Below are 72089 nucleotides of genomic sequence, written 5' to 3' on the forward strand. Positions count from 1 at the left end.
TTTTAAAATATTCATAAAAAGGATCCAAATAACCTTGTCGTTATTACTAGATTTGGGTTTGTCAATATTGTTTAATATTTTCCATAAGCCTTTAGGATCAGTCTTAGATTTTTGTCTCAGAGTATTAGCAGTTTTTATCTGATAATCTTGGAAATATTTGTTCATCTGTCTTTTGTACTCTCTACTTGCCTTCTTTAATGAATTTTTATTTGACTAACTTTTTAAATACCCATATTTCCTTTAAGCTCTGTGAAAAATCTTTCTTTTAGATGCACATTTTGTATTATACCAAGGTTGGTTATTAAATTTCTCATATTTAGAATTTTTACATGTCTTTCCAAATACGTTAGCAGATGATATTTTAAACATATCACACAAATTATTTACATCTGTATCAATATCAGACTGTAATATATTTTGTTTTAAGAGTAACTCATCTAACGAAGTTTCTATATTTCTAATATTAGTTTCTTCATTTACTCTTACGTGTTCTATAAATTCAGGCTGTTATTACTATTCCATTTTATATTTTGGTTTTGTGTAACAATGCAAGTTGCTTCAATAACAACTACATCAACTAATAGTGAGAAACTAATATGACAGTGAACATTTGAAAACAGGGGCTTAAAGTCCTCGACTTTGAACATATTTATATTATATTAGAAAACATATTAGAGGATAAAAGCAAGTATTCCACAACACTTGTATCATTGCAAGTAACATTTCTTATATATTTGTCACAATCTACTCTAGAATTTGCAATGTATAAATAATTTTCTTACAGAATTCTAAAAGTCTATGTCCGAAGGTGTTGGGTTTACATTTACACTGTGTATACCTGTACAAAGATATTCCGGTTTTAACAATATTATTATATGGTCATGAAAATATTTCAAAATTTCTTCATCACTATAAATGTTCATAATTTGTAAGAAGTTATCATCCGGACTACAAAAGTCTGGAAGATCTGCGGTTTTGGCATTGAAACCCCCAACCAGTGCATATCTGTTATCATTAATATCTTAATGAAATTAATTCATTTTCAACTTCGGAGAAGGCATCTATACTGATGAATATTTTGAATTATCAGGGGGTATATATACCCATCCTAACAAAAACTCATCTTTAAAAAGATCTCTGGAAAATTTAACCCATTGTACATTTTCAGAATCTGTTTTAGGGAATTTAAGGTAGTTTTCATTTTTAAACACTACAGCTATACCACCAGATCTACTCCGAAATTGACTTATTCCTACATTTTGAAATATAAGTATAGCCGTTTGGTAGATTTGATATATCTAATTTGTCTTGTTTTGTTTGTAAAAAAAAATATATATATCATGTGACGTTATTAAAACTTCAAAATCTGGTATTAGTAATTTTGACTTGATTCCACAGACATTTAGACAACACTATTTAATATCCTGAATTTTTAAAACCCTACAGTTCACTCCTCTTGTTGGCCTGTCCTACTTCCTTTGCTCTGTGTTGCTTGAAGTGCACCCAGTTTGGGAGGAGGATTGTTTGTCGGCATCGTTTATAACAGAACCCTGTTCATATGAGTCTCGTCTTGCTCCTTTTCCTGGTCTTGGAGGTATGGGTGGGCTTTGCTGATTGAGTTTGTCAATACTGTCATTGTTTAATAAAGAAACTCTTTCCCATCGATGTATAATTTGTCTCTAGCTAGGTTCACGCGTTTACCGTCTTGATTCTTCATAACGGGATATAATTTATTTCGTCTTGCTTCGACTTCGCTAGGGATTTCTCCTTGATGCCGAATGTTTTCCCTCTAAGATGCTCTATTTATAACTGTTTCAAGATCTTTCCGATAAATAACGCGGGCTACGATCGTTCTTACGCCATTTAGTCCTGGTTTTTCGAATCTGTGACAATTTCCGAATACAAAATTTTGATCAATTTTAAGTTCATAATACAAAAACTTTTCAATTTTGTTCATCTCTTTGAAAGTATAGGCCGGAAACAGTGGCGGATCCAGAAATTTTCATAAGTGGGGGCCCACTGACTGACCTAAGAGGGGGCCCGCTCCAGTCACGCTTCAGTGATTCCCTATATAAGCAACCAAATTTTTTCCCAAAAAGGGGGGGGGGCCCTGGCCCCCTGCCCCCCCCTAAATCCGCCTCTGGGAAAATATCAAGTTATTTTTCTTGGACCTGCACTGAAGATCAACTTTATGCTCTTCTAGACGTTTCATTTTTTCCGAATTGTCAGATGTTTTCGGCTGATTTTTATCTGACTCGATTTCCGGCAGTTTGACTTTCATTTCACCTATTTCTTGTCTGTTTTCTTTACATATACACCGATCGATAACACCATCTACTACCGAACTCAAACCTTCCACACTGTTCTCTATTTTAGAATTCCGTTAATTTATTTCATTAACCATGTTAACGATTGTTTCTATTTCACAAAGTGTTTTTGAAAAACTATCTATGCTTTCGTATTTTTTCTCCATTGTGACCATTCGTTCTTCCGTAAACGGACAACTGTTTTCAAGATATCTGCTAAAACGGTACAATCCGTCGATGAATGTGTCGTGTTAGTGGTATTCTGGCTCATGTTAACTATATTGCTTTTAAAAAAATAGAACTCTACTTCAAATATATCGATCATATTATTTAACTTGGGTGTAGAAAACAATCAGTCTAGATCTTTAATGAAATGTGCAAATTTTGAGAGGAATATAAAACATTTGTAATGATGATCATCTATAAATGAATTATTCATAACATGTGTGTTTTATTTAATTTTTAATGACTGCATTTACAAATACAGAATCTTTTATTGATAAAAAATAATCAATACCATGGGAGATAACTCAGATAATGTTACTTTTATGAAGGAATATGTTAGGAATTTACCTTTGTTGTTTCAAGTCACAAAAGAAGCCCTTGACCCCCATTTTTATTTTCAAAAAGCACATTTTTCTAGCTTTCTTCTCGTACTTTATTTTACAATATTATGGTTTAGTTTTCTTTGTATCACACAAAATTAAGAATTTCATGCATAATCCATATACGAAATCTCGGATACTCATAGTTCCCCTCCCCAATCTTCCCATAGACAGAGGCGGATTTAGGGGGGGGGGGGGCTGGGAGCCCGCCCCCCCCCCCTTTTGGGAAAAAAATGGTTGCTTATTTAGGGAATCACTGAAGCGTGACTGGAGCGGGCCCCCTCTTAGGTCAGTCAGTGGGCCCCCACTTATGAAAATTTCTGGATCCGCCACTGATAGATATATTATCATTTTCAAAATAATGCAGTTTAAAAAAAGGTTTCGGTCAATTAAGCTCTTTTTGTATATCGCGTAAATTTAAAGCTGGTAACTGCTTACAGTTCTCGGAATCTGTCTGTTATAGTTCTTGAAATAACTGGTCAAAGCACGAAATTTTAAGATTGTAAAAAACTGTCTTTTAAGAACCAATTTATATTTTTTTAACGTGGCCTTATTCTCCACTTTTTGCCCATTTTTAACCGGATTTTTGTGACAAAAATGTCGGTTATTGATTTGGGGATGTACGGCGGGCGGTCGGTCGGGCGGGCGGTCGGGCGGGCGGTTGGGCGGGCGGGAATCAAATGTTGTCCGTGCATTAACTCATGAACCGTTCAACCAAAGCTTTTAAAATTTTAATATGTTGTTACTGACAACTAAATGAAGGTCAAGTTCAATAATGGCGATTTTGACTTTTACCGTTCAGGAGTTATGGTTCTTGAAAGATTGAAAAATGGAGTTTCCAGTCGTGTCCCTGCATTTACGCATGAACTGTTCTACCTAAGCTTTCCAAATTTTAATATGTTGTTACTGATGACAAAATGGAGATCAAGTCCAATAATGGCGATTTTGACTTTTACTGTTCAGGAGTTATGGTTCTTGAAAGATTGAAAAATGGAGTTTCCAGTCGTGTCCGTGCATTTACGCGTGAACTGTTCTACCTAAGCTTCCCAAATTTTAATATGTTGTTACTGATGACAAAATGGAGGTCAAGTTTAATAATGACGATTTTGACTTTTACCGTTCAGGAGTTATGGTTCTTGAAAGATTGTGAAATGGCGTTTCCATTCACGTTGTTGCATTTACTCATGAACCATTCAATCTAAGCTTTTCAAATTTTAAGATGTTGATACTGATGACAAAATGGAGGTCAAATTTGATATTGACGATTTTCACTTTCACCATTCATCAGTAATGGTTCTTGTGATATTGCCAGGACACAAATAAATATTAATAAATCCGGTTTGCTGTCGTTGTGACAGCCTCTTGTTCTCTAATCATTTGTAAACCCCATCCAGCCAGCCTATCAGATCTGATAATCAGTAACAAACAAGAACCACCGAATTCCAAGCTCCTATATATATATATAAGTTTTATTCTGAAGAACCTATGTTGATACAATGGTATACAGAAATACATAGACATACATAATAATACTATAAAACATGGTGAGGTTACAGCAAATAGAGAAGAAAAGAATGCATAGGTTTCGGAAGGATTCCATTTTATCAGAGAGAATCCATTTTTGTATTAATGATTCCAATGAGCTTACACAGCTTTTTAAGTTTTGATTGTTTTGAAAAATTCATAACTGCTTTAAACTTGAGAGTATTATGTTGGTACAGAATTTTTCATCTATACATTCTTTCCTTTCTTAGGAAAAATATGTACATTCTAAAATATAGTGAAATTCATCTCCAATTTCATTACTATTACATAAGTTACAAGTTCGATTTTCTCTGGGTATGTTTTTCCATCTACCAGATTCTATTGGGAGCTTGTGATTTACGGTTCTAAATCTACAAAGAGTGAAAACGTCTTTATCGTCTAGCTTGTTGATAAAGCTCTGCATAACATGAATGTGTAGTGACAGCTCAAGTCGCAGGCTCACACATAACATTGCGGGTTTAAACATGATTGCACGTCACCTACCATTCCAATAACCTAGGATTTTAATAACACACAATATAATTAAGAAAGAACAAACTATAGAAAAAAAATTAGTTATAACTTTTTATATAATAATTAACCGTCATGTTCACTTGGACCAGTTTTGACCCGTAAACACACAAAAAAACCCACAAAAAACAACAAAAATATATAATCTAAACCATTTTGAGTAAAATATGCACTTTTAACGTCCAATACGTGCATATGTCCATGGCATGGGAGAAATCACTCAGTCCTTGAAATATTGGCTCATAATATTATTTATATATATAGCTCTATGATATATCCTCTATGGCAAGCCAAAGTGGATAATTTTAGAACGTTTTTCTAAAATTAAAAAAGGATTTTCTTATATTAGAAAATGATTTTTTAATATTAGAAACTGATTTTTTAATATTAAAAAGTTATTGTTTAATATAAAAAAATAACTCTTTTTGTCCACTATGAACTCGGACTATAATTTAATTGGCCTCACAGAATCGGCCTACTAGTAGAATGTTACTGTAAGTATGATTACGGCGGATGTAACTTTCTTTTTTTCTTAAATTAATTAGAGATAGTCTAGAATAATTGAAAAAAAATGATAACTTTTCAATCTTTCAGATGGACCGAAGATCCTTGTGGAGAATTGATGCTATAATGTTCAAAGTCTCACTCTGTTAAAAAAAAAAGCACGATAAAAAAAAAAAGCACTGCAAAAAACAACCAAATACAATACGAGTCATTTCCAATGCGTAATACCTAATCACACTATTTATTCAAAATTATGTCAATAACTGATGCATACCTGTGGTATTTTGACAGGTAATATTAATGCGCATTTCAGGTAGACAAAAAATAGTTCTCAGCACTATAGCAAAAGATTTCACGTTGTTAAATGCTTTTTTATAATAGGAAAATAAAATATGATCTTTATACATTTAATATGTCATTTATTCAAAATTGAACAATTCTAGTGACTACCTTATATATTTGTATTTCAAAACATAGGTAAATTGGCTTGGTTTGTAATGACCGCCATTATTGTAGAGAAACAGGAAGCGAACAAGAAATAGTATATTTATCGCAACAACGAAAATTATCAGCATGTCGTACAAATTATTTACATTATTATTAGTTCTTTCGCTTGGTGAGTATATTGCATTAATTACATACACGAAAAACTTCACCCATGTACATGATGTTTGATGTTGTTCAACTTGTTGACACGAAACTGCTGTGTTTATTTCAAATTTAACAGGTCTATTACCTGTTTTAATACATATCTACTTATTTATTATTTTTAATTATGTCGAAAATTGTTAGTAGGTATATATAGAGCAATGAAAGTTTGACTGAATTCATATAAAATTATTTATTCAACATGTTCAAGTGTTGACCAACAAGGGGAGATAATTCAACTTCTTAAGATATCTTTATTCATTGGTCCCACTTTTACTAAGATACTTCAATGATGATTTTTTTAGTGGAAGTTTGAAGTCTGTAACCGGAGAGCATGTATCTACTCTACAAATTTATATCATTACCACTGGGATTCGAACCCCGGTCGCCTTGCGTGACAGTCAGTGTCTCTAGCTCAGTTGATTAAGACTGGCTTTATATGTTTTACCCAGGGCTCACACTACTTCAGAATTATAGGGAGAAGTGACTTCTCTTTTTGAAACTGATAGGGAGAAGTGGTGAGATTTGAAAGAGAAGTGCTCATTCGCGCGCTGCGATACAATGTTTGGATTTTACTATAGTATAAAGGGCCATATGTAAATAATGTTCTTTTTATATTGTTCAATTCATATCTGAGTAAAAAAAATTACAATTTAAGTAACATTTGAAATTAAAAGTTGTTTAAGTTTTACTAAGGTTCTTGTGAGAAACTACCAACTAAATATCTAGCACTAAAAAAAAAAAATTATTTTAAAAAATGTAAAGAAATTATAATATATCAATTACAATTTAATTAAAAATTATCTTGTGTATGACATTCAGTGTTTCTCATAAAAAAAAATATAAAGGTTATTAAGCTGGGCCAGAATATATTGATATTAGTATAATAGTCTCAGAGTTAAGCAACTTTAATCAATAGTTTGAAACAATCCATAAAAAATATAGGGAATTATATACACCAATCAATTAGATGTTACCAAAAGTCTCTTAACCCTTTCAACGCTACACAAAAAAATAGAAAAATGGCTGCTGCTGCTGCATTTTTTTTTAGTACATTCATTAGAACAGTATTTTCCTTTTCAGACTGCTGTATCTTTTTTATTATATGAGATACAGAGAAAGTTATTGCATGAAAATGCTCAGGAGAGCATTAACTGTAATGTTAGGCAATTATTTTACTGAAATTTTTATCAGGTTACCTGCGTTTTCAGGTAATTAACAGGTAAAAGGTGTAATTTATTACATTTGTGTTGAATTTTGAATAAAAACTACTTTTAGTCTTCATTTATTTTGTTGTTTTATCTGCCATATTGTAAAGAAGACACCAGTTGCCCGATTCCGTAGCGAATTGTACCATACATAACGTTTTATGTAATCGTGGCACAAATAAATAGCTCCGTCCTAAAAAATTTCAGTCAACCTCCGTTTTCCCCCCTTTTTCTACGTCTCGTAATGATCGATCAAATCATATTTCCCACATGAATTTTATGTAATAAACACATTGAGATAACAAGAAACCTTTTAACTAATCCTCGTTGTAAGTTTCGCCAAGGAAATGCTGAAATTTTTCCATATTTACAGCTTCGTTTCCGATTTCCGCCATTTGCATTTGTCAAAATATTTGTTTTTATTTTCCTTCTATTTTCCTTCTACTGCATGATTTTACTATAAAAATTGTCGGGATTTCAAGCGCAAATGAGACCTTGCATATCCTAGATTCAAACGAGGAAAAATTAGAGAGAACCCGAATGAAAACCGAATGGTTTAAGAGTCCTTATGAAAAATCCTTTTTCATCGCGGCATATGCCGCGAATAGCAGTGGCGAACGGCGTACGTCATCGCGGCATATGCCGTGTATAGCGTTGAAAGGGTTAATGCGTGTGGAATGCGTAATTTTTCCCTTTGGGATCAATATTCTTCTGTCAGCTGTTCCATCCGTGCGTCCGTAGTTATTATTGTAAAAGTACGGATTTCGGTCATAGCTGGTCCGGTTCAGATCCGAAGTTCAGAAATCGGTCAATGGCGGACGAATGCAAGAAATTTACAAAAATAAACGATGTTTGACAAGTTATTTGGAAAGGAACATGACGTTTTTAATGCAATAAATGGATTAAAAATTTACTGGAGACAACTTTTATCACATTTAAATGAAGTAACAAACTTATGTTGCCGCCGAATTGGAGGTTGATGTACGTTTTCGAGTAACAAGCACTGGAACTTGCAGAAATGCACGAAGTGATAAAAAGTTGTATTTTTATCAAATAACCTGCTACACACTACAAAGACGATGCTTCAACCTCTTTTCTGAAGATAATGAATCGTTTATGTCTGAATTTCTTTAATTATCAATAAAAAATTGATGTTTCATCAACTTGGTAAAAATTGAAAATGTCCGATGACGGAAGCGACTGAAAGCGACTATCGTCAAGAACAGGGCAACTTGTTTTCGCTTTTGGGGGTCAGGGAAAGCGAAGTGACGGTCGAGAAGGCGACTTCTTCGCCCAAGTTGCCTGGTAGCATGAGCCCTGTTTACCTGTACTAAGGAGGGGAAGCAACCCCGTTACACTATTCCCCCACCACAAGAGTCATCATATCTTTATATATGACTCTTAACAACACAAACCCTGACTATAGAGGCCCCTCATGGGGGGGTCCTAGTAATCACATAATCACCATTTTTTTGCCAATATAATCACATAATCATTAAATATTTGCTTATCTTTAGTAATCAAATAATCATAAACTAAAAATACAGTCCTAGGTAATCAAATAATCATGAAATATTTGGCTTAATAATCAAATAATCATCAAAAAAACGGCCAAGTAATCACATAATCAGAAACCCCATTAGGGCCCTCACTAAACTCAAGATAATCATCATGGATTTTTTAGTCGGGCGCCAAATGTAACCGGAGAGCATGTATCTACTCTACTAATTTATATCGTCACTACCAGGATTCGAACCGCGATTGCCTGCGTGAGTCAGTGCGTTAACCCAGTGAGCCAAAGAATCGATTCTCTAGCTCAGTTGATTAAGACTGGCTTTATATGTCAGGGTTTGACACTAACATTAGAGGTGATGTAGTCCACAGGACTACCAAGGAAAAATTTTGGGTAGTCCTGGTAGTCCACCTCTATCACCGGTGAGGGCCGCAACGCGGCCTGAACTAGCTAGGGGGTTTGGGGGCATGCCCCCCCCAAGAAAATTTTCCGAAATAAGATGCAATTTCCTGCCATCTAAGCACCTCAAAAGCACACAAATGTTCATTTGAGTTTTGAAAATATTTTGGTTTTTTTCAGATAAATTAAAGTTGACATTCAGTGAATAAATTTTATTACTCCTGAACTTTGACCGTCAGAAAATTTTGTATGTATGATGGCTTGTTTCGAAGCTGAGACATTTTTACATATGTGGTTAAATTTTCGGGGTACGAAGTGTGATTCATTTTTCCGTAATTTAGCAAACCCCGAGTATCCTTTTGCGATGTGGCTCCTCATGGTAAAAAATCCCATTTTTAACACAATAAGTTCTTTGAAATTTTAATACTTTGAACACATTTAATAGCTCCATGGTTTTTACACATTTATTCTGTGTTCTCTTACTTTCTAAATTAACACTAATGGTTCAGCTCAGTCATTTGTTTATCATAGAAATGTGTCAAATATCACTACACAGAGATTTTTTGTTTACACATGACTTTTGTGTTCCTCATTTGAAGGCGCATAAGGGGTATTGTCCCAGATAGAGATAAACTATAAACAGCAATAATGTTCAGCAAAGTAAGATTTACAAATAAGTCACGTGACCGAAATGGTCAGTTGACCCCTTTAGGAGGTATTGCCCTTTATAGTCAATTTTTAACCATTTTTCGTAAATCTTAGTTATCTTTTACAAAAATCTTCTCCTTTGAAACTACTTGGTCAAATTAATCCAAACTTAGCCACAATCATCTTTAGGGTATCTAGTTTAAAAAAATGTGTCCGGTGACCTGACCATCAAATCAAGATGGCCGCCACGGCTAAAAATAGAACATAGGGGTAAAATGCAGTTTTTGGCTTATAACTCAAAACCCAAAGCATTTAGAGCAAATCTGACACGGGTTAAACTTATTTATCAAGTCAAGATCTATCTGCGCAGAAATTTTCAGATGAATCGGACAACTCGTTGTTGGATTGCTGCCCCTGAATTGGTAATTTTAAGGAAATTTTGCTGTTTTTGAATATTATCTTGAATATTATTATAGATAGAGATAAACTGTAAACAGCAATAATGTTCAGCATAGTAAGAGTTACAAATAAGTCAACATAACCGAAATGGTCAGTTGACCTCCTAAGGAGTTATTGTCCTTTATAGTCAATTTTTAACAATTTTCATAAAATTTGTAAATTTTTATTGACATTTTCCACTGAAACTACTGGGCCATGTTCATTATAGATAGAGATAATTGTAAGCAGCAAGACTGTTTAGTAAAGTAAGATGTACAAACACATTACCATCACCAAAACACAATTTTGTCATGAATCCATCTGCTTCCTTTGTTTAATATTCACATAGACCAAGGTGAGCGACACAGGCTCTTTAGAGCCTCTAGTTCGTAAATCTTAGTAATCTTTTACAAAAATCTTCTCCTCTGCAACTACTGGGCCAAATGAATCCAAACTTGGCCACAATCATCATTGGGGTGTCTAGTTTAAAAAATGTGTGGTGTGACCCTGCCAACCAACCAAGATGGCTGCCATGGCTAAAAATAGAACATAGGGGTAAAATGTGGATTTTGGTTTATAAGTCTAAAACCAAAGCATTTACAGCAAATCTGACAGGGATTAAATAATCTATTAGGTTAAGATCTATTTGCCCTGAAATTTTCAGACAAATCGAACAACCCATTGTTGGGTTGCTGCCCCTGAATCAGTAATTTTAAGGAAATTTTGCAGTTTTTGGTAATCTTGAATATTATAATAGATAGAGATAAACTGTAAACAGCAATAACGTTCAGCAAAGTAAGATCTACAAATAAGTCAACATGATCAAAATTGTCAGTTTACCCCTTAAGGAGTTATTGCCCTTTATAGTAATTTTTTAACATTTTTCATAAATTTTTGTAAATTTTTAGAATATATTTTTCACTGTAAAAACGGCCAAGTTCATTATAGATAGAGATAATTGTTACAAGAAGAATGTCCAATAAAGTAAGATCTACAAACACATTTTTATCACCAAAACACAATTTTGTCATGAATATCTTTGTCGGAGTTTGTCCATTGATTAATATGCACATAGACAAAGGTGAGCGACACAGGCTCTTGAGAGCCTCTAGTTTCACTTTAGCTTGTAGAAAATGAAAGTAGTTTGTAATAAATGTTAAAAAGTGGATTATTTAGACTCAGAAAGGTCGTTGATCATTGTAAGGCATGTCGAAGTATAGAAAAACCATTTATCTATTAGTGTGTATTGGTACAGATAGCTAAAATATGTATAATTCAGCAAAAATCAAGCACAAATAAATATTTTTATAGTTCTTATGTTGTACTATTACACCACTGTCCCAGATTTGAGGGAGGGTTGTGATCCCGTTAACATGTTTAACCCTGCCACATTCTATATGTACATGAATGTTATTAAGGTTTATTTTAACCATGTTGGTTACATATCTGTCCGACTGCGCGTGTGCACAAATGGGAAATTTAATTGTGTATCCAAAATTTTCAAATTATGATAAATAGAATTGTCATTAATTCATACAATCCATCTCAAGTTAAAGTATCTACATGGGGAGTACAACTTCATGAACAAATCAATGATGCTTGAAAAATACAGATATAGTTGTTCAGTCTGTGTTCAGATCTTTAAAGCAATCATATTCTGGTTTCAGACAATATGTTTTATTTTAAATGAAAGTTAAAATATTTTAGTATAGTATTATGATAATAAAGAGTCAAGCACACACCTGAATCTGCTTGTGTTTCACACATCAAACGATGCACCGTCAGTTGACAGAAATAACAATTTCGCTGTTGTCTGCTCTATAGTTGGGTTGTTGTCACTTCGACAGATTCCCCATTTCCTTTCTCAATTTTAACAATCTAATGTCAGCTGACAGATTCCAATTCGAAAGTTCATAGTTTTCATGTCAGTCATTGTCAGAATGTCCCTAATGATCACCTTAAATGCCATACGTTTTTAAAGTTTTATAAGTGATAAAAAACAGGATTTTAAAACAACCATGCATCTTTATTGTTATTGGTCATTAAGGTTTAAGTACAGAACTAGTAATTGATTGCTGTCAATTGTTTATATTTCATGAAACATTTCAGAAAAAGGCTGTGTGATGCCCGACGCAAAAAGCATTCCTACCCTAATAAAATAACAACTAAACTAATATCTTCAAGAAACAGAATTTGGTAATGCAAAATAGGGAACTGTCTGTGACTGTCATATTTTTCAGGAACAATACTTTATGCCAAACAAAACAATTGGGGTATAATTAAAGGTTCATATATTTAACATTGGCCTCCTACATGTCCTACTTGTGCCACTCATGTAAACATTGTTCTCAGTCTTTTTGAATTTCTTAATGCAAAATGGAAACTGTCGCCAGGATTAATATATTTTCCGCCAAACAAAACAATTGGGGTATAATTAAAGGTTCATATATTTAACACTGGCCTCCTACTGGTGCCACCTATGTAAAGATTTTTCTCAGTCTTTCTTACAATACCTATAGTCTCTAGGTATTTTTTTTATTCAATAGTTAACATACAAATCACTGTACCTAGTGGACATTTTCTAATATAATAACATTTCTGACATGACATTGTATTTTACTGTTGACAATATTAGTCTTAATTCAAGTTTCTATTGAAGTAAATAAGTTTACATTGTTTATAAACAAAAGAATGTGTGATTAATTTTATCCATATTTGTTATTTTATTATAGGTGATTTTGTATCCTCTCAAGATGCTTCTCTTACCATACCACAAAGAATCAAGTTTGGAGAAGAAAAGCTTCGATTAGGATGTAGTCCCTCCCAGTCTTCAGTGTCTGGGTGGAAAGTTATAAGTCATATTACACTTTCCAAAAATTCTTCAGCAGGAATGGAAGACATTGTGACTGTTGTTCTGAATGCAAAATTAAAAAATGAAACATCTTGGAAGAGATCAGGATGGCAGAACCGTGTTACTATGATTAAGGAATATGTGAATCCAGTATCTGGTTCGGGAATAGAGTTTGACATTCCTTTAAATAGGGTCATTTGTTCAGATGAAGGCACTTACCAATGTAAAATTACTGGTAGTCAAACTAATGATGATCCAATTACAAAAATCAAAGATGGGACTGTGGAATTCCAAGGTATGATCAATGTAGTATAATGTAATTGTTGACAGTAACAATGTTTAGCCATACTGCATTATGTATTAATCCTCTTGAAATAAAGATTATTTATTTATAGTAAAATCATTAAATGGTCATGTGTCCCAGTCAAGATTTGAAAAGGGAGCTACTTTTTTAAGTGCACTTTAAAATGTCAATTGAATGCATATGGAATAAAGGAAACTTTAGAACAGTTCAATTTTCGCGAAAGCCATCCCAAACTCCATACACCGAGTTTTTTCCTGGTATGACACCAGGAAACTCCGACATCACTCCCTAAATTCTCGGAGAAATTTGGGAGTATTCCCTCCGACTTCCGCGTAAATCCGTTACCTTTTGTTTATTGTATTAGCGACATCTCTCCCAGTCTGGAGTGACGCAGTGTCACACCTGGTAATTAATTGCCCTAATCCTTCTGATCTATGCCGGCACGCGACAGTCAAGGTATACGAGATTTCTAATGTAATTAAACAATTGTATTTCCTGTCTATTGATTATCAGTTTATATCTCATTGCTTGAAACAAATGAAAGATTAAAATAAAAATCAAAACGTTGTTGTTAATTCTTTTAATTACTCTGTACATCTAAATCAATTTTTAAAAACTATATTTGATTTTGACTTCCGTTTTTTATCAGTAAATAAAAATTTAATTTACTAAAAGAGATATAATTGTGTAACAATAAACGGAGACTAACGCTGAATAAATTAGGGTAGTTTAAAGAAAAGTGACACGTCTCAAAGTTTTTTATACAAGTAAAAAAGAAAATATTATTCACTATCTGTTATGCTAATAAGTCTACGCCATTTCCATTTTACGATTACAAAATAAAAGTTTTAAAAAGCAAAAGGTTGTTGTTATTAAATGATTAGAGTTCGCGATAACATACTCTCTGGGCGTACTGTAGTGTGATACACAAAAATATTAAAAAAAAAGTAGTCTAGTTCAGGGATCTCCATGACCTGTTTAATGATGGCGCCCCGCCATCGTCAAATGACCTGCACCATCGTTAAATTGTCTTGCGCCATCGTTCAAATTTATTTGACCCTACGTCATATTTTTTAGCAATTATTATCAAATGCATGTAATTGCATAACCCTTAGGCTTTTTGTATTATAATCCAATACAGTGCTAATGCCTGAGGGATATCGAATTAAGATCGCTAATCAATTGTACCTGAGCTTGTACAGGTAGATCTACAAACCTGACAGGAGAACACTTTCTGAAGAAAGACGACTGATTTATCGAATTATTCAACTAACATGACTAAGGTTCAGCAAATGCTAATGATAATTTAGATTAAATAAATAAATTTATAATCCAGTTACGAAGAAACAAGTTACAAGCCGAACACGTGCTTTTATATTAACTTACGCAATTAACATCCCCCTTTTTAAGAAGTACAAAATAAGACGTAAAACATTAACATAATTTCAACGCAAATACTTCGAGTACTGTTGTAACGATAATATAGAATTTCTTAAAAAGTTAAAAAGTAAAAACTTCAAAATATTTACTGTTCACCCAAAGAAATAACGTATCGTTATTCCAAATTCATTTCGTAGTTTACAATCAAATTGATACAAGTAACATCCGCGTTTCCGGTTTACATTCAGACTCGAAAGTAAACTGGAATCTGCTTAACAAGTATTCGCTCAAACACTCAAACTATGAACAAACCGAGAACCAGCTTAACTCGAAAGATGAATGTTGCATAGCATCTATTTGCTTTAACAAGTCATTAAAAACCTTTTCATTTGTAAACGTTTCCCCTAAAACCTACTTTTACATAACCTGTACGATTCGTTTTGCTGTTGCTGCAAATCAGCAATACCGGTAATGGGTTCATGACTTCTGAATTTGACAGTGTCCGTGAAAAATAAGCTCCATATGATTTTAAACCCCCATAACAATTACCAAAATAGCAAGAAAACTACATGGGAACCTTCATGACAGCTTTTGGTCATTCTTGACTAAGAGGGGACCATGAAGGCTTGGCATTGGAATGGTTACAAATGACAATTAATGAAAATACCGTATTTATTCTATTTAAAGCCCCCCTTCTAATTAACGCCCCCCTACCGAAAATCGTGCGTTCAGAACTTTTGACTTCTAATAAACGCCCCCATTTTGTAGTTAAAAAAATAAAATTGAAACTTAACCAATACAATATTGCAAAGACATCGACCCGGTCACTCAGAAACATGAAACGAAAAATCAATAATGCCCATGTTTTAATCCACTCCGATAATCCAACACAGTGTGTACAAGTTCCAAAAATAGATCTGTCAGTTACACAGTACGCTGTTGAAATTATGTTCCATTGATGTGCACGCTTGTTCATTGGAAAATTTTAACAAATTATTTGATGAGGTCACATTACCGATATACGCTATTTATAGATTATGGAGACAATAAGAAACACATGTATGTTACGTGTGAGTTCGTGGTCTAGTGGTTAAGACCGATGGCTACAGTGCTGAAGGTCCCAAGTTCGATTCTCACTCGGGGTGCTAAAAATATCAGTACATCAGAAGGGTAATTTTCACCCTCACACACATCTCTGGTACCCAGACTGGAGTTTAAACTAGAATTGGTAATTAGGGGGCCTTGGTTGGTCAAAGGTGTCCCCTACTTTGACCTGGAGATCAATCTTCTGATATCTCTCTGGTTTGTCTGTTTCCACCGAGTGGACCGGTGGTTCTCTCCGAGTACTTCGGCTTCCTCCACCATAACAACAGACTTCCCGGTGTCCTACACGCTTCCTTGGGCGGTGTTGGGTGGGGATTGTTCTGGTGGTGGGATAATATTGTAAAGGACACATCTCCATTAATTCTTAGGGAGTGTACATGGATCCGCTGTACCCTTGCAGTCAATCAAGGGGTGCGTCTCAATTGGCGGAATCTCGAGTACATACATATAGTCTGTTTCAACAAAATTCAGGTAAAGGTCAATGAAGTAAGGTACGAAATTCGTTTCTCTAATTAACGCCCCCTTTCCTAAATTGTCTTCGCCCCCGGGGCGTTTATTAGAATAAATACGGTATTGATACTTCTATAATGAAATAATTTAAATAAACAATGTATCAGTTTGTTCACCATTCCTTACATAGAGGGATGAAATACTTTCGATCATGCTACACTGTACGGCATAGACACGATTTGTGATGGTGAAAGTTCCTCTATCGTTCAATTTTCATCCATGGAGATCCCTGCTAGTTAGGAATGAATTGAATTGATAAATTTGCACTTACATCTGAGACTACTATAACACAGCTGAAAAGGTGGAGACTCACCAATCTCTGTTGTGTTATAGTAGTCTCAGCTTACATGTAGCAAAAAAAAACCTTCATGTTCAATGATTATGATAAACGCGTTCATGTTGATAAACAATTGGAGAGATTAACTTCTGATTTTTTTATTAAGATTAATTAATCTACATGTACAGTAATCTAATAGACAATTTGATTTATTGTTTGGGTACCGGTATATATTGAATAAAATTCAATCAAAACCCTCAGGGTTGGCAAAACCCCGGGTTTTATGAGTATTACCAAACCCAATGGCCCGTAGCTTTTGGAATCACTTTGTGACTTTCCTGCATCTGTCATCATTTTTTTAAAATCCTTTCCTTTAGAAGGTGGGTTAATTTAGTACAAAATGTGGTCCATAGTTTGTTTCACGATCCTAAATGGTCCCAATTTTTAAACTTTCCTAATCTTTTGACCATAAAAGTAGAGTTCATTTATGTCTATTAGTATATCACACAACAATGTAACAACTTTAAACATTTTTTTCTATTTAGTTAACCCAACAAGTATTGATCCAATAATGCCCATTCCTGCACAACCAGAGTTAATATATACTGCAAATGAAGTGGTCCGGTTACGATGTTCAGGAACAGTTGGGAGGCCAGCTCAAGACTTTAGGTGGTGTTACCGTAATAGCATAAACAACAACTTTCAAGGTTGGGCCAACAGTGCAGACTATGACCAATCAACAGCTACCCAAAATGGATGTCAGAACAGTCGGACGTCAACTCTGAGATACAATGTATCAGCTACTGAAGAGTATACAGAGTTTAGTTGTGAAGTTGGTGGAACATCTTTAATATGTGGAGTAGGCAATCCTTTATCAGCAAATATCACTATAAGAAGATGTAAGTTTGTGTATTTAATATGCTAATTTAGGCAACACAATTTGATTAAATGGTGAGCTTACACAATGTCCATAGCAAAATGGGTTAGGTAATAAGTAGCTTTAGTTCAAAATTAAAATGTCTCTTTATACTTTCAGAATTTTGTTTCTTTGTAAACATGTACAGAATGGCTAAATAATAAATTGATTTTTGATGTTTTATTGACACTTTAAGCACTATTGGCTATTTCATGGCTGTCAGTGTTTTTTTGATAGAGAAAGCCTGTAGAGTGCAGTGAGAACCAGGACCTCCTTCAGCATGTGCAGGAAGACTTGTAGTCCTATCATTTGCCTAAACAATTAAGATTGGAGTTGAATACACCTGCCACATGTTGGGCTAAAACTTAGAATTTCAATGTTGACATGCTAGTGAAATAATTGCAGATTAATAAGCCATATGGCCCATATAATGTTATGGCATTGTGGTAGTGTGAATACCTGGGGTAGGGAAGCTTGCATTGTGAGTTTGATCCTTAATTGAAACAAACCAAAGACATTCAGATTAACATTTAATGCTTTTCAAATAAACATGTGTTATATATGACGTCTCATCAAAAGTACACAACTTTCCTCGAATCTTAAAAAAGTAAGAATAAAAATCATTAGAGAAACAGATTCCACCACTGTAACTTGTGTATAACGATATTTCTCCACTGCCAACGGTTATATTTTAATTTTTTAAATAAGCCTCGCTCTTTAAATATTAAAATTTAACTGTCTCAAGTGGAGAAGTATTGTAATACACTTGTTGCAGTTGTGGAATCTATATTTAATGAAATAAGTAAAAAAGATAGTATTATCTTTTTAGAGAAATAACAATATGTCATGTATGTTTAAATAAAATATACAAAAAAACGTGTTCACTGTAAGTGAAAAATCTTTATTAGGGAACAATTTGACCTTTTTTCATCCCTCAAAAATTGTAGGGAAAAGTTTTTAAAACTAAAAAAAAAAGATAGAAAGGTAAAAAAAGAACTCAGATAAAGTGAAAATTTTGGTGGCAACACTTTTACCTATCTTCAGTTATGTCCCTTAATAACTTAATATGATGTCAGATGAACATGCAAGCAGGGGCATTATATGTGTCCAATAGGCAAATTCCATATTTATTTTAGTTATTGCACTTTTACCTTGCATAGATACATTTGTAAGATACATGTATGTGCCAAGTAGGGGACATTTGAACTCTGTTCTTTTGTACCTTTTTTGATAGGTTTTACTTGTATATTATGTCATTATGAACGGAGCATGTGCAAACATTTGACCATATCAATTATTAAGTTAAGAAATATTTTTTTGATAGATCTCACTCATGGTAATGATTAAAGAAAACATTGTATGTTTTCCATTTTTATTTTTTCAGATACTGTACCATCTACTAACCAACAAGGCTCTGGAGGCAAGTATTAATTCAAGTGTTCAATTACTGTTTTTGTGACAAGTATAAAAAGATTCAAACGTCCTTCCCTTATATATGAGTGAGTGATTGGTCTTTGACACTTACTATTTATTCTTTGTTATAATATCATAGTTTTTTACCTTTAAATTCCATGTTTTAAAGTTCTTAATGATCAATGATAGAAAATTGAAAAGTTGGAACTGATGTTTGTATCCCCATGACACTCGTGAAAATTGTATACTGTAAATTCAGAATTTATTATGTGCATTTATCATGTTTATTGTTGCAATTTTGTCATTTTAGACTTAAGTGCAATATTGAGGAAAATTCTGTTTAATTCATTGAAACAATTTAAAGATTCAGGTTTAAATTATTGCGATAACAATGGATAATAACCCTTAGGAATTTTCACAATAATAGAAACATTGCCATAATTTCTGAATTCACAGTATTATATGTAAACCATCAATTTATGTCTAGAATTGATTATAATGGTTTCTTAGGACTTTGTTTAACAAAGGACCATATGGACAATACCTACAATATCTTTTTTTAGAGAACAAATGAATGGAAGGAAATCAAATTTGGCATTAATGTTCCTTATGCAGTTCTGGCCAAGTGTTTTTACCTTAAAGCCGATACATCATTCAAGATGGCTATCAGCAGTGGACTTTGTTTATCAAAGCACCCTATGGACAATTCAAACAAATGTTTTCTTTTAGCAATCAGGGGACTTACTGAAATAAGTGATTTTTAAATCACTTATTTGAGTAGCAAATTTGAGGTTTTGTCACAAATTGGGATTTTGTAGTTTTTTCAAAATTTTAAACACATAGGTTTAAATAACATCTTTTAATTAGTAAAATTAAAAAAATATGAACTTTTTGCTTCTTTTAAGTAGCAAGGTTTATGCCTTTGATGCTATCATTTACCTGAAAATTCTATTTTAGTTGAAAAAATGCTATAATAATGGCTTTACATAATGAACTGATACTTTCTTAAAAGATTTTTCACAGCAGTGGGAGTATTTTTCCTGTGAAGTTCAAGGTTTCATCTTTCAGATTATGTAATAAAATTCTAATGTTGCGATAAAAATTTCACTGTTCCGGGGTGTTGAAATTAGTGGGGGTTATTAAAAGATTGATACTTAAAGAAGTGATTTTTGGGAAGGAAATTGAGGTCTGATACTTAAAACAAGTGATTTTTATGTCAATATCCTAGATTCAGTACAAGGTCATCACCTGAAATGACCTGGTCATTCTAGACAACACAGATGTTGGTTCTGATAAGTTTAGAAACATAATTAGTCCCTGGATCATTAGTATTTTATATTTAAAGCTACACTAATATTAAATCACTTCTTCTAGTGATTAATTTGTACTTCTTAAATAGGTGATTTTTAAAGAAAGACAACTCTAACTTCCAACCTTTATGGAAATAATGTTACTTGAATCAGTGATTTAGAAAATCACTTGTTTAAGTAAGTCCCCTGACTGTTTAGAGAACAACTGAATGGAAAGAAACCAAACATGGCATGAATGTTCCTTTTGAGGTGCTGACCAAGTTTTGTTACTCTGAAGCTGATACATCATCCAAGATGGCCACCAGTGGCAGACTTCGTTTAACAAAAGACCCTATGGACAATACATACAAATGTTTTCTTTTACATAATATTTAAATAGAATGAAACCAAAAATAGTGTGCATGTCCCTTTTGAGGTGCCAACCAAGTATTAAGCAGATCCATCATCAAAGATGGCCGACAGTGGGGGACTTATTTTAACATATGACCTTATGGACAATACGTACAAATGTTTTCTTTTACATAATATCTAAATAGAATGAAACCAAACATAGCATGAATGTTCCTTATGAGGTGACAACCAAGTGTTGATACTTTGAACCAGATGGCCACCAGAGGGTGACTTAGTTTAACATAGAACTGTCACCTTCATATTTATATGTGTAATTGAAATGTGTAATTAGTCATTCATCAGTTCATTTATTTCATTCATTCTACTTTCTGTTTCATCATACTCATTATGACATTTGACTGAGACTGACGACATTTCTAATAGCCATCACTGCACAATTTCAGATATATACACAAATGTACATCACTACACACATGAATGATTAGATAGAAAAAAATATAAATGTTTGCACACAGGAAAATAAATATAAGCCTTATATGTGTATGTTTTAGTATTTCCTTAATTGATTAACCCCTTTTTCATAGTGTATGCTTTATCACTGACACAATATTTACAGGTTTGTTTTTAACCTGAGTTTACCTGTCAAATAAATGAGTGCAAATGTAATCAAAAGTTGTACGCAAATGTAATGGTAATGTGCGCCAATGTAATTCACTGATTTAAATATATTTTCACTTGATTTCCAAAACCGAAGTAGAATCAGGTGAGAAACACAGGCTCATGGGAGCATCTAGTTTTTTTTACTAATTTTTTTTTCTTAATGTTTGAAGGTAAATATAATGTACTTTTTTTAATTTTCTTGAATGTACATGTACATGTACGCTTGAGCAAAATCAGTTGAACATGCAGTGGGTAATGTTCACGAAAATGCTGTCTGGTTTGGCTAGAAAATTAAGAAATTGGCTAAAACTTACCTGATTATGGCTGATAACTAACTTCAAAGCAGAGCGATGACGCCATTAAAACAATTTTAAGTCTTCCTCCATTTCAAATAACCTAGATTAGGCTCAGCTTTTGACCAGCTTTAAATTGATAAAAAAGCTTCCTTCATCATGCTTATTCAATCATTGCTCATGACATGCTTAAAAAACTGCTATTACAGCTATGTTACTTTTGTAAAACAATATATGAATTGGATGCACATTTAATACGTTTGTAGCAAACTTTCAATACTTTTAGTATAATAATGATTTGTGCATTCTTTTCAGTTTGTAATAATTTAATTCAATTCCTAAAAAAAGAAAGAAATGAAATTCTTATATACAGTCCGCCAAAAGTTAAGCACCACCGAAATATAACTGGCAATATTTTTTAAACTATTGCGAAATTAATATTAATGTTTGGTGTTATGAATTACCTTTAACATACACTACGAAAATGCATTACGACCAAAAAGATTGAACCCCGATAAAGCAGTCAAGCAACCTCTTATCAAATGTCATTTGAGCGTTTACAAATACCCTGTTTCTCCAGGTGGTCGCGTTAGTGTTCCTACATTGGTCCGTCGACTTCACAGAGGCAACCGAAGAGTATGTCGTGGTGTATAGAGACCTATACTTACAGGCAGGCACTCTACCGTCAGGTTTCAATGCCATAATGACTATCTATGCTTGAACATAAAAAGATGACCAAAACACTCATTGATCAGATGCGAGTCAGTTTCTTTTACTGCCAGTAGACGCCATAATACGAATTTCGCGGGAAACAAAACGGCCTATGACCATAACAATGTTTGCACAAGGACTGCATTGAGTGCTTGTGGTGTTCCAGTACGGGGTTGCTTCTTACACTGTGATAAGCTGGGTTTGCATATTCTGCTGGGTAACATAAACGGACAGAAATACAGAGATTTGGTGCCTTAAAACATTGCAGTCCCTCATTTTAGTAATCCCCCACTTGGGTTAACATTGCCAAGACCCTTGTACATGGACGACAACGCTAGACCACACAGGGCAAGTATTTTAACCGAGTCCAAAGAGCAACAAGCCATTTACACTATTTGTTGGCCTTCCATGTCTCCATACATAAACTCTGTCAAACATGTCTGAGATGCTATTAGCGGAAATTTCGATCGAGAGATCCACCTTCACAATATTTTGTCGATTAAAAGTGGCAGTTGTTCTTTAATTCAACAGATTTCCTCAACTAAAGTTTTGAGGGCTTGTACCGAGAATGATACGTCGTGATATGAAACTGTACCGGAAGAGAGGTTGTTACACATGCTATTGACTCAAACATTGACATTAAATTTGCCGATTATACCAAAGATTATGTGTAGAAAATTTTAATGATATTGGGTGATCAATTGTTGTAAAAAAAGAAAATCACAGTGAAACTTAAATTCATTTTCTAAATTGTGTAATTTACACTATTTCTATGAACAAAAAACCTACATGCATAAAACTTTCATAAGTGCCAAATATTCTATTTGTAGTTTGTTTATGGTATACATTAGCAAAATTGCTATATGATTGTTTTCTTCTTTTTCGAGGAATAATGGATTTTTTAAATTTGAAAAAAATCGATGCAATAAAAATGAGTGGTGCTTAACTTTTGGCGGACTGTATAGAATCAAGCAAGAAATAACTGCTAAGAAAATTAGAATTACTAAAATGATGCTAAGAATTTTACTAAATAATTTTGTTTGTTGTAACCTATGAAGTTATAAGTTTCTCAAGAACTCAACAGTACATTCATTGAATTTTTATATACATTTTACAGACACAGCCAACAGTGGAGTAATTGCAGGAGCAGTAATTGGATCATTTGTTGGAATCATACTCATCGTAGTTATTGTGTACTTTGTAGCCTTCAGAAAGAAGAACGAAGGAGAAACATGTATGTACTTCCATTATTTTAACTTGAAGTTTCTGTAGTATAAACTAAAGTAAATAGAATTTTGGTAGTAACTGTTTTATTTGGTTAATGATGTTCACACTTGATAGTGAGGACAGCTCAGTCATTGTAACCAAAATTCTTGTAAAATATTAGAGAAAATAAGGATAAATATGTAAAAAAAGTTAGAAAAAATAAGGACAAATATAAATAAACCAATCATTCTTTGTAGATATTGTGTTGGTAAAATTACTATAGGGTACATGTATTATAAACGTTCATTAGAAATTATGTTTATATATATATTATGCCCCTCCTACATGAAGGCATAAACAAAAACAATCTTTCTCTTTACCTTTAAGCATTCTACATTTTAATTGGTTTTAGGAAACCTGAAATCTTTAATGTTTGTTAAAAAAGATTCAAACAATTTATCTTGTAAAAGTGTCTCCATATTCTGTTGGTTTCAGTACATGGGACAAAAATATGTCCGAGTTCTGAAATAAGGCCAGAGTCTGGCAGAGTTCAGACACAACATACTAAAGCAACAGGTGAACTCTGACATGCCTGATTAGGGCTATTAAGCTTTTGTTTTGCATATATATATAGTGCTGAATTTTAAAATATAAAATACAATCAGATCTTTGTGTAATGTCATATTGTATCTTATTTTGTCAAGAAAGGGGGTATGTAAATGCTTAAGGAAAATTAACAAATTGTAAGTGTTGATACCTCTCCATATCTCATTGGAGACTATTTTATTTTATTTCATGCCAAATTTTAACAAAAGTACATTGTAATATATCTGCTGAGTTTAAAAGTCAGTCTTGTCAAATATGTTTGTGAAGTTATGCTCTTTTGGGATGTAAATTATATGGAAAATTATCAGAGAATCCAATACAGAAATTCTACCTCAAGAAAAGTTGCTTAACTACATGAACTTTGCATGTTGCTGGCATGATTTTGTATTGCATGGCTTGTCACTTCAGCAGACACAATTATGTCATTGGAAGTTCCCACATTTGTTTATTGAGGTTTGTCAGGACATGTTATTGAGAACAGTCTGCACCCATTAGCCACTAGTCTGATGCTCCAGACTAGTAAATATTGAATATATGTCAAAATTTTAAATAGTCATATAAGGACAAGTTTTGATATTTAGTGTCTTGACCAGTCAGTACGTATACATGCAAAGGTTTTTGGAGCAGACTGACACTTAATAGAAAATGTGTATGATCACTACCTTTTTGTCCATTTTCTAGTGTTGTTTCATATCATATTTTTTTGTTGGCCTGCAAGCTTCGTTACAATTCTGATTTTGTGTTTTGCTCATTAATGTTTGTGAAACAATTATTTCGGAGTTCAACAGATGTCTTCAGACAAATTTGTATTCAATGTTGTATTATCATGAATGTATTAAAGTTGTGTATTTTAGTCTTGTTACAATTTTTCTCCCTTAAATAACTTTATAATTTTCTCCAAATAAGATTATTGAATTTGATTTTCTTAGTTTCAAGGGTATTGTTTCTTCCCCTTTTTTTCATCATTCTCATTTGAGTTTTTCTTTTGATAGCTCTTTTGTCGTCAGAATTAAGAATATTGATTGTTTTTCAGTTGAACATCAGTTTTTAGATGTTCAGGCTTCTATCTGAAAGGCCATGGTAAAGTGCAAATATTTGCAACATAGTGAATACTTGATGGCTGTTTCTGTGTTCTTTAAAATTTGACTCGTTATCATAACAAATAACTAAAAGTCATTGGTTCTTTTCAGAAAATTTTGCAGAAATGGATATAACAAATCAATAAGATTTTTTTCTTCTGTTTTTCAGATCGAACAAAAGAAGAAAATGGGTAAGATTAAATGTAAACTTCATTGTGAATACAGGTATATGAAAACACACATATAGATTGCAAGTGTTTTAACATTAGTGCAAACTATTGTAGGGGTTATTAAGAAATGTGCAACAAAAAAGGCATTTCAGCACTTTTATTTCTATAATATGGCATATTTATACTTTAGATCGTTTCTGGAATGTAAACTTTTTGGGTATATTTATTGCAGTTCACTACACACGAAAATGTGATAGCGTGATTCTGAGAGCACATATCTAAAAAAAAGAAATAAAACAAAGTTTTCATGTTTTTTTTTTTTTTTTATTAAATTGGCAAAAAAAACTGATTTTTTATTTTAATAAACTGATAACAGTAGAATGGGTAGAAAAAATATTCTCACTGATGTATTTGTCAGATTACCTAACTAAAAAATAATAATGTTTTTTTGTTGCTATTTTTAAGCAGAACTGGTAGTGCTCCAATAGATAACACGGTGTATAGTGTTCCCCACAAAGAAAGGCATGGAGATAGAGATCGAGTAAGTATAACACATTTTTATACAAGAAAGTTTATTGCACTACTTTACGTCAGCTATAGATTTACCATTTGGAATGGCACAGGATTAAAATTTTGTTATATGGGTTAAAATTCAGTTAAGTCAAAACTGTAATTGATATTATTTATATAATTGTTGACTTATTTTTTTGCGACAGTTTTATAATAACTCTGATAAGATATTGTGAATTTATTCTAAACACTCTAATAGAGCTGACAAGTTCTGCATTAACTTTCTGCATGTTTCAATACACACACTGTAGTGCTTTGGGTTACTGTAAAAAAAAAATGGGCATGTAGGCAATTTTTACACATTTTATATATTATTTCATTATAATTTTATGTTATTTATTTTTAAAACAAGTTACAAGGTTTTTGTTTGTTGAGTATGGGACACAATTCAAGGAAGCAATGCTTGTGATCCTACATTCCATCATTGGTGTTGTCAAATATTAGAACTAGTGGGGTTCAAGTATTTTTAGACATTACAACAGTAAATCTTGTTGCCCTTTGATGAGATTGTAACTGAGACACACCCTTTTATTTGAAATACCATCAATAATCTATATAAATGGTATGAAAAGAACACTTTTCTTTTTTTATGGGTTTTAGTTTTAGAGCCCAAAACTAACGAAAGATTATATGGCATTTTAATTTGACGAGGAATGCGAGTTTTGTTTTTATTTTTGTTTTTTTATTAATATTTATATATTCAAATTGAATTGGTTTGCTTTATTTTCATATTGAATGATTGATATTATTGTATGTCTATGTATATTGACTAGTACACTATATTACAGCACACAATGCTAGATATAGCTGTATAATTTATATTGTAAGTGAATGGTTTATATACATGTATGTGATATTACTTATAATCTTGATCAGGCTTTTTTGGGCCAATTTCTATAATAACAAAAAGCATGCACAATACCTGATTGGTAAATCTATTTAAAAATTATTTACTGTAAATGGATAATACACTTTTTTTTTTCAAAATGGACTATTTTTGGCTGTTTTCTCGAGCTCTTTTCCATTATTTTAATTTTTTTGTCAAAACTGACTTTACTGCAAATATGGTCTCAAATTATCATTTGATTTATTTAAGGAATGACTGTAATATTTTTTCTGTCTATGAAGAAATAACATAAAAAATGTGGTGCACACTGAATAACGCGCGTAGCAGGTTATTTAACAGTGTGCACCACATTTTTAATGTTATTTCGAATAGACAGAAAAAATATTACAGTCATTTCTTATAATTTAATTTTAAATTCCATTTTTAACCGTAGAAAACCTTGAAAAAACGTTGATGACGTCACGGTCACATGACTAAATTATGTCTATGGTCTGATAACAAAATAACGTCAGCCAATCAGAAGACGTGTGACATCCAAAATTAAATTATTTGACTATACATTTCTCTTTGAGATTAATATCAATAGCTCAAAATTTCTGAATTGCATGAATGCTTTATTTTTGTTGCCATTTTGCATTGTTGTTTTTCTGACTTGTTATAAATGTTGGTATGTGTGCATGTTACTGCTCATAAGATTGGTGTTTAAGTTGAATCAAAAGGAAAACTTATCAAGCATATTGCATGGCAGATATGAAATAAACAGATTACCTCTGCTTTAACTTTAAGTTTGTCTCACGATATATTGCATTGTTATATCAGAACTTTATCAAGCACTGTTTTCTTACAGATTACAGTCGTAACAAGAGTAAGACATTTCTATTTTATCTTTAGTCTTTTTTTTTTCTTTAAAGGAATTAAAATATTTAAACTTCAGGACATATGTATCTTTCATAGATCTTCGGGTCTTGAAAGACCTTAAAATTTAACAAAATTTTCCCCAGTCTATAAATTGATCATTAAGTAAGGGTAGATCTGAAATTTCAGTTAGATGAGGCACAGCAATAAGATTCTTCACTGAGCTGGGCAGAGCAATGTCGATTTTTGTTGCAGAATAATTTTCCTCCCGACTTACAATTTGAAAGTTTTATGCATTTTGATGACTAAATTGATTGCTCGTAGCTAATGAAGTCCTTAAATATTTTAAGGTTCGTAAAAAAGTATGTTAAAATTGAACTTTTTATATAAAATGAGAAAAAAATAGCCATTACTTTCAGTCTATATCAAAGGGATTAAGACTTTTTTTACAAAGCAAGAAGTTTCTAATTTATTCTAGTAAATGATGTATAGGTATTAATCTTATTTATTGCCTTTTTAATTAATATCCAGTGACAAATATTTCATACCGAAAATATTGAGGAATATCATAAACCTTTAAATTTCTGTAAATGGAGTTTATAAAATATTTTAGATTTTATAGAAAACACATTTCATTTAAAGACAAAAACATCAATGTGTCTAGGGTCATGTTTTGATAAATAATTCCAATTTTATCTGAAAGAAAAATCCCCCTCTGACTCATTTATCAAAATCATTTCATAATTAATGTAGTGGTTTCTTTCTTGTAATAAACTACTTTTGCAACTGATCATTTTAACAAAAATCATATCAAAGCTTTTATTATTATTCTGAGATAACAATTTCTCAATATACTGCATTTATACTCAAGACATTTAACAGTGCAAGCTTTTATTTAAAAATTAAAAGAAAGAAGAGCTTAATTTTTGAGGATGGTTAAATTGTATACTTGATAATCATTCTGCTGAGATGTGAATTTTGACTTAATTTTAGAAAATTAAAGTGTAGCAAAATTATGTAATAAAGATTTTTTTAGACAGTTTTTTTTTTAAGCATAATAGGATATTGTTCAGATTTATGTAAACATTCTAAGAAATCAGAAGACAGTTCATAGTTCACAAGAGAAAAATCTTAAGAAAAAATATAAATAAAATAAGAAAAAGCCTGGTGTTATACTTAAATAGGTTGCAGAGGTAATTAAATGTGAAGATATCTGCCATGCTTGAAACGTGCTGATTTAGATAAGTTTTCCTTTTGACTATTTCAGTGTGACGAGAACCTAATTAGTCAACACCCACCTCCGCCTCCACATCCACACAAACAGGAACTACATTATGCAGAACTGGATATCGCTTCTAATCCACCTGGAATACCTCCGCCAAAACCACTGAAACCTAAACCAAAACCTCGTACCAAAAAAGGAGAGCCACCGACAGAATATGCTGTTGTAAAATTTGTGTGAACTGAGTTTGATATTTAATTATTGTCTGAAGAATTTGATTGGTGCAGATTATATTCTTAACAATGATCATGCATTGGTGCAGATAAATGTCTAAATGATGGTCATGTGTTGGTGCTAATATTGTTACTAAACAATTATTATTTCATTGTAATAAGCTTTTCTTTTTGAATTTTGTGGGAAAATATAGGAAAAGTTGAATAAGATATTTTGAAATTATATGAATTTATTTGTCTATAATATCATGATTAGTCACTTATCACTTCATCAATGTTGTCATTTTGTCTTTTTTTCTACCAAAAGGAACTCACAACTTTATCATATGATTTTGATGGAGAATAAGAAATTGGATACAATGAATCAGAAACAATTTGAATTTAAAAAAACTATTATACAGCATTCTCATACAGTAGTCAGTTGGTAGTATGAAATTGACCTGATATCAGATATATCTTCACCAATATAAACATTAATTTAATCTTATTGACCAATCATAAATTGTAGAGACAGTGCAAGTTACTTAAAGAGTTGTCATTATAAAAACATGTAAAAGAGGAAATTTTGTGATCTGTCTTGCACCAAATGTTTTCAGATATAAAAAATCAAGCTTTATTTTAAAAAATTATATTTGAGTTACATAACTTTGATTTTATTTTTTACATGGATTTTAGATCTCATAAGTGATTATATTTATTTTCTGTTGTGAAATATTGATATATTTTTAATTTGTCCAGAATTATTTTTAATGGATTTGAAACTGACCTATATATATATTTATTGAATACTTAGTAGTAAATACAGATAAATTGTATGTGTAATACAATCAATGGCAAGCGTGCTGTATCAGCCACCTGTGGTGATATCGATATCAGCACGGTTGCAAAAGCTTTATCACACCTTTTATCTGTATGACGCAAGGATCCGGAAATTTTTTCACCTAATTTCGGTCATTTTCATATAACTTAAAAGTTGGTGCCCCTTTTCAAAAACAGATTGTCAAAATCTCATTACTGCATGAGTATGCTCCTACTTGTAGCATTAACGAACTTGTTTAACTATTGCATCGCGTTTACTTCATGAATTATCCTACCATTTTCCTAAAATCAATCAAGAGCAATTAAGGGAAGGCAACAGTTTAAGAATAAAATGATTTTAATGACTCAAAATCGTAATTTTCTCAGTCATCGTTTACGTTTCTTTCGATTCTGAAGTCGAAATTCAAACCGGATGTAATGCGACAATACTAAAACGAACAATTCCGGACTTATTCCCGGGATTAGTTTTGTTTATCAAATTATCACAGGAAACATCGTTTTTTTAATATTTTACCTTTAATAGTGTAAGAATATTAATGAAAATAGTTGCACTTGCTTTATTTAGCAAGAAATCATTTTAAATTTACGATTTAGTGTCAAATCTGCGGAAGAGAATTTTAGGCATGCGTATCATAGTAAACAAAACACGTGTGTTAGTAGTGAAAAAAATCTTTTTTCTACGTAAATTAAATCAAGTTTTAATTTAATTTTAAATCATAATTGACAATTGTCTTAGCTGAAAAGTAATTAAATAATGAAGACAGTTGGTATTGAATTTTAATTTCTTTATAATATTAGTTCGGAGCTTGTGATTAAAAGCCAGGTGTGAATTAAAAACACAGGTAAATAGATTAGCGATCATTAGCCAATAGCTCCCCGAGGCACTATTATAGCTATTAGGAGGGCCCTCAGGATTATAACACTTTACTGGAGTGGCAGTTTAATTACATAAAATTGATAACAAAATAAAAATATGTTTAAAATGGCGATTTGAAACTCAAATTAAACGAAATGACCGAAATTATTTCTGTTGAAAAATAAAATTGACCTAAATCCCAATAAATGATTTAGGACTTTTGAGTTTCCAAATCGGTCATGTCTGGCATATATGACCGTTTCCGGACCCTTGGTATGACGTCACGTCATCGATTGCAGTCACTGTTGCAAAGGCTTTATCAAATCCCTAATCTGTATGACGTCATGTCAAACCTATAATCTGTATGACATCATTTCAAACGTCCTTATCTGTATGATGTTATGTCACATAAAAAACATCTACTTGAGGTATATAATAAAGTGTATATGATATGGCTTTTTCAATATCACACACCATATCAACCCTCAACCAATATAATCCCTCGAGCAGAGCTCTTGGGATTATATTAGTGTCTTGGGTTGATACGGATGCAATATTGAAAAAAACATATGATATTCTCTATATATATGTAGAAAGTTTAATTTCTCAAGTAAAGTTTTTACTCATTGTACAAATTAATTTATATTGAAATAGCAGTGGGTTTTTTTCTTTTTCTGTAAACATGAATATTTTGTAATGGGATTGCTCCTGCCCACTTAATCTTTTTTGGATGGTGTGGTTACATACATGAATTAAACAATAAGTGTGCCCTTCATACCAATATTTTTTATCTGTTCAAATGTTTTAAAAGTTGGATATTTTTATGCCCATTCTGTGATCATATTATATACAAAAATGATGTCCATACATTGAAATTTTATGTGACAGTTTTATGTAGAATTATGTTTTTTTAACAATTTACTGCCATTTGAAGAGATCAAAGTTCATTTACTATGTGCACAGCAATATTTTCTGGAATGAGGTTGTTATTTGCAGAAATTTTAAATGTTTAATTTTAGGCTTACCATTTTTTTTTCAATGATTGTCTCCCTTGCATCAAAGATTGCAGAAGCTGAAATATAGGAGTTACATTTCCAGTTTGAAATATTATTTCCTTTAATAAGATGACAAGATGCGTTTAAAATGTAATTTTTCACATATGTTAGATCCTTTTGTTTTATTTTTAAAATTATAAATGCTATAATATATGTATCATTTTTATGCCTGGTCTCTGTAATAGATGTGCCTGGGTTTGTTTTATTGTTGTTAATTATCGCCATTTCATCATGATCATAATCATATTTTTTAATTTTCACAATCATGTTTATCATTATCAGAATCATATATATCATTATGGTTATATTTATCATTATCATGATCAGGCTGTGATATCATGTTTGCTCATTTTTTTTTAAATTCATGCATAATCTTTGTTCTCCATCTGTATGTTTTTACTAAGTTGACAACACTAATACAGAGTAAATTGGATATTCTGTCTTGCTTTTTTCCTAATGTCTATTTTAGTAGCATGTATAGTTTACATGTCAAGTTAAAAGAAACAAATTTGAAGATTCCAATTGTTAATACAATTTTATTACAGTGTTTAAACATGAACGAAGAAAAAAAATAACAAGAATATTTAACATGTAAACAAGGGCCAGTCATTCAGTGGTTGTACTTGGTGGCTTTCTGTCATATTTGTTTTTCATTGTTTTCTCATAAATCAGTTTATTTGTTTGAATTATTCATGTTGGGGTGTTCTTTGGATGTATAGTGACCTATTGAGTGTTGTTTACATCTCTTTGGAAAGTTGTTTCAATGGCACTTATTTTACATCTTTTTTGAAGAAACTGCAACATTTATGTCTCGGAAGTAAGATATAGTGATTATAGATTTTGTTGTCAGCATAGGTGTTGGCAGTGTCCAGTGGAACTGTTTAATTTAATTTTAGACTTCAGTTAATTTTTCAACATTTCTTGAATTTTGAAATTTACTTTCCATCCGGCCATGCAAGGGCTGTATAGCCAGTTAAGGTCATTAAAAACTTCCATTGCTGTTTACTTTCCATTTTTATAGAGCAAAATTGTCCAAATTGTGCCATTTGTTATTGTTATATTACAACAATAAACGTTGTGAGCAGGTTTGACTATATGTAGAATGTACATCGAATTATGCCAATTTATTACTAACATTCATATTTTGATCAAAATGTTATATATAATGTTCTGTGATGTTGCTATTTGTATAGAAGTGAATTGCATTGTAATCATATACATCTTTTGATATGATCTTAATGTCATGTGATATATTGTGAAGACTTTTAGAGTCTATTTGTTTAAAGGTAGAGGTGGTTGTTAATATGTATTATAATCTATATGCAGAAATTTTGATAACTATTTTCCTATGGAGATTTTTATAGTTATATCATGTTTAAAATTGATGAATAATCACAAATTTTATTTATAGATTAAAGAAGGAAATAATTTGTGTGTGCTAAAATTACAAAAAAATATTTTTGTATACAAAATTTCATTTCCATATTATGGACTTATTTGATAACTAGTATTTGAAGGTTCTAATTAGAGTAAAAAAGAACTTACACATGTTACCCCCCCAACATAAGGGAAATAACTCTGGTTACATAAACGAAAATCTATCTATAGATTTCAATTATCATGGAGTTTGAATATATGAATATAACTTTTGATAAATTTCATAATTTAGAGCCCTGTTCTATTAGATAAAAGTTTATTTTTGAACAGATTTAAAGACAACTATACAAATAACTTCTTTAAAAGTAAAGGATATAGTTACATCTGCCATCTCAATGCCTCAATAATTTAGATTTATTATTTTGCTATGTTTAACTACCTCTTGTGTAGAGTTGTACAGTATTACCATTGTTGAAATCCAAGGTTTTAAAAGGAGAAGGTCTGGTACGGGCTAATTTTGGTCTAAAATTGGAAGTACATCAGATGAAAGTTTTTTTTACTATTTTAAACACTTAAGTTACTTCTTCAGTAATTTAATTAGTTTGTATAAAAGATTTGAACTGATTTGGTCATTTTTCTTGTAAATACACCTTAAGTCAAGCTTAAATATGAAAAATCTATCAAATATGCCACAAAAAGTCACTTTTCAGATGTTTTTTGTCAAAATTGGCTGTGGCCACAAATGTGTTCAGTGTCAACCTTTATATATATCATGTTTTTTTTATCAAATACAATTTGTATTTAAGTATTAAGACTGAACTTCCGTTTTAAACAAAAACGTCAAAAATAAAGCAGAAATGCTAAGATTGTGATGATTTCAGTAATTTTGTGTGAAAAATGACTTGTACCTGATGCATGTGCAGTCCATATTTATGTAACAAAAGTATTAAACTTTCCAATAAATAGCTGAAAGTTAACATTTTAAACAATTTTTAGAATCTGTAATTTGGGCCCAGAAAGAACCTTACCAGGGGTACTCCTTTGATGATAGGAAAATTGGTCTAGATGTACATTGTGTAAATTTGCATATGGAAATCAATTATATCTAGACATAAAAAAAATAATTTTGTATAGAGATTTCAAATAAAACATGACATGATTTGTTATGTTTGAAGATTTTTTAAAGCTAGTTATGCATTATGTGTTTTACTTATTATTGAAGGCTGTATGTAAACTATAGTTGCTAACATCTACATCATTTGGTATATTGTGGTTAGTTGTTTCATGGGTAATCATACCACATCTTCCTATTTTATATAAAATTGTTAATTTTAAAAAGAGATCAGATTAAGATTGTGTATATTATATTTTTATACATCCCAGTTTTAATATGAGTCATTGTATTGTCAGATACTCATGTTTGTATTCCTCATCAACCAAGTTTTAATATGAGTCATTGTATTGACAGATACTCATGTTTGTATTCCTCATCAACCAAGAAAATAAATTGTTATGTTGATGTTATTCTTTTAGTTCTTCTTTATCCTTTCAAAATTGAATTTCAGATTATTATCCTATATTCTCTCCTTTTTACTACAATTTTTTTTCTTTCAACAATTCAAAGCAATTATATGAAATTCAGCAAACAGATAAAAAGAAGTATACATGTATGTGTAAGGAGTTTGAAGATCTTAAAATTATTACATGCATTCTTTTACATGATCTTAACATAGATTATCATGTTTTGTACCTGTCATGTATTTGATTGTTTGCATGACCTAAGAGAAAAGTACGTAATGAAATAGAGTACTGAAAGAGCAATATGGTAAAATACAAATTACCTCACTCAATAAAAAACAAGCAAATTCTGATCCAAATACAAACATTTTTTAACGTCTATGTAATCAATTACTAGCCAGAAACTAGAATCTACAAGTTGTCTGAACATTAGTTTTGAATAGACATCAGAACTTCAAGGGATGTATTATGGATCTTAAAAGATTTAGTTCATATTTCTCACGAAATTTAATTTCATACAGTACACAAAAATAGGAATAACAGCATTTTTTAAAACTTGACTGCTTGATTAATTTTTGCTGTTTAATGCCACTTTCTGCACTATGGATTGTTATGTGGCAGCCGGTTATTATTACTGGAGGAAATCTGGGTGCTTAGAGTTTTTATAGTTGTTATATATATACTTGCCTCTCTTTTACAGCTGAATATTTTCAATACACTCACAATACAACTTCTTTTTAGATGACCGATGAATTGGTGATAATGTGCACATTCTCATACACATATACAAATATTCAATTACTATATTTATCAAGTTTATGTTGTGTTAACATTTGAAGATTATCAAAATGTATAAAGTTGAGAAGATAGAGATTTCCGCACGGTTAAAATATTCACCATGGTTTAACTTCCACAAAGTGCTTATGAAATTAACAAAAGTCAATGAATGAACAGGCAGAATTAACAGGTTAAACACAAATATTAATATCTGTGTCTGAAAGGGGGAAAACATATTGAAGAAATTTTAAAGTTTTTAATGAAAAAAAAATACTTTCTTTTTTAGTCACCAAGGGATAAGTCTCCAAGACAATACGAGAACCGTGGACTTGATGAACCACACACGAGAGGCTACAACGCTGACCCTAGAGGTCGTAGTAATCCTGGAATGGATAGGTCATTTGATGATGTCAGAGATGGTAACATGAAGTCCAGCCGAGGGCCAATGATGGGATCTAATGCCTCATTTGGATCTGCCGTGTAGAACAATGATGTCCTAGGATTTAACAATTTAAACTAACACAGAATGATTATAAAGGGGATAGTAGAATATACTAACAAAGATGGGACTACTGAGTCAGGCCAAGGCATTGCAGAGCTTGATATTGTTTATTTTGAAATAATCTTTTAATTTTCAAGTTGGCCAGTTAGTCACTGTTATGTTTCTGGGACTACTTTCAATTTCTTATGTGAATTTGTAAAAAATATATCGAACACAAGATCATGAAGATGGCAATTTGTTGTTGAGTCTTCAAAACTGTTCTTCAATAATTTTTGTTTTTTTCGTTCATATCTTCAATTCCTGGTAGCAAAAATGGATTAAAGGAAAATTAGAATTTGAATACCTTCAAAATTGGAAAGCAGATTTTTGCTCATAATTGTAAGATATAAAATTGTGATAATAACTTTTTTTCATTATTCAATATTCAAAGTAGGCCAGGTAAAGCCAGTATACTATCAGAAGTAGTTTAGGTCAAACCATATGATTTACCGGTATTGTTGCTTTAGATTATATTTTAATTATTTGTACAAAACTACTGTATAGCATGTACATTCCAGATATTTGTTTGAATCTTTGTTGATTGTTAGTGATTATGTTACCATGGTAACATGTTTGATTGTTAAAACATTCCAATATTTGTACAAAACCATAATTAGAAGGCAGCAAAATGAAAGGTGTCAATGAAAAGGCTCATTTCTATTCTGATTTGAAATAGTTTTCATCAAAAAGTCCCGAAATGGGACAGTAAAGTGTAGTTAAAAATTGTTTATAAAGCAAAAACAAACCATTTACTAGCTAGATAAATAACCTTGGCCAAAAATGAGCAATGTTAACAAAATTTTGAAATGACCTTCATTTGTAAAAACTCAAACCTGACATTTGTAGATAGCATAAATTTGAGTGTCCTATTTATAGACATATCATTACCATAATTCTGCGGGTTGACTTTATTATATACATTTATTTACTGTACATTATTGGAAGTGCAATTAGCATGAACTTTTATGTAGATTTTTATCATTCCAATTAAGTGCTTAAAGAATTTTTATATATTTTAACTTGATGGAGAGAAAAACAGTTTATATAATATAGTGTCTATTTTTCAATTATAGGTTAGTGCAAGGCCATCTTACCTCATTATTTTAAAATCTGAGGACAAATATATCAAGACTGATTAAGGGATTATTAAAATATTTGCTGTGTATTCCAATTGTTATTATATTGAGAGATGTTTTACAGACAATTAATAATTGATGAAGTTTGAATTCCTAGCTACGGTCTTAGTTTACAGATTTTCTTTGTTAAGATTTTGGTACATCCCATTTAGAAAGCTGTGTTAGTAATTTTTACGGGTGAATTGGTATTTAATTTGAGATACTATAGATCTGACAAAAACATTGATTTCTTTATATAATTCAACTTTTCCCATTTAGAAACAAAGGTGGAGGTACATTAAAAAGCTTTTTTCAAATCGTTTTAGATTTTATCGAAAATGAAAGAAAAAATATTTGATGTACAATTATTTATCCCAGATATTTTTGGTCCGTAATAAAGGTTTTCTGAAATTGTGATTATCATAAGTTTGATTATATGATTTTGGTGTGATGTATTTAATGGAACTGCTAAAAGGACATATGTCTGTTGAACACAATAAAAAGTTAGATTTAAGAAACATTTCTTGCGAAATAAACAAAGAGCATATGCTGCACTAAATTATATCTATATGCAGAAGTTGGTCTAGATTCTTTGTAACCTCAGCATTTCTCTGAATTACTTCATTTGTTTATCACATATGGAAGGGACATGTTACAAACTAAAACTGCCATAAATCTATTAAAATTCATACAATCGAGCATTTTATTTTATAAATTGAAATATATTTGATTTTAAGACCTGTTTGACCCAACACCATAGTTTTCTGTTACAGTTAATATGGATTTGAAAGTCACATGAAAAAATATTTAGTTATAATGTTAAAAAATCATGATAGAAATATTAAATGGATGGATAAAAAACATAAGCAAGACAATTTGTCTATTTATAGAATTAATTTGAATTATATAGATTAGGCCTTCACTGTAAACTACAATTAAATGTGTTATAAATATTATATAACAGTTGGTAATTAATTCATTTGATTCTTTGTATCTCACCACAATCAAGACACAATTATATTTTAGTAGCTAGACGTAATGGGTTGTGATTTTGTAATTAGCAAATCCATGTCATTGTATATAGAGACATTATATCAATCAAATTTTTATATATTTGTATAATTATGTCCATTTATTCTGTGATTTATCTTAACATTATGCAACTATCTGATCATCTAAGTCATATTGACTATAAATCTATATATTTCCATGATCAATATCTTCCTAAAAAGTTTTTAGGGGGAGATTTGATAGGAAGTAGTCTTATTTACAGGGAACCTTTTTCAGACTTCATATGGCTGTAAATTTGCTGTATATCTATCATATCTATATTGTATTCCATCCCTCATGAAATATATTAACCATTCCCTGTAAGTAAGACCTGAAAATGTCTCAGTCCAATAAAAAAAAGACTGAAAACCACTATTCCAAGCACTGGAAATTATGCTAGTAGCTTTTTTAACAGTATTGTATAACGATTTTCCCTCTTCAAGCTCTTTGTTAGTCATATAGCTGAAATTAGTTTGCAGAAAAATAACTTAGGTATATTATAGCTTTGTGTTTCTGCTACCATCTGATATTTATTCATAATTGCCAGTTTATCATATCAGTCCTTCAAGAAAATAAGATGTTTTATAGATTTGATGTTACTATTCTTTTACAAGAAGAAAAAAGTTAGAGAGCCCTTTTTCTGTCGTAAATGTTCAATGAATAAACATCATAAAGCTAAAATGAATTCATGAGATAGTTGCAAAATGTTAAATATAAGGTTGTGAGTTATCAAATTGTTGAAATTTATTTTTCTAAAAATTCAATTAGCAAGATTAATGTATGAGTGAAACGTTAAATTCATTTGCATATTTCATTTCTGAATTTACCTAGATATCTGAAAGGAAAAAAAACACCAGTAAATGGTCACAAAAAGACATTAACAGCAATACATTAAAAAAAAAATTGTCAGGTTTTACAAAAAAAAAAGTTTTAAGCATAAAAAGAAATTTATTTACTCGGTTAATAGTAGAATATTTACTCAGGCAGTGTTATAACAATACTCTTGCTTTAGGATTTGAGTGAAAGATTTCAGGATAATTGAATTTTTTCCTCTTAAAAGAGTCAAGCATTGTACAAATGTGGAGAACATAAACTTTGAACAGATCTCCTTTATACCTAACACCTTTTCTGTCAACTTTACTGATGCTTATTGAACTGAATCTGTCACATAAACCAAACATTCTACTCAAGTTGTAATATGCATTTCCAAAGAATAAGGTCCAGAATGAAATTGCTTTGGTAACCTATTTTTTATCAAAGAGAGAGGATGCTATTTCAGTTTGTTGAAAGTGCCAAAGATATCCACATGTATACATGACCTAATATAATCGTTATATTACATTCAAAAGTTGACAGATACAGATTTTGACTAGTAAGTCCTGAAATACACATTTTATAGTAGAAAAATCTCTCGTTATAGGTGAATATTTGAAATAGACAAAAATAAGGAGATGTATATGTGCCATATTTAGAACCTTACATAGGGAGGAGGATTTGTATACTTTTATCATGAGTATGACTGTGTGTGTATGAGAGGAATTATTGTTAACAATCTATATATATATCTTTAATCTTGTTATGATTAGTTGAGAGGTTGTGTTATATTTTAATTATAGAATGTGAAAAAAACACTTTTGAGAATTCAAATTTCTTTTATGTTTACATGTTCATTTTTTTTTGTCATCAAAATTATTGAATGAGAAATGGTTGTCTAGATTTATAATTTTATTCTTCCCTCTCTCTCCCTTTTCTTTTCCACATTTTATTAATTTTTATGAATGAAAGTGTAATTTCTTGTTATTTTGTACACTGCTTTTACAAATAAAATTGTAGCCAATCAGATGAGAGAATTTTTATTTTATTGGCAAGAGAGAGTTTTTGTCTTGCAAAAAGCAAGACATAGGTATGCTGTTTCTGGCGGCAGCAGCGTCAACAATGTATTAGTTTGTGATTAGGTCTAGTTTATGCCGAACCACTAGTGGTAATTCGAAGATATTTGGTATGCAGTTGTATAAGTATTGGCACATCTCATTACCATGGAGATTATTTGGCCCCCCCCCCCCCCCCCTCAGTTATGGTCTATTGACTGAAAATTTGCTTAGTTTTCATGTATTAGTTTGTAATTAGGTCAGTTTATGAGGAACCACTAGCGGTAAGTTAATGATAATTGGTATGCAGTTGTATAAGCATAGACATATCTCATTCCATTGAAATTATTTGGCCCCCTCCCACAAGTTTGTAGTATGATTGGTTTATGGGGAACCACTAGTGGTAGGTCAATGTTATTTGGTATGCTGTTGTATTAGCATTGGCACATCTCATTTCCATGGAGATTTTTTTACTGGGACCTTCAGTTATGGTTTATTGACTTAGAAATTTTGATTAGTTGACATATATTAGTTTTTGTTTATGTTTATTTAAAGGGAACTACTTATGATAAGTCAATGGTATTAGGTATGTAGTTGTATTAGCATTGGCACATCTCATTTCCATGGAGAATATTTTACTGGGACCTCCTGTTATGGTTTATTGACTTAGAAATTTTGCTTAGTTGACATGTATTTGTTTTTATTTGTTTGTTTAAAGGGTACTACTTATGAAAAGTCAATGGTATTTGGTATGCAGTTGTATAATAGCATTGGCACATCTCATTTCCATGGAGATTGTTTAGTCATGTACCTTCAGTCATGGTTCAATGACTGAAAATTTGCAAAACTTACATGTTATAGCGTTGCTATTTTAATTTCAACATTTTCATTATCAAAATTTAAAAAAAGCGAGACATAATTATATCTGTGATAAAAGTTCATTTTTATGAAAAAGATAAAACTGGGTTGTATGAATATAACAATTCATAACACCCCCGGAACAAACAATATATTGTATACATTTGGCTTTTGGCTTCATGAATGACTGGAAATGAATATGCAATACCAAGTAAAGCATTCAAAATCACATTGATAATGATATCATGACCAGCTATTGACAGCAGACATCTTTTATAATACCATTCCCAGCTATTGTCAGCAGACAACATTCATAATATCGTGCCCAGATAATGGTAGCAGACAACATTCATGATATCATGCCCAGCTATTGTTAGTAGACACCATTCATGATATCATGCCCAGCTATTGTTAGTAGACACCATTCATGATATCATGCCCAGCTATTGGCAGCAGACAACATTCATGATATCATACCCAGCTATTGGCAGCAAACAACATTCATGATATAATTCCCAGCTATTGGCAGCAAACAACATTCATGATATGCCCAGCTATTGTTAGTAGACATCATTCATGATATCATGCCCATCTAATGGTAGCAGACAACCATCACGATATCATGCCCAGCTTTTGGCAGCAGACAGCATTCATGATATAATGCCAAGCTATTGGCAGCAAACAACATTCATAATATCATGCCCAGCTTATGGTAGCAGACAACATTCACGATATCATGCCCAGCTAATTATGTGAGCTGACAACGTTCATGATATCATGACCAGTAAATGTTAAGAGACAATGTTCATGATATCATGCACATCTAATGTTAGCAGACAGCATTCATGATATCGTGCCCAGCTAATGTTAGCATACAATGTTCATGCTATCATGCCCAGCTATTTGCAGCAGACAAATTTCATGATATCATGCCAAACTATTGTTAGCAGACATCATTCATGTTATCAAGCCCAGCTATTGGCAGCCGAGAACATTCATGATATCATGCCTAGCTATTGGCAGCAGACAAGGTTCAGGATATCATGCCCAGCTAATGTTAGCAGACAACGTTCAGGATATCATGCCAAGTTAATGTTGGCAGACAACGTTCATGATATGCCCAGCCATTGGCAACAGACAACATTCCTGATATCATGCCCATATATCCGGCAGACAACGTTCAGGATATCATGCCCAGCTATTGTTAGCAGACAACATTCATGATATCATGCCTAGATAATGGTAGCAGACAGCATTCATGATAGCATGCCTAGCTAATGGAAGCAGACAACATTCATGATATCATGCCCAGCTATTGTTAGCAGACAGCATTCATGATATCATGCCCAACTAATGGTAGCAGACAACATTCATGATATCATGCCAGGCTATTGGCAGCAGACAACATTCATGATATCATGCCCAGCTATTATAGTAGACAACATTCATGATATCATTCCCAGCTATTTTTAGTAGACAACATTCATGATATCATTCTCAGCTATTTTTAGTAGACAACATTCATGATATCATGCCCAGCTTATGGTAGCACACAACATTCATGATATCATGCCATGCTAATGGTAGCAGAAAACATTCATGATATCATTCCCAGCTATTGCCAGCAGACAACATGCATAATATCGTGCCTAGCTAATGTTAGCTGACAGAATTCATGATATCATGCCGAGTAAATGTTAGCAGACAACAGTCATGATATCATGCCCAGCTATTGTCAGCAGACAACATTCAGGATATCATGCCAGCTAATGTTAGCAGACAGCATTCATGTTATCATGCCCAGTAAATGTTAGCAGACAATGTTCATGATATCATGCCCAGCTTATGTTTATTGTTAGCAGACAACGTTCATGATATCATGCCCAGCTTATGTTAGCAGACAATGTTCATAATATCATGCCCAACTATTGGCAGTAGACAACGTTCAGGATATATCATGCCCAGATATTGGCAGTAGACCACGTTCAGGATATCATGCCCAGTTAATGTTAGCAGACAGCATTCATGATATCATGCCAAGCTAATGGCAGAAGACAACATTCATGATATCATATACAGCTATTGTTAGCAGACATCATTCATGATATCATGCCCAGCTAATGTTAGCAGACAACATTCATTTTATCAAGCCCAGCTATTGGCAGCCGAGAACATTCATGATATCATGAGAGCTATTGGCAGCAGACAACGTCCAGGATATCATGCCAAGCTAATGTTAGCAGACAACATTCATGATATCATGCTTAATTATTGGCAGCAGACATCATTCATCATGTGATGCCCAGCTATTGGCAGCAAACAACATTCAAGATATAATTCCCAGCTATTGGCAGCAAACAACATTCATGATATCACGTCCAGCTAGTGTTAGTAGACATCATGCCCAGCTATTGGCAACAGACAAAATTCATGATATTATGCCCAGCTATTGGCAGTAAACAACGTTCATGATATCATGCCCAGCTATTGTCAGTAGACAACATTCATGATATCATGCCCAGCTATTGGCAGCAGACAACGTTCATAATATCATAACTAGCTAATGTTAGCAGACAACATTCATGATATCATGCCAAGCTAATGTTAGCAGACAAGGTACATGATATCATGCCCAGCTAATTTTAGCATATTATATTCATGATATCATGCCCAGTTAATGTTAGCAGACATCGTTCATGATATCATGCCAAGCTAATATTAGCGGACAACCGTTCATGATATATCATGCCCAGCTAATATTAGCAGACATTGTTCACGATTTCATGCCCAACTAATGTTAGCAGACTATTCATTATATCATGCCCAGCTAATAACAGTACAATATCTTCATGACGTCATGAGCAGCTAATAAAGAAATGCTTTGTTCACAGTGGCGGATCCAGGGGGGTGGGGGGGGGGTGGGTTCCGGTGGTGCGCACCCCCCCTTTATTTTTGCCGATCAATGCATTTGTATCGGGACATATGTTTTGCACCCCCCCTTTGCCCTGGGTTAGCACCCCCCCCCCCCCCCCCCCCCTTTCGAAAATTCCTGCATCCGCCCCTGGTTCATGACATCATCACTGCTTACTTCAATATAAAAGTTTGTCATTTAAAAGAAAACAAATGTGACTTGGATGAGAGAGTTGTCTCATTGGCACTCATACCACATCTTTTTGTAAATAGTGATATTAAAAAATCCTATGTTCTTTGAAGTTAGGTTAGAATCTAAGAATATTCCTGTCATTCCTAAGTTCCCAACAACTGATTTTAGTAATGGCTTCTTATTTGTTGTGTTACTTGATTAAAATCCTATAGTATTCTCTGATTGCCTAAGCTCGAAACAAGTGATTTGCACGACTACAACTAGGGCTGGTTGTGTTTTACGTGTTTAAAAACTAGGAGTATTCCTGTTTTTGTCTGAGATCCAAACAAAATGTTTTACAACACTATAACTAGGGCTGGTTGTTTGTTACATGTTTAAAATCTAGGAGTATTCCTGTTGTTGACTGACCTCCAAACAATATTTTTACAACACTATAACTAGGGCTGGTTGTTTGTTACATGTTTAAAATATAGGAGTATTCCTGTTGTTGACTGACCTCCAAACAAAATGTTTTACAACACTATAACTAGGGGTGATTGTTTGTTACATGTTTGAAATCTAGGAGTATTCCTGTTGTTGACTGAGCTCCAAACAATATATTTACATTGTTTGTTACTTGATTAGAATATAGGAGACGAGTATTCATGTTATTGCCTTAGTACCCAAAAATTGATTTGCAAGACTTCAATAAGGGCTGGTTGGTTGTTAAATGAAGTCCATAAATTTTGATTATTTACAATCTTCAACAGGTCTGCGATCTTACACATTAAAACATGTACGTTTTCTGAATAAGCAGATGTTTAACTTTCTAAGAGCCTCCACAACATAGCTGTAATAAGTCCTTTAAAAATCAGAATTCTTGGTTTGAGCTTGCACCCTGTTGTAAGAATAATTGAAAATAAGAATAAACTGATGACACAGAGATATGTCTTGCCAGTATATAATTTCTTAGATCGAAGATATGCCAATCCTTATATGACAGCTTAATATATGTTAAATTGAGAATGGAAATGGGGAATGTGCCAAAGAGACAACAACCCGACCATAGAAAAAAACAACAGCAGAAGGTCACCAACAGGTCTTCAATGTAGCGAGAAATTCCCGCACCCGGAGGCGTCCTTCAACTGGCCCCTAAACAAATATATACTAGTTCAGTGATAATGAACGCCATACTAATTTCCAAATTGTACACAAGAAACTAAAATTAAAATAATACAAGACTAACAAAGCCCAGAGGCTCCTGACTTGGGAAAGGCGCAAAAATGCGGCGGGGTTAAACATGTTTGTGAGAGTACCATTGATTTATCATAAGCGGTTCTTCTTAAACTGACCTTATCACAAACATTAAAATTATGTAGACTATGCAATTGTTTCATAGGCAATACAAAATGACTAAGTGTATAATGGCAAATAATCTCCATAGAAATAAGATGAACCAGTGCTTACAGAACAGCATGTCGAATTATACATAATCTCCATAGAAATAAGATGAGCCAATGCTTACACAACATCATGTCGAATATACAGACACACTGGCGAATCATTAACTATAAATTAAGTTAGTGAAAGGTCAAGTATATACCACATGTAAGGTATGATAGATCAAACGTAACAAATTTATCTGACCTTTACCTCATTTCATATAGTTCATTGCACAACATTAACTTTTCATGATTTAATACATCAATATTCAGATTTTATATGGTCATTGTTGAAGGCCGTACGGTGACCTATAATAGTTGTATAAATCCTCAACCCTTCGTTTTAGGCAGATAGTTGTCTCATTGGGCTGACAATCATACCACATCTTATTTGATAAAGGATGTGGCTGTCTATCTAGCTGTCTGAAAGAGTTCCATTTAACTTGACCTATTTTTAGGGTTCATAGATCTTATTAACAGTAAGATTCTTAGCTTCCTAAAAGTATAGGTCAAGAATTATATATTTTCTATAGTGAAACATTGGTAAGCAGTTAATGTTAGTCGTATAAGGTTCGTATGACGTTATAGTGTGTGATAACATTGTGTGAGGGAATTCGATGTTTGATGTACCACTGTTCACTCCAGTGCAATTTATGACAATACCACTGCATCAATCACAATTAATTTTTTTGCAGTGTTTTAAGAAATGATTTTGCTTTGTTGTCGCGTATTATTTGTGAAACATTCAATGTTTTAAAAAGGCGAATTTTCTTTATAAAGTCAATGATTATGTTGACTTTTGAAGGCCAAACTTTCTACAGCCTTAAATACGCTAATGAAAGATCCAAAAACTATACCAATACATAACGACATGATTATGAAATTATAACAAATCTATTGGTTAACAAATTTTTACTCGTTATTGCAAAATAATGAACTTACTATATCTGACATTTTCTCCCTACCCAGTTTACCCCTATACATTTTTATGATGTGGACTGGTCATTGTTATTGAATCGTAGGCAATTTGATTGGATTAAGTTGTTATTAGTTTACCTTCAAACTTGTTTATGCTTTTCATACATGACTATTGATTAATTAGAACGTGCATGAATGTGACCGGTAACTAAAATGACCTTCAAACTGGACACTGGACGAGTCAATATTATGTTTTATCAATGAAAGTTAAGGTATGAAAGGTAAGAATTGCCACTTATTCGATTTTCACAAAATTTTCGGAATATACAGTTTGAAAGGTTATTTTTTAAAAGCCTATTGTGAAGAGTAAACAGAAAGTTTACAAATAATACGTTTTGTTCCATTAAACAAGTCATTTTCGTAAGAGAAATACCGAAATATATTTTACGCACGACTACGGCAGGTAAAATTATTATTTATCATAATAAAAAAAAGCATTTTTCAGTCTCATTGGAATATGTTGATTACAATTAATCCCAAACTTAAGAAGTAAGTAACTAAAGTCAAAATATGTCCGATCTGCCTATTTCTGCACATCAAAAGTCAATACGATCGTTTTAAAGTCAATTTCGTCTACCTCACAAAATCTTGTTAGGCACTATAGTACCTACTGTAAGACGATTCAATCAGACCTAATCAGTTGCGCAAAATATTTGTGACCAAATTATTGTTTTAATAGTGTAAAAGAATTTCATGAAATGAGTGTTCTCCCCTTTGTCATCTCTCTTTACATATGATATTTGTCTAGATTTCTAGTGTCACGTATTTAGTTTTTAATTGCATAACTAATTCATAATTGCGGATTACATAGGTGTCAGAGAAAATGAGTAGTGTTTCTCTTCATTGTCAGTTTTCCTTCTTTTTTTTCAGAGACTTCAAGGTTTTTACATTGTTGGTATGTAAAGTTTGTTTTTATTATTGTTGTTTTCTTAAGGAAGAATGTTGTATACATCGTTGCATCATCCGTGCACTTCAGTGTCAGTAAGGCCGTACGAGTTTCCATCCGGTACTCATGCTGCATTAGCCATGTTTTGTAATATAATATAATTGTCGAGCTTGCGACTATTGTCGATCCTACATGTGGTTAAAGTTTTTAAAATTTGAATAAACTTATATTCTGGGTTTCTACCAAATTTAGACAGAAGCTTGTTTATAGGATCATAAGGTGGTATCCAAAAGTAAATTTTGTGAAACAAAATCCTGTTTAGCTGTATTTCAATTATAAATGATCTTAGTTTTTCTGCAAGTTATCATTAATACATTCTGTGGTTAAAGTTTTGAAGGAAAAAATGATAACTTGCTAAAACTATTCTGGATTTGTAAGAACTTGGACAGAAGCTTGTTTATAATCAAAAGCGTGTATCTAGAAGGAAATTTTGTAAAAAATTATTTCCTGTTTTTCCGTATATTACTTGTAAATGGACTTGTTTTCTTCCAGTTAACATTACATACATACATTCAATCATTAGGCTGGCACTTATCAGTAAACATATAAATTAGTAAGAGAGAAATATTAGAAAGGGAATTGTAGCAAGTCTAAGGCAAAACATACATGTATTGTAGTAACAATCAAAGTCTTTAGGGGGCTTTCCAGATAGTAGGAAGTGATTTGTCGGTCATTAGGCATGCAAATACCAGTCCATTCGCAGATTTCGACTGATGTATCCTTACAAGATCTTACAATTTCAGCACAGGTTTAAAAGTCGTCTGTTTTTTTTTCTTTTTAGTCACTTGTGAAATCACCTTCTTGAGTGTTTGTCAACAAAATGTCGAGATAATTTTGACAGACTCTCGTTTGTGACAGTTACTTTGTAGAAATCTGAATAAATAAATATTAAATGAGGTTCTGGTGATCGAAAGCGTTCTATCATTAATGCCTTCACGTGTTCAACCAAAGTGTCTCCTCTCTTAAATGTCAACATTATAACAAATTTCTGATTCAGACTATGTCTTTGTTTACTTTAGGAAATTTCTTTTAAAGACATTAAATAAAACTCTCGTGTGTTTGTTTACCTTAAACTTCAGTCCATAAAAACATGAAATCTTCAGTAAATCATATTTTAAGTGCGTATCATTGTTCTGTTATTACAATTATTAATGAAGTTCAAATATGAATTTCTAAATACTGATGTAATTTTTGTTTAACTTTAAAATCAAATGAGAGCATTTGACAAATGAGTTTCTACCACACTGATCGAAAGATAGAATTTGTAATATATTGTTTTGAAACAAACAGAGAATATATATTTTTTTTACGTGGACTGAACTGTGTCCATCCCAGTTATCCCAGTTATGTAAGTGTAACCGAAGAACCTGTATCGTGTTTCTATTGTACGATTGCATCAGTAAACTGTATTTAAAACCAACTTGTCTGTTTATGTAGTTCATTTACGTGTTTCTCGTTTCTCGTTTTTATAAAGATTAGACTGTTTGTTTTCTCGTTTGAATGGTTTTACACTAGTAATTTTTGGGACCCTTAATAGCTTGCTGTTTTGTGTGAGCCAAGACTCCGTGTTGAAGGCCGTACATTGAACTATAATGGTTTACTTTTATAAATTGTTACTTGGATGGAGAGATTGGATGGCACTTATACTACATCTTACTTATTCTATTGAACATCAGAAAGATTATCATTACACTTAGTTTAGGGTTCGATCATGTATATTGAAGACTCGCACTTTAAAAATGATTTGTGCCTTAAACATTTAGAATCAATTTGGAACTTTTATGTTATTATCTGTTGTTCTGTTCTAAAAATTAATGCCACAAAATGATGTCTTTATTAGGCTTCCAATTTCTGTTTAATATGGTGTATGCGTGTTTGGATAATTTCGACCTTTTAATCTTTAACTTCGGAACCCTCTGTGTAAAGCACTTCACTAATAAATACAACAGACGGGTAATGTTTTCACTGGATGGGCATGACCTGTATCAACCCTTATATAGTTTTTCTCTTCGGATCCTTAATGGAAAACGTCAGAATAATTAATTTGTAGGAATATGGTCTATGAATTATGGATTCCAGTATCAAATGTCTCTTTTGTTTGGCCACATAATTAGAAATGACGTATTTAATTTCGGACGATATGGACAGATGGTCACTTTAACTAACTGACCATTAATATTTATTGACAGACAATTTATCTTCTTATATAACTAAGTAATTACTACAAACGTGCGAAATACACAGAATGTAAATAACGAAAATGTCAACATGTAATAAGGCTATAATTGGTGGTAAGTTATGGATTGGCACGACATCCGGGTTACTGCTGGTTTATTGTAACACTCCGGGAATATTCCCTTACACAATGAAGCCTAACAAGTCCATTGGACTGACTATATGAAACCTTGAGTTCTCCCTGTTGGGAATGCATATGTAGTGTTATGCGATCTGTCATACGGGACTGGCGTAGACAATGTCAGTTTAGGTAGAAATTGACAAATTGGAATTGATTCTTCATATGACATGGTGTTATAATTACACTAAAATGTCAGTTTCACTTGATTATAATTAAGAAATGAACTACAATATCATATCGTAATCAAATGTAAATCCACCTCTTACAACAAGGTTTCATTCCGATGCGTACTGGACAGCATTCAGTTACTGGTTCCCTGGTCATCATTTGAAATCAGTCCACTAGTAACCACATAATGCACCGACCATTTTTCTGTTTTGGAGACATGTTTTTTGTTCCTGTATCTATTTGGAAAAAAAGTTCTATTTTAATAAATTGAAAATATCATTCCCTAAAAAGAAAGACAACTAAAAAGAGTGGTGTAAAGCTTTGCCTAATCCGTCAACAAAAAAGGGGGAGGATAAAAAGGGAATAGGTTGTAAAATATAGAACAAAAGAATGAAAAGGTCTAAACTTCAGTCATGGTTGTCTTACGAAAACGTGATGATACTACATGGTGACCTTAGTGACTATATAAGAATGGCACCTAAATTATCAACGAGATGCCGTTTGAAATTCCTGCATATAGGCTATTGGTTCAATTTCATAAAAAAATGTCCATGTTTTAATTTACATATAATGTGTTTATGTTTTATTAATATTAGTAGGGACACGCGCCCGCCATAATCGGTATACTGACCGGGAAAATCTGTTCCTTTATAAACATTCTTTATAAGATATCATTGATGAAACTATTGTTTGCTACTTTTAAATGACGTATAACAATATGTGTAACGAATGTTCTTTTGTACCTTCCATTATTATTGATCTCTCCGTTCAGCGGCAGTAAAAAAAAAGAAGTATCTAGACCCTGCTAATACTAATAGAATCAAGTTGTGCTTTAATTTCATTAATCAGTTACTTTTTTGACGTGATCACGTGGAATCAAATAAATAATTAATGCTTTGGCGATTCATCTTAATGTCACTTATCCTTTGGATTTGTTTTAAGATCGAGCGTGTTTTTTACGAGCATATTTATAAACGTCCCCATGTGGCACCATCGTAATTGAGGACCAAACAAAACGCCGACCGCTCCACTGATTTACTAAAACAAATCTAATTTATAATACCATTAAAGAGACACATATTTTTTGTAATGTCTGTCATATTAATTATTAAACCACCCTTTTTCATCTTAAAATCGATAAGCAATCTTTTCTAACTCGCGTCAAGCCCCAGGCCTAAAATGTGCATCTTCAAATATTTGTTGATTAAAAAGGCGCAATAAAGTGATTTATTAAAATCGGTGAGAAAACTTTAAGTTCCTATGTTTTCAAAAGAAAAAAGTGTTAGATTGAATAGATTGGCGCCTTAATTTGTTTCTTGTTTATTACGCCTTTTTAAATTGTCGAAAAAGAAACAATTTTTATTATTTCATAATTAGATTAATCTCACAGCTTTAACAAGTATATGAAATGGGCGAGCACCTGGCTATTGAAAGCGCCATCTGGTGAGAAGGTAGATCGATGTCGCATTCATATTCATGATAGTGTACCGCATTAGAGATCAGAGCTGCTTAAGCTAAGCTACACTAATTTAGTTGTGAAAATAATGAAAAATATATAAACTTTATTATTTATATATTAATTGAATTGCTGGAAGACCTTTTTTTAACAATGGAAAATATCTTGACAATTTTGACATTTTTATTTGGATTATTTAAACTAAGTAGTGGTAAGTATATGTAAATGTTTATATATCTTCTCTATTTACCGAAAACATTCAACACTTGATAGGTTTATTGTTTTTAAATACGGAAGACAAAAAGAATCGGTGACGCGGTTTATTGGCTATAAAATACAATTTATTAATTCCTTCCATGACTTAACACCTAATGTTAGAACTTATATTGCAAATTGTCTATGATGTTGTCATTTTCATATAGTTGTCACTATAAATTTATATTTTAACGAGAAAACATTTCATAATTTATGATTTCTGTGTAAATGAGAAGGTTTGGACCCATTTTTTAAAATCATTTTGCATAAAATACCACAGACTTAAAATATAAACATGTGCATAGCAATATATATGATATATAGAAGAGCAAAGAAAAAAAAATCTACAATATTTCATTTAACCATGACGAGATGAGGCGAGAAACTGGAAAACCAGTAAAATCAAAGTATCTAACTGACAGAAAAGACTTGAATGAAATGAGCCAAGATATGTAAAGATATTACAATGCTATCTGTATCTATTCTTCAAACTTTAACCCAGTCATGCCAAAAGGAATAATTGATTGTCGGATCGCTATAGACAGACAAGGAGGCATCAAATTTTAATGAAGTGAGAAAAAATATACCATTGATTTTTAGTGTCAGATTTTTTCTTCAACGTATGATAAAGGAAAAGAATATCTACAACATGCCATCAAATGGTCATCGTTACTTACTGGACATAAACTACTGTTAGTCATATACTAAAATTACTATAATATTCTATTAATGATCATATACATCAAAGCACCTGACCAGTAAAACTAAAGACGAAAACAAGAGAAAGATAAAAGTTGTGGTACTATTCTTTAAGACATTTTATCACACACATTCATTTGAAGTGATAATTATGGGCCGTTTACATTAGGGAGCTACCATTTGATTTTTATGGGGGGGGCTAGGATGAAATTTGAAAAAAGTAGGCAGGACAGGAGTTTTGAGTAAAAAAAAAAGGCAGGATGAGACACTAGCAAAAAAAAAAAGTCAGGACGACAATTTAGGTAAAAAAAAAGTCAGGATAAACTAAAAAAAAAAAGGCAGGACCGAACAGACTGAAAAATAAAAAGGCAGGACAGAGATTACAGCTAAAAAAAAATGCAGGACAAAAAATTTCATCCTAGCCCCCCCATAAAAATCAAATGGTAGCTCCCTTATTACCTATATAATTGCTAATTGAGATGGAAAAAAAGGGGAAGTAGTTGGGACCAGTGGCGGAGTCAAGGGGGAGGGTTCCGTACGTTACAACCCCCTTTTATGACGATCAATGCATTTGAATAGAAACATATAGTTGGAACCCCCTTTTATCCTGTTTTAAATGGCAGTATCTGCCCCGGCCTGTGCTTAAAGTTGTAAAATCTGTAAAATGACAAAAATGCAATATTCACTTATTGAACAGACTGGATTGTTAGAACGTTTCATCATGATGGCGTTATAATTTACGAGACATTAAAACATTGTATTAAAACATTTCAAAATTATCAGAAGTGTTAAATTGTTGTTATTGTTTGGATTGATGAAGTTCAAGATTAAAATACCGACAAGAACGGTTGAACGGACTTGACATCCATGACAATATGTATATTTACAAAACGCATACAATGTTAACAATTCCAGTCATTTTAATCTAATTAAATTGACGATCAATTTACCAGATAACATTTTCCCGCGATTGTAAGGAAACAAAAAGAACTATTTTGTAACCGTGCGTAGTAAATACGCACCTTTAACTACATTTACGAGGACATTTATTTTACACCATCAGTAATTATACACATATAACATATGTAATTACTCTTTCTCCTCAGGGAGACCTAATCATTTGTTTTGACTTATAATCTCGCTTATAATAGATTTAAGAGATATATAAGAGTTACGTACAGCTTCAGTTTGAATGGAGAACTGAAAGATCTCTTATAAATGTATCTTTAAAAACATGTTCTATTCATGTCATAGCCAGTAAATTAAGTTGCTGTGACACCATACAATGCCTGGATTCAAAAGAATTCGAAACCAGAAGCTGCTATTCATTAACCTGGATGTGAATACAAGGATTAGGATAATTATATTCGACATAAATCTTTTCTATGGACTTTTGTAATAAATGTTTCGTATAGACATTCATTAAAAAACACACTTATTTAATTTGCACCATGTGGTCAGTTTTTGTATCTGTCCCTTCAAGGTATTGTACTTGATGAAGATATATAACGTGGCAAATGGCATTTTACATTTATATTGTGAATAATTACTCCTGTCCCAGGTTGTGAATCAGTCGTTAAAAAGGTTATATACGATTTGTTTTCATACAAAACATACTTCTACAAAATACATATATGTAAGTGCAGTAAAGCTGTTTGTTCTCCTTGGGTTTTTATTTGTTTGCATAAATGCCGTCTTTATAAACCGATGTGAATTTTGAACCCAGCATTTTCTTCGGAAAAGTCTATACCAAGTCAAGAATATGACAGCTGTTTTCCATTTGTGCCGTTGGTTGATATTACCGACCGTTCGAATTTTTAATATTTTTTGCCCCCCCCCCCTTTCGATTTTACCTTGTAAATCAGGAGCCTGTAATTCAATGGTTGTCGTTTGTTTATGTGTTACATATTTGTTTTTTATTCATTTTATTTTACATAAATAAGGCCGTTAGTTTTCTCGTTTGAATTGTTTTACATTGTCTTATCGGGGCCTATTATAGCTGACTATGCGGTATGGGCTTTGCTCATTGTTGAAGGCCGTATGGTGACATATAGTTGTTAATGTCTGTGTCATTTTGGTCTTTTGTGGATAGTTGTCTCATTGGCAATCATACCACATCTTCTTTTTTATATTGTAGTTTTGTATTTTGGTATATATATATACTTCTTTACACCAGGCACACTTGAGCAGAGTTTTAACTTTTTAAAAGTATGCAATAAGATAAGGGAATTTTGACTGAACAACAATTTGTGATTCTATATTACCCACCATTTATAACTCAGTAAATAAACAATAAATAATAATAAAGAACAGCACAATGCTGCACGCATGGAAAAAAATACGGCTAAAAATGCATGCATCATTAACTTTTTTCCCTCCTCACAGAAGACCCTTCATCATATCTGCCATATCTCTTGTCATGGCGTTTCACACTGTGACTTGTACTTTTATCTGTTTATTCCATTAACTTTATGGTATTACCGTGATGTTTTACATGCAATACTATAATGAGCTCATTAAGGCTATGTTGTCACACGTGTAAAATGTATTTCGTTTCAGTAAGATCGTAACATTATTACCCGTATGTCAATACTAATATCTATTTAGCTCATTATTTGACTTGACTTCGTTAAGTACAAAGTGTCAACTGACACACATATATACATACATATATATATAAATAGTATCAAAAAATCTATAGCAAGGCATAAAAATAGATTAAAACAACAATACGTCCCTTTGTATAAACTATAACCGGCAAATGCAATACTATTGTTCCAGGTTCGGGGAGGTTTGAGCGCTCAAAAACACGTACCCCGCCAAATCCTTAATGTGCTTGTCCCAAGTCAGGAGAATGCAATTCAGTGATTTTCGTTGGTTGCTGTCTGTCAATTTTGTCTTTCGTTTATTGTATTGTACATAAATTAGGCCGCTGGTTTTATGTTTGAATTGTGTCACATTTTGACATGTCGGGGCCTTTTAAAGCTGACTAGACAATTTGGGGTTTGCTCATTGTCGAAGGTATATTTGTTAACTTCTACGTTATTTAGACTCTGAGGGACTAGCTGAGGGATAGTTGCCTGGAGGTAGGCAGTCATACCGCATCTTCTTATTTTTTTATTGTTATTTATTAAATAGATCATTTTTTTTTAAAGTTTTAAAATTGATTTTTATCTTTCTCGTCCATGACTGTTTATCTTGTGACATAAAACATGGAGAATGTTCTTGTTCATGCTGGAGTTATCCCGCAAACTAAATATTTTGTCCTCTAGTATTCGTCATCCAAGTTAAAATGTAGCGTCCACCTAGAATTTACATTCATTTGTTTCTATAAATCTAACGTATAAATATTGATGCAAAATTTAAAATTAGACACGAATTTATGACTTATAAAATTATGATAAATAGCGGTTGATTCATTTGATATCGAAGACGCCCATGTAATTGAGAATTCAATAACTTTTGTCCGGTCAAACAAAACAGTTTTATAACCGAACAAAAATGTACACAGTCTTAAATGATAATTGTTTGTTAGTAAGATTCAAACCAGATCCCTCTGTATCAGGAATGAGAGGAATAGAATGCACAGATGTTTAACATAAGGTCAATAGATTTGAATGTTGTCATGCACAACTTAAGATAATAGAAACAATACTATGTATATACGTAACGAATACTCTTAATTAATGTTACACGAGATATACACATTGTTATAACAATTGTTTCGTTCCTGTGATTGCGTAACAATACTATCGCCTATAATCTTGAGAAATTGGATCTATAAGAAAAGTCATGTACGTAAAGAATGAGTTAAGGGCCGAACAGATGAAAAAGGGGGGGGGGAGAAGGGAGGGTAGCAAGTCTGTTTGGAGTGATACTATTAAAAAGTCTCTGATTCATTTATTATATACGAAGCTTTCTAAGTAGGGCACACAAATAACCAAGGCATATAAAACAGTTAAGGTTGAACATGCAAACTAAAAACGTAACTTTTCATAACAGGACGAATTATACGACATATTGTAGTAGATTGTCTACGAAATTCAATCCTACTCCTCAAAATTTGTTGTAGCTAGCATTAATATGAGAAAAAAATACTTATATATTATATAACTGACAGTACTTATATATTATAATTACGGAAAGTACTTATATATTATAATTACGGAAAGTGCTTATATATCAATGTAAGAAATCTATGGAAGTGAAGTGAGTCCAACCATTTAGTAAAAGTTGACAGAAGGAAGTATTACTTAAGTATTTTTTCTGAAATTACTTCTACTTTTCTTGCCGAGGCACTTTTTAACCGTTTGACCCGTTACCATATAAGCTAATTTTGTTCAAATTGTATTTTATCACAATGTAACAATAACATGGGAAAAGGTATTTCATTTATTCTTGTAGCATTTAAATTTAATGATGACTAAGTTTTGTTGATGTTTGTTACGGTTTTATTTGAAATATAATTAGATTTAACATTTAAAGTAAACTTTGCAAAAGGTGTTCAAATATTTTTAATTTAAGAAGTAAAGCGGTCTGTATAAATGTCATTGTTGTATAGAGACACTGAGAAACACCCGCCATATGAACACTGCCTAGATTAAAATATCGCATTTTAGCGGGGATTCAAAATTTTTGGTCTTAATGGTTTTAAATCATTACCATTTAAGGTGGCACGGTAGTATTTGCATTCCAGAATTTAGGTTGCTCTTTTGTGTACCATACTTAGGTAAATGTATCTTAACAGTGTGATTGGACAAAAAATACAGTATCAACTGAACATACTTTCCCAAACTGAGGGATGAATCAGGTGTAGAAAAATATGAAATAATTTTACATACAGATGAAAATGAATTTTTGAGAATTTTTTTAAATTTTGTATTCACTGCACCATAAAAGACCTAAAAGTACTAGTGGCCTTAGGTTTTTAAAAAAAATCAAAAAAAGTAAACGGTCATGATACATATTCAAATTCATTTCTGAATAGTAAAATGAAAGTACTTTAGTTTACTGTGAATGTAGAATTTTTTGCAGTGTTAGAAAGTGGTGAAAATTCTAAAAAGGCTATCATTATCCCTTATGGGCCAGGAAATACTACCGTGCCACCTTAAGAAACTCATGTTATTTTTAAGGAAACAGTATCAGAAATTTGTATACTACCACTGTATGGGTCGTTACCGTCGTCGACGAACTGCCACGTACTAAAGAGAACCCTTCGAAAAGAAATGCCAGTGCTTAAGAATTGGCTATCATTAGGAATTGTTATGATTTAAACGACACATTTTGCCATTATTTTCAATTTATAAAGAATTCAGTTCTGCTAAAACAAAAAGAGCAACACTTTAAGGCACAGTTCACGACAGTTGAGCTTTGATTGTTACTGGTTTTCATGCTCATATATTTAAAAGTTTTTTATATATTTTTCTCTTTGCGCAAAAGGTAAATGTAAGTGATTTTTATCTTGTGAACCAAGACACATAGTTCACCGGGAACAAATGAATACATACAATACAACTAATTGAATAAAAGACCTTATTACAAAAACATAATTATAGCAATAAAATGGCCAACATATAATTTTCCTTTCATTACAACCTTTTTTCTCTTTTAAAATGAAAAATTTGAAACAAGCAATTTATATGGTTTTGAATTTCACAAACAGGTACTTGAAGAATTTCTGTTTAATCAATGTACTCGTACAAGGGAAATAGAAAGTTCTTTCAATTCTAATTGAATGTTGTAGCTAGTTTGACCTAATATGAGTCAGAATGATCTATGCAGTAAAATTTCCAGATAAGGTATAGCTGTATTTAAAATTCATGTCCTGTATTATAGATCACGCGTCTAAAGTATTATGGTATCCTTCCCACCTTAACTCATGAAAATTGGAAATTATCCAAAATTTGTTTTAGTATTTTTTTTTTTATCATACACTGTTTTAGTAATTAAAAAAATATGAAGGAAGAGACGGATTTCTACAAGAAACTGCAAAATACATATCATTGAGTAGTGTCTTTTTTTCCTTACAGAAATAGTAATAACCACGCCCTCAGTTGTTGGCATGAAAGACTCAAAGGTAGATTTAGGATGTAGGTACCAGTCCACTGCCGTATGGTACGTAATCCAATGGAAACGCCTGTATCCGAACATGGAACAAGAAACCATAACAACATTAAAGAACGATGGAAAATCGAGTACACCGATGCCGATATGGGAAGGAATAAGAGATGAGAGTTTTCGGACACGTGTCAGAACAAGTGTATATGTTGACGTTACTTCTGTAGATTTTACTATCTCCATTCATGATTTTTCTTGCAATGATACTGGGGTGTACGTTTGTCAAGTCGTAGGATCATCCCTCTTGAATAACTCAACTAATTTAACAATAGCAGGTAACGACCAATATGAGTAATGCAACTGCATTTAACATTATACAATTATAGCCTTTGTAGGAGGTCGATGCAAGGTGATATTGAGCTAAAAGAAGTATATTGACTGAGGACGAAGTTCTTTGGGTCGATATATCCTGTATTGACCTCATAAATAGGCAAGTTTGTTGTTCGGTGTGAGCCAAGTCTCCGTCTTGAAGGCCGTACCTTGACCTATAATGGTTTACTTTTTTTAAATTGTTATTTGTTTGGAGAGTTGTCTCATTGGCACTCACAATCACATCTTTCTCTATCTAATAATTGTTATATTATTAATTTCCGACCATATTTGTATTAAAATCTTCATTTGATTTTGTTGGAATTTATATCGTATTGTCTCCTAGACAATAACACAGATTAGCTCTTATTTCATGGACTTTTTTTATGGTTTTTTTTTTTTTTTTTTTTTTTTTTTTTTTTTTTTTACATCTAATGTATTTGAAGACTTTTTTTCTTCAAATAATCGATCATAGATATTTTTTTTACTAATTTTAACAATATCACGAAATTCATTACATGACGTCACAAAATAAATGGGTTTAGACATTCTAAAAATAACCGTGCAAACCGTGCAATAGGCTTTTTGCTATCCGCCGTTTTCTCTCTACCTTCTAAAATATAGTTTAACATGTGACTATCGCTGAAGGAATCAAATTAGTTAAAATATACGAATTAATAATATTATAGAATGATAGCCTTTGTATGATGTCGATATAACCTCGTATTGACCTCAACCAAAGCCTACAATTGTTATATTTTTAATCAACAACTATTTCATGAACAATGCAATTTTGGGGATTTCTAGAATGTATTTTAATAACATGCTGTATGCCCTGAGCAATATGCTGTTTTTGACCTACGAAAAACTAAACACAAAATTGATGTAGTATTTGGCGTGCAAACTGAGTAAATACAAATGTTCATGTGATCAAGTTTCAACGAATCACAAATCCTTAAAAATATTAGATTAATAACATTAGCTGGTAACAAAACTATATGGTAATAATTTAACATTAGCTGGTAACAAAACTCTATAGTAATAATGTAACATTAGCTGGTAACAAAACTCTATGGTAGAGATTTTACATTAGATGGTAACCAAACTCTATGGTAGTGATTTAACATTAGCTGGTAACAAAACTATATGGTAATAATTTAACATTAGATGGTAACAAAACTCTATTGCTATAATTTAACATTAGCTGTATAACAAAACTCTATTGACTATTGGTTATAATTTAACATTAGCTTGGAACAAAACTCTATTGACCATTGGTTATAATTTAACATTAGCTTGGAACAAAACTCTATGGTAATAATTTAACATTAGCTGGTAACAAAACTCTTTATATAGCTAATGAATTGATATGCATATATACACAAAGGAACCAGGGGTGGATCCAGGATTTTGGAAAGGGAGGGCGAAGTCTCGAAAGATTGCCGAGCGGAGCGAGGTGAAAAAGTTTTGGGATCTTTTTGGGACTAAAAACATAAAATAAGTGTAATATGCAATTTTCAAACGGTTACTGGCGTGGTGCATGTATATTTTGTAGTTTCTGTAAAATGTAAGGGTTGGGTATTTTCGATGTTGTATTCTCTCTTTTAACAGTCTATCATAAAATGATAGTATGCACCCAAAGCTATGAAGTGATAAATTTGACGTGGGACTTGTTAATAGAAAATAGACATGGAAAATTCTCGCTGTTTTGGTGTAAGTTAAGTTATCATAACTTCACAGATTTCTTGTTGTAAACAAGATATACGCCGGGGTATTCAATGAAATTTACAATACGGCCGGCACAAGTTGAAAAGGACAAACAAGCAATTTCTTATCAAAATGTTTAGTTGATATGTTTCACTCAACAAAATTAAGGGAACTGAGGGGTTCCAAATCAACCAAAGGCTATGAATGAGTCTGAAATGACAACGAATTTATGAATGACGGTCGAGAAATGGAGACATAAAGGCCACACCCATCAGGCAGGTTGCAGTCTGGTCTTGAAAAAAAGTATTTAATATATCAGTTCGGCGAAACAGACATTCTGTTCAGACATGCAAATCCCTGCCACCAAAAAAAAATGCCCATTTTTATTCATCATGTTCATTTAATGCTAAATAATTCTGTTGGAATTTTTTGTTTCTAATAGCAAAAACAGTGGACATGATTATTGTTGTCAATCTAGATACAGCCAGAAATTTTGTTTAAGGCAAAAATCAGAGTTATCTTTTTTTCACTCAAATATCTCAGACTGTCTCCTCAAATCAAATGGTTCGTACCGTAGACTTAAAATATATCTAGAGCTTATACTGACTGGGGATCATTATTTAGCTATGTTATTTTAAAATTATCTGGGGCGTTTGGGGTTAAACATGTTTCCGTAGGTAAATAATATTGCGGTGGAACTTTTTTACATGTGAGTAATAGTCTATAGATTGTTTGATGGAATAGTGAAATAAAGTTAATACGTTCTTGCTCAATCCTGTGTCGCTTTGAAGGTGTCATGATTGTCATTCTCAGCCTAAGCAATGTGTTACTATAATTTGAATTTCAAAATGACTAAGCGACGTTTTTCAGTTTGACGCACTGTTCAACTCAACCATAGAGAATTACAATCAGTAAATTCCAGCGAAAAATATCTTTTTAGTAAAGAATTGTCGCATAAAAATTAAATACTACAGTACACGGCAAATTGCAAAGTTCACGAAGTCTAGTCTGACTGATTAATCATTTTACAAAAAAAAAAAACCCCAAAAAAAACAAAAAAAGCCCGAGCAAAAGGGGGGGGGGCGTACGCCCTCTACGCCCCCCTCTGGATCCGCCACTGGGAACTGTGTAAATAAGTTATTTGATTATGATGAAATATATATTTATAATGAAATGTGAATAAAATATTCTAGTGTACTGTACATATTTTAAATCAATGCACGTGTTACAAAAGTATTAACTTCAAGGTAAAGTTGTAGTTGAGAACGAGAAACTGTTACGAAAAATCATTTTTGAAAAGAATAGATTATTTTTAGTATCTAGGCTACACATTTCTATAATCTAGCTACAATTACTGTATGTCCGATGAATTCTTTAAAATGTAAGGCAGTTAAGTAGTTTTCTATAAATTGTCAAAATATTTAAATTCAATATCTACAACATTTACATAAGGCTAATCATAACAATAACAGGAAAACTAAATAACAATTAATTTCTTTAACACAAGATCTACAAATACAAGAAAGACGTTAAGTCTGTCGAAAGATAGTTTATCTTCCAGATGAATAAGCCACTTACACCAATAAAGAAAGAAGTCACTCCAATTTATGTAAAGTCATTAAGCCACTTACACCAAAAACGAAAGAAAAGTAACTTCAAATCATGTTAAAATCATATTTATATTTCCATTTTTGTTCAAGATAAGTATTTTTATGAGTAACACTTCATTTCATTTATATATTTTTATTATTAGGGCTAACACAATAAACTATTAAACCAAATAAGTATTTACAAACCCCCGATCCCATGCTCTTTTTTCATATACTCTTAAGCCTATATTCATATGAAAAAGTCAAGTTTGCATTTGAAACTATGGAAAAAGTTGCTGAATATGTCATTTTTTACTCCTATATATATAGGAAGATGTGGTATGAGTGGCAATGAGACAACTCTCCATCTAAGTCACAATTGTAAAAGTAAACCATTATAGGTAGATGTACGGTCTTCAACACGGAGCCTATGTAGGCAACAAAACAAGTAATGGTTCAAGATGACCATCTTATATGACACAATAATAGCATTTAGAATTAACTAACACGCATTGACAGTCAAATCATTGATAAATAGCACCTACTGAGTCTCAAGTCTTTTTTTCTTCATTTTAGCAAAACCAGGGGCCCCAAGAGTGATTGACGATGAAGTAATTTTAGAAGAAAACGACACATACACTTTAGAATGTATAGCTACGGCAGGAATTCCAGTGGCAGATCTGAGATGGTATTATAAAATCCCAGGATCCAGTGACTTTGTCAGGATAGACACGGAATCTGAACAAGAGCTTTTAGATATAGACGATTGTAGTCAAAAAGCAATACAAAAAATAGACGTCATAGTTAATCCTGAAACTGACGGAATTATATATAGATGTAAAGTAGAAAGTAATCTGTTAGATGACGAAGAAAGAAATAGTTTTTATGATGATGTTTTACTAAAGTTACCAAGTATGTTTTATGTTTATAGCACTATCTTGTCGCGGGTTAACAAAACGTGTATAAATGCTTGTTGCATGCAATACAAAATGTCGGGTAAAATCATGTTAGCATATACATTGCTACTTTTCACCTAGAGATAAAGCTTATTTCATATAAAACGTTTCTATTTAACCTAGAGAAACATAAAGAAAAGACAGATGCATATTGTTTTTGTAAGCCCATACTATTGCCAGTAAGTTAAAAAAAATATTATGTAATTAGAAACACAACTTTTCATGAAAAGACAGATGAGGAAAAATAGTGAAATAGAATATCACATCTACGCCCCAGTGGAAGCATGCCGTTTAAGCTGTTATAATTTTCCAAACTAATTAACACCATGCATGCATCTGTATAATTTCGTGGATTTTTCTGCAAGGAGAATATTCGGTACCCGCACATACACATTCAATTGCACATGTTTGTTTTCTTAATCATTTAATCTTATGAAACCTTTCGCACTAACACGAATTTAATATTTCAATGATTGATTGATTGGTATTTCACACACTTTTGCTAATGTTTTATTGATAATAATTATGAGAACAAATTAAAATATTACACACCATCTGCATACCGCACTGTTAAACGAACGAACGCTTATTTTATATAAGCTATAGTTGAATGAGGCGATAAGGTGTCTGCGCAATAATGGCGATGTTGCCGTAGAAGTTAGAAATAAAAAGTACAGATTCCAGCCCCGCTCGGGGAGGCAGTTACGAATCATATCTAGACTACTCTTCTAACATCGTAAGGTTGATTTTCTAGACACTATTTACGACAATTATATAAATGCCTATAGCGTGAAATAACTATTTTTCTATATATATATATATATAGCACAATCATTTTGGATACAAACATTGTAGATTGATATATTTTCTTCCTCCAACAGACAAAGCTTCTTATAATATTGTTTTTATATATGCAACACTATTATTTGAAATGTCTGACTAAACGACTTGGAATTTTAAATATAAATTATTTCCTTTTTAGAAAACTATTTTTAAAAAGTCCTGCAATGTTTCGGCATTGCTCATCACCTCATATAGCTTTCGTTATACGGTCAACCTTTTTTTAGGACATGCATATATGTTAATTGAACTACGTTTATTTCTATTGTAGTAAAAGTTGTTCCACAACCTGAATATAGAATGCCGCAAACAAAAGCACCAATTGGTAAGTGGTATAACGTTACGGGCCGGCTACAGTTTACATTATGCACATTAACCCATTTCACCAAAGACAAGACATACCAGAATAGTCTAAGCAGAAAATTCCACAATGGTCGAAACAAAACATAACTTAATAGTTCAAGAAGAACATACCAAAATGGTCTGAACAGAACATACCAAAAATAGTATAAACAGAACATACCAAAATAGTATAAACAGAACATACTAAAATAGTATAATCAGAACATACCAAAATAGTATAAACAGAACATACTAAAAAAGTATAATCAGAACATACCAAAACAGTATAAACAGAACATACTGAAATAGTATAATCAGAACATACAAAAATAGTATAAACAGAATATACCAAAAGAGTCTAAACAGAATATACCAAAATGGTATAAAAATCATACCAAAATGGTCTGAAGAAAACATACCAAATGGGTCTAAACAGAATATACCAAAAATGGTCTAAACAGAACATACCAAAATGGTCTAAACAGAACATACGAAAATAGTATAAGAAGAACATATCAAAGTGGTATAAAAACCATATCAAAATGGTATAAAAACCGTACCAAAATGGTATAAAAACCGTATTTGACCATATCAAAGTGGTCTGAACAGAACATATATACCAAAAGGGTCTAAACAGAATATACCAAAAAAGGTCTTAACAGAACATACCAAAACAGTATAAACAGAACATACCAAATTGATTAAATAGCCTTGGTTCTTGTTCAATTTGACTTGGAACCTAAGATAAGATTGGACCGGGACCTAGGTGAATCGATTAAATTTGTTTAAGTAATCTCAAATTTATTGTTTCATTTCAGATCCTAGCAACAGAGCAAATTCTATTTCGGGATATTTAACATTTTGTCTAATGGGGGCACTGGTGATTTTAACAGCACTTTTGTGATGAAAGTATTTCATTCCACTTTGGACGGATATTTAAACATAAACAAGAAGCCTTCGAGAAACAAAGGAGAAAATGGAAAAAGTCGAAAACGTATGAAGGAATTTATTTAAACATTCCTATACACAATCACTTAACGTGTATGACTCTTCTTATAGATTTTGTATACGAGAAACAAACATATGTGTTCTTTTCATATATTTTATTATTTTTTGAAATGTTTGTTAGAGTGTGTCTATACTTAATGATTTTGATGGGTTGGTTGATTAGAATATTGCTTTAGTTCATTGGAGGTACGTCAGTTTCTGAGCCATGATTCCACGGAAAAGTGAGACAAAAGCCTCTAAACAGGAGAAATATGTATGTTTCTGACTTCTGTTTGCATGGAGTTAAAAGGAAACCCAATATCATTCTGCAAGTCTATATATGTTCCTGAATGAAGATTACCATAATACAGCAACTGATTGGGTGCAATACAACCTTCTCTGAAACTATGAGAGTAACAGTAGTAGTGCTCGAGCGGAAACTCTAGTCAAACGAATAATATCTCAATGTAAATAGTATTTATTATAATAGTGTATACACTGTATGTGTATAAATGTGTGTAACTTTAATTGTTTTCTCTGAAAGCGTATATTTATGTATATATGTATTGTTTGAACTTTATAATGCATGCAATAGATTCATTTGAAATCAGTGACTTTCGATCATTTTTCGGAAGAGTAGATCGATCATATTCAAACAGATTACAGATCATTACTCTTTAGTTCCCTTCATGAATGTTCATTGTATGAATTAATATATTATTTCTCTACATCTTTGCTAAGTAAAACTAGACGAAACCTTTAAATAATACATTGGTAAATTTCTGATAGTGAGAATTTTCTGCATAATGTAAGTTCAAAACTATGCAATTTTGAGACCGCTGCAAACATTCATTTACTGGAATCACACTGTGTCACAAGTTATTGACAACAGATTGATACTGTTAAAGGACACATTCTTCATGCACAGTGTATCACATTTTAGTATTATAAATATGCTTTTATCACCCATTTCACGCCTTTACAGTATTAACTGCTTATGATCTCTTTATTCTTGTGTATAATTGGCGGGAAATTGTATGTGTAATTGTGCTGAATAATAAAAAAAATCCATCAAACTATCATAGTTGATTGTGTTAATTGATAATAGATAAATAAGAAGTGAAATGAATCTTTCCAAGGCCAAACTATATCTAATACCGAATAGGAAACAATACTGACTGAGAGGAAAATGGTGAAAAACGAGAATGTTGCGACATTTTACCATTTTGCGTTTTTTTGGGAGTAATCTATACTTACTGGAGTTGAAATGAGATGATTTAAACTGTTAAGTATCTCTTTGTAAATAAAGACAACAGTAGTATACTGCTGTTCAATAGTCATAAATCGATTGATAAAAAAAAATCAATGCTAAAAACTAAAACCGAGGGAAACACATCCACTATAAGAGGAAAACAAAGGAACAACAGGAACACTGAAGTGCAACAATAACAAACGCTAACATACATAGAAACTGACCTTTTGATAACAACTGCAATATTCCTGACTTACAGGACATTTTAAGAAAATATGGTGGATTGAATCTGTTTTTATGGCTAACCAAACCTCCCGCTTATATGACAATGTTGAAAAATATCGCTAAAATTACAACACTACTTGACAGGAATACAGTACAAACAAAACGCAAAACCACTCAGCACAGAGAAACGCATACAAAATAATATATAAAAAACATTTCAACATGTAAACTGCGGATAACAACAGACACCTACCTTTACCACCATCACAGTACACCGCAAACTGTGACGTATTTTTGTAACGTATATATATTCTTGAAATTCACACTATTATATGAAATGAGATCCAAAAACATATATTTACTGACAAGTTGAAGGTATTCCAAGTTTTAAAATATAAGACTTGTTGTTGTACTGTTACGAACCACAGCTTATAGCCGAAGTCAGTTTGAAATACAAAATCAGCAACTTGCTATCTCTATGACATATTTGCGTCAAATAATCAAAGAGTTCTCTAAATATTCGGCCGACATTTCCCCAAAGGAACTTACTTAAGATAAATCAAATATTAACAGTGATAACTGTCCTTTTCTAAATTAAGGTCAGTTTTACATGAAAAACTCTACACAAAATTCTGATGCAATTATTTTGTATCAATGGTTTTGATTGGATGACAGTTAGCGTAAAACTCTATATCTCCCTGTCTGTACCTAGGAAAGTCGACATTTTAAATTCCTGACATGTTATTTTTAAGCTCCGACGGCATCAATTGGTGATTTGATGGTCGCAAATTAAGTTTACTGGCGACGCGTTAGTGGTGACAGTAAACGGGTATTTGCAACCATCAAATCACCAATTGATGCCGTCGGAGCTTGAAATGCAATATTGTTATCTCCATTCTAATGAAACTGACAGAAAACAACGATAAACCTTGTATTTAAAATCTGTCATATACCGTCTGCGCTTGCGCTTACGTTCCATAACATCAATTAGGAGATAACTGTATTGTATTCTAAGCTCCGACGGCATCAATTGGGGATTCGATGGTCGCAAATTAAGTTTACTGGCGACGCGTTAGCAGAGACAGTAAACCGGTATTTGCGACCATCAAATCCCCAATTGATGCCGTCGGAGCTTAAAATACAATATTGTTATCTCCATTCTAATAAAACTGACAGAAAACAACTTTAAAACATGTATTTAAAATCTGTCATATATATATGCCGTCTGCGTTTGCGCGTACGTCCCATAGCATTAATTGTCAATTGATGCCATGTAAGAAAGTGACGTTATCCAATCAAAATGAACGTTACAAACGTTGATGCATTAGAATTGTCAATTGATGCCATGAAAATAAGTGACGTTATCCAATCAAAATGAACGCTACAAACGTTGTTGCATTATAATTCTCCAATAATAAATAAAACACTCTTATTTTGCACCTACACTTTCTTTATATCAAATGTTATGACATTTCAAAGCGAGCAAAAGCCATAAAAGCCCAGTATTTTACGTTAAATGCTGGACGTATACCTATGACGTAACCTAATTTAAACGCCAAAGAAGATAACATAATTTCGTAGAATTTTTATTTAATGAAGTTTATACTGATATAATGCTTAAAATTAAATGAATATTTTTTTTTTTTTTTGCATAGAATACTCTATTGACAATTTTCCATTTTTGTTCGCTTTGTCAATGTCTGTAGTGAAGTTTTGGTGTTTCACTGGTAAATGATTAAGTCTGGAATTTCATTACCAAAATCTACTTTTAAAAGATAAATTTACTAAATTTTTTCAGTTGGTTTGGATTTTATATTTCGATATAATTATATAGTATATTCAACCTTATAAAGAAATTGAGGTTGTAAACTTTGCCCCATTGAAAAATGCTGACCGTGCAAGGGCTGCATAGCCAGTCAAGGTCGTTAAAACTTTCATCGTCGTCATTGAAAAAGGTACATTTGTTCAAGTAGTGAAATTCATCACCTGATCTTCTTTATTACACAAGTCAAGTTTTTTAATCGGGTAAAAATAAGACATTTAAACATAATGTATTGAGTAATTTTCATCTATGACAACCACCCTTTTCTAAGATACAGATATTTGTTTTCGAACATAAATTATTTACTACACATAATTTCATTGACTACATATACATAAACCTGTCTACAAAACAGTGACCTACACTTTACAATATGTTCCCGAAAATAATCATCTAAGCCATTGATTTTTTCTATTGAATTTTCACATTTTGTCATGCTACGACCTTTTACAACTAACTATACAGTACGGGTTTTGACTATTGACGAAGTGATTTGACCTGCAGTTGTTTCCATCCTCATTCTCTGGTATATGTTGGATAGTTGTCTTATTGGCAATTATAATCACACGTTCTTCTTTTTAATATTCGTATTCTGATGAAAGTGTTTAACGACCTTCACTGGCTTTACATCCCAAGCAAGGTCGGTAAATATTTATATTCTTACCTTAGATTTACAGACATTTACGTACTCTTGCAAGTTCGTTGATGCTTGGTATATATTTTGGAACTTTCATACTACATTTACAAATTTCCACTATTTGCATAGCCCCATTACTTATCACAATAAAACACAACTGATGAAACTGCAGTAACATATCTGATCATAAACAAATATAAATTTGTCACACAGGCACTTGTCTCAGATTTTGTCCCCCTATATACCTTAATATAACACGTGTTATATGAATGTATATAGGAAAAAAATTCTGAGACAAGACTGTCTGTGATATGTCGGTCGAGTTGCGAGGTATTTTCTAGTTATCTCCCTTTAATCGTGAACTTTCATTTCTATTAATTGGTTTTTTTTCCCATTTCATCAAGTTATAGCCATAACAACTTATACCTAGTGTTTGGTTTTTGTTTGGTTTTTGAGTTTTTATATGCAGCCTACAAACAGAAGCACCGTTCAAAATAAATATTGTGTCATATCATAACAGTCTAAAAAGTTACGATGAGGGCGATTGATGAGACAAATATTTATGGATTTTCCATTATTCTTCAAATTTAGTTATTTTAACTAATACTAGAACACACCTGTGATATCGCGGGTCCATGACTGAATTAAGGTATATAACTATGCGCAAGCCTTATTTTAATATTAGTATTGTCATCTGATAAAGTCATGCCGATTATAAGATACACAGTTTTTCTCTGCTTTCAAATCTTTCTGTTTGAACCCGTCGAACTGGAACTTATCAATTATTGGTAATATTAATTATTTGGAAAACAAAAGGTCCTGGAATGGAGTATTTTTTAATCAACAACATTGTCCTATATTAGTTATAAATAAAGATGAATTCTTTGATTCGCTGTTTTACGTCATGTATGCCCACTAACAAATTGAAAACTGTTCCTCATTTTTAGCCTTGTTATCTTAGAAAGTCTTACTGATTAAAATACTACAATAGGTAGCTATTTCACAATTAAGTAGTGTCAACCCTGTGATTATGACCCGTGTATATAGCATATTAACCCTGAATACACCGTTTGGTGGTGCGCCTGCCAGATGCGGAACGTACAGATTAGGTAATAGGTAACAGGTGAATATACTATTGGTATCGGTATCGGACTCGACCCGGAACTTCTTAATTATTGGCAATATTAATTACGTGGAAAACAAAAGGGCCTGGAGTGGTGTAATTTTCAATCTACACCTTTGTACTATATTAGTGATATATAAAGTTGAATTCTTTGATTCGTCGTTTTTACGTGATGACGGCTGAAAAATTGGACTTCGTAATTTTAGTATTATAGATTCGTCGGAAAAAGCGGCATAACCCTGATATTTATTAGTTCAAAATGTATGTGTTTATACTATGATTTTTATTCTCATTATTACAAGTACAAAAATGACAGAAAAAATAAAGAAAAGATCACATAAGCTGTATTTGGCAAAACCTTTCGGAACTTAGGTCAAAATCAATTTCTAACTTTGTAATTTATTTGGCCTGTAACGTTTCTGATTTAGGCGTCATCGCTTCAGTTTTTAGTAGACGATTATAAGCCTGGCATCTATAATGATAAATAAATATAGTTCGTGGTCTTAAAGCTGACTACGCAGTATGGGTTTTGCTCATTGTTACAGGCTGTACGACAATCTATAGTTGTAAGAGTATCTATGTCATTTGGTCTCATATGGAGATTTGTCTCATTGGCAATCATATTACATATTCTTATTATTATAATGCTTCATAATTGCACCACATTGATTAAAAATTCCATCATATCTATTTGTTTGGCGTACAAAATTATAATCCTATGAAGAGTTTATTTACCACTACTTGGTCAAAAGTCATAAGCCTCGTATCTATGATGAGTAGATATACATGTGCATAAACTACAAAGAAGCGAGTTATACAGGTGGTAGTACTCCTCATTTCTTAAATTTATATATGCTGACCAAGGCCCAATGAATGATGTTTAATTTTTTAAAGTAAAGTGATGGTTCAGAACAGACGATAGGGGCAATTTGAAGACTACAGGTGTAAAAAGTTGTCTTAAATGTAAGTGGCAGGATTTGAGTTTATTTTTGTTGTATGTTATGTATCAATAAAAAAAATACAACATATACACACATAAAAGATAATTGTCCGGAAGCAAGTTTTTTACCAAATACTTCGTTTCTATGTAGGTTGGCGTTTGTTTTTGTTGTTCTGTTGTTTTCCTCTCATAATTGACATGTTTCTCTCGGTTTTAGTTTGTAACCCGTGTTTTCTTTTCTCAATCAGTGTATCACTTTTGAACAGCGGTATTCTACTGTTGTTTTAATTGGACAAAAGTGCGGCCACTTTAGATTTTAGATAAAAACCGCCTAAAAATTAGTAAAACAACTTAAACTGTGAAGAGTTCAGTAATTTTGCATGAATTTATGATGCTAGAACCAAATGCATGTGCATTGAATTGTATAACAGTCTATATTTATGTAACACAAATAGTCTACTTTCAATAAATAGCTTAGATTTCTAACATCTTATAAAAATGCTGTATTTGGGAGTCAAAAGGGGTCTTTTATATCAGACGTGTATATGTCAAGCATATGTACGTATACGCTTGTTTGACAACAACTGGAGCAAAGGCTGTGCCAGTGGACTTTTCGGAGAATTATACCAGCCTAGTAGTCTGCACGTTTGTGTTAGACTTAAAATACCATTGATATGCTCTTTTTCTTTTCACAAACTGTTAAATTACTATAAAACTAAGGGTTTTCTACCCCAGGCATATATTGCCTAAGTCGTATTGGGCACAATTTTCTTACTTACTTACTTACTGCCCTTGTACGCCGTTGGCGTGTAGGGCAGTGACGAAGATATTTTTT

At 32.2% G+C, this 72089-nt stretch overlaps 2 protein-coding genes across 2 annotated transcripts; both read left to right on the top strand.

Moving 5' to 3' along the window:
- The first annotated feature begins 5938 nt into the window (after positions 1–5938).
- LOC139525290 (uncharacterized) lies at positions 5939–40142 on the top strand. The gene is made up of 8 exons (XM_071320493.1): positions 5939–6086; positions 13057–13470; positions 17296–17649; positions 19051–19086; positions 23489–23638; positions 25465–25486; positions 25931–26006; positions 35881–40142. Exons 1-8 carry the CDS (start codon positions 6044–6046, stop codon positions 36076–36078), a joined length of 1293 nt encoding a protein of 430 aa, XP_071176594.1. The 5' UTR covers positions 5939–6043; the 3' UTR covers positions 36079–40142.
- Positions 40143–51416: 11274 nt separating this feature from the next.
- On the top strand, positions 51417–66332 carry LOC139524710 (uncharacterized). The gene is made up of 5 exons (XM_071319723.1): positions 51417–51665; positions 58438–58800; positions 62707–63042; positions 64198–64251; positions 65087–66332. Exons 1-5 carry the CDS (start codon positions 51608–51610, stop codon positions 65170–65172), a joined length of 897 nt encoding a protein of 298 aa, XP_071175824.1. The 5' UTR covers positions 51417–51607; the 3' UTR covers positions 65173–66332.
- Positions 66333–72089: the final 5757 nt, after the last annotated feature.

The sequence above is a fragment of the Mytilus edulis genome, chromosome 5, assembly GCF_963676685.1.
Source record: "Mytilus edulis chromosome 5, xbMytEdul2.2, whole genome shotgun sequence".
Lineage (NCBI taxonomy): Eukaryota > Metazoa > Mollusca > Bivalvia > Mytilida > Mytilidae > Mytilus > Mytilus edulis.

What these genes read in the sequence shown, in the direction of transcription:
- LOC139525290 (XM_071320493.1), top strand. Translation starts at nt 6,044, where the DNA reads ATGTCGTACAAATTATTTACATTATTATTAGTTCTTTCGCTTG. An exon ending in AAATATCACTATAAGAAGAT is followed by an intron (nt 17,650 to 19,050) that starts GTAAGTTTGTGT and finishes TTATTTTTTCAG; the next exon opens with ATACTGTACCATCTACTAAC. An exon ending in GAAGAACGAAGGAGAAACAT is followed by an intron (nt 23,639 to 25,464) that starts GTATGTACTTCC and finishes TCTGTTTTTCAG; the next exon opens with ATCGAACAAAAGAAGAAAAT.
- LOC139524710 (XM_071319723.1), top strand. Translation starts at nt 51,608, where the DNA reads ATGGAAAATATCTTGACAATTTTGACATTTTTATTTGGATTATTTAAA. An exon ending in ATTATTTAAACTAAGTAGTG is followed by an intron (nt 51,666 to 58,437) that starts GTAAGTATATGT and finishes TTTTCCTTACAG; the next exon opens with AAATAGTAATAACCACGCCC. An exon ending in AACTAATTTAACAATAGCAG is followed by an intron (nt 58,801 to 62,706) that starts GTAACGACCAAT and finishes TCTTCATTTTAG; the next exon opens with CAAAACCAGGGGCCCCAAGA.